The 61,967-nt window shown below is 41.2% G+C and overlaps 6 protein-coding genes, 1 long non-coding RNA gene and 1 pseudogene across 7 annotated transcripts in view; 5 read left to right on the top strand and 3 right to left on the bottom strand.

The window, feature by feature from the left end:
• The first annotated feature begins 9,729 nt into the window (after nt 1-9,729).
• LOC130137359 (uncharacterized) lies at nt 9,730-10,362 on the top strand. The gene has a single exon (XM_056308260.1). It carries the CDS (start codon nt 9,730-9,732, stop codon nt 10,360-10,362), a length of 633 nt encoding a protein of 210 aa, XP_056164235.1.
• A 7,908-nt stretch (nt 10,363-18,270) lies between these two features.
• On the top strand, nt 18,271-20,372 carry LOC115676051 (fasciclin-like arabinogalactan protein 2). Its single transcript, XM_030598907.2, has 2 exons — nt 18,271-18,895; nt 19,359-20,372. Exons 1-2 carry the CDS (start codon nt 18,362-18,364, stop codon nt 20,058-20,060), a joined length of 1,236 nt encoding a protein of 411 aa, XP_030454767.2. The 5' UTR covers nt 18,271-18,361; the 3' UTR covers nt 20,061-20,372.
• A 1,049-nt stretch (nt 20,373-21,421) lies between these two features.
• Nucleotides 21,422-26,084, bottom strand: LOC115676050 (glucose-6-phosphate 1-dehydrogenase, chloroplastic-like). The gene is made up of 10 exons (XM_030598906.2): nt 25,757-26,084; nt 24,464-24,657; nt 24,267-24,361; nt 24,081-24,195; nt 23,648-23,853; nt 23,416-23,565; nt 23,204-23,324; nt 22,729-22,958; nt 22,417-22,617; nt 21,422-21,906 (listed from the first exon to the last, which is right to left on the bottom strand). The coding sequence occupies exons 1-10, from the start codon at nt 25,944-25,946 to the stop codon at nt 21,663-21,665; spliced, it is 1,746 nt and encodes a 581-aa protein (XP_030454766.1). The 5' UTR covers nt 25,947-26,084; the 3' UTR covers nt 21,422-21,662.
• Nucleotides 26,085-34,766: 8,682 nt separating this feature from the next.
• LOC115668308 (nudix hydrolase 2-like) lies at nt 34,767-38,930 on the bottom strand (annotated as a pseudogene).
• Nucleotides 38,931-40,925: 1,995 nt separating this feature from the next.
• On the top strand, nt 40,926-46,894 carry LOC115668816 (nudix hydrolase 2-like). The gene is made up of 13 exons (XM_056308250.1): nt 40,926-41,187; nt 41,916-41,993; nt 42,077-42,127; nt 42,223-42,257; nt 42,388-42,496; nt 42,802-43,004; nt 44,612-44,693; nt 44,849-44,883; nt 45,121-45,220; nt 45,321-45,371; nt 45,483-45,539; nt 45,651-45,685; nt 46,551-46,894. Exons 1-13 carry the CDS (start codon nt 41,089-41,091, stop codon nt 46,753-46,755), a joined length of 1,140 nt encoding a protein of 379 aa, XP_056164225.1. The 5' UTR covers nt 40,926-41,088; the 3' UTR covers nt 46,756-46,894.
• LOC130138830 (uncharacterized) lies at nt 45,694-46,462 on the top strand. The gene is made up of 2 exons (XR_008817114.1): nt 45,694-45,959; nt 46,115-46,462. It is a non-coding gene; the product is annotated as an uncharacterized LOC130138830 (long non-coding RNA).
• A 1,687-nt stretch (nt 46,895-48,581) lies between the features above and the next one.
• On the bottom strand, nt 48,582-52,412 carry LOC115676145 (nudix hydrolase 7-like). The gene is made up of 9 exons (XM_030599027.2): nt 51,978-52,412; nt 51,226-51,452; nt 51,049-51,114; nt 50,748-50,885; nt 49,962-50,039; nt 49,828-49,878; nt 49,697-49,731; nt 49,453-49,561; nt 48,582-49,104 (listed from the first exon to the last, which is right to left on the bottom strand). Exons 1-9 carry the CDS (start codon nt 52,111-52,113, stop codon nt 48,901-48,903), a joined length of 1,044 nt encoding a protein of 347 aa, XP_030454887.2. The 5' UTR covers nt 52,114-52,412; the 3' UTR covers nt 48,582-48,900.
• Nucleotides 52,413-61,105: 8,693 nt separating this feature from the next.
• LOC115676129 (protein ACTIVITY OF BC1 COMPLEX KINASE 7, chloroplastic) overlaps nt 61,106-61,967 on the top strand; it is a 6,274-nt gene continuing 5,412 nt past the window's right edge. The window contains exons 1-2 of the mRNA XM_030599003.2: nt 61,106-61,448; nt 61,824-61,967. The exon at nt 61,824-61,967 is cut by the window's right edge and continues 448 nt beyond it. Of these exons, the coding sequence (XP_030454863.2) occupies nt 61,840-61,967 (128 nt within the window). The 5' untranslated portion in view covers nt 61,106-61,448; nt 61,824-61,839. The remainder of the gene's footprint in view (nt 61,449-61,823) is intronic.

Here is a 61,967-nt window from a genome sequence, read left to right as displayed (position 1 = left end):
AAATTTTCAAAGCCTATTTAATATGACTTGACAAGTTCTTACAGGGCAATTTTTTTAACATTTTCATTATTCTTATCAAAAGTCTCATCACCCAATTCGAAGCATGGACTTGTTATTATCCAAAGCCAAGAACAGATATCTATGAAACATGGACAAGGGCTCTTAGATATGGTCCCCTCCTAGGCTCTTACTCTTATGAATAGATTTTCCCACCCGAAAACATTCCTTTAGCTACACTCACCACCACCAACACACCTGATCCCCCAAACTTAACTCATTCCAAGACTTAAAGCTTGCATGAATTCAAGACAATTCTCTCGCCCACCCATCTATCTGTCATGGATCTTGTGTCCTTCCCAATGTCTTGTAGTCCAAATGTTGAGCAAAAAGGTGAAAGTCTTCGGGTTGATGGGGGCACAGCTTTACCTGTTGCAACTGGCCGACAAGTGGAAGGCCTCACCATCTCCCCTTGCATCCTCCTCATTTTTGCCAAGACTTGTCTTTCATTTGATCCACAGCGATATTCGATCATTGTATGCACGCCCTCTTTATTTTAACTGGGTTTGTGAGCTGCTCTCTTATACTTTGATTTCTCTAAGATTTGCACACCTGTCTAATGACCCCTCTGGAAAACGTTTTTATGGGTCTATGTGACTCAGAAGGTCTTGCATCCCATGACGCATGAACCAATTTTGACGACGAACTAATCATATGCTCTCTGATCGTAAATAAAATTAATCAAAAGGTAAGTCTAATCTTACCTTGATTGCAATATGCCAAAGAAGGTGTCTGTACAATTTTGCAGGTAAAAGGGGTTGGAGGACATCATAAACGAGTCAAAGTCCAAAAAGTGTCTACTACACATTTTACCCTCGATATGTCGGTCCTACTTTGTCACAATGCATTTGGGGCAGCCCTCTCCTAAGAAATCAAGTCATACACGATATAAGTTACAAAACTTTATGACTCCTACACTAGTCAAGGTCATGCCTCCAAAAGAAGTACCCAAATAGGCAATACTTGAAAGGCGTTATCTGTTAGTGGTCTGCCCTAAGAATCAATCAAGGTTGATACTCTAATATTAGTTGTGGATTAGGTTGTGTCGGAAAACCGATCTTCACTATACTTAGGTAGTCATAATGTGTTGCTAGAGACCGCTTATGACTTGTGGGCCAAAAGAGTTTTGGGCACACGCTAATGTTTAGTGAACCACTAGGGGTCGCACACAATAGCGAACGGACTTAATATTGTCTATGCGCCTTGATCTACTTAAGAAGTAGATTTTAATTTATTCTCCTATTTAAATTATCTATGCGGTCGTACGCGTTATGAGATAACGATTAAACGTACGATTGAAGGTGGACGGTTTGGCGGGCCCAAATAGCCCGCCCACTTCTTTTAATTCCGCTAGATAATGAGGTGTATAAATAGATAGAGAATCGTTCTCTGTCTAGGGTTTTTTCGATAGAGTATCGAAAAGCAAAAGGCGTTCAAGAAAAGGAACTTCAAGATCTTTCGCTAGCACGTGGATCGTTGGAGAATTCCGTTCGTGTGTGTGATACCTGAGAGGCGCAACACTTGGGGCGCTCATCCGACACAATCGATTCTTGATTTATTTTTGATCTCGCAAAAGGTACGTACCGAAATTCCTTTTCGATTTCAATATACGCATGGATCCTGTCTAGGGTTCTATATTCCTGCGTTGTTTTTCGTTGATGAACCCAACGTGGTATCGAAGCGCTTGTGATATATTGAAGTTGAATTGGAAACCCTAATTGTTGATACATATGATGTATGCAAGTGAGTCTAAATTAGGGTTAGAAGAATTTGAAATACAATTGATATGATCAATTTAGAAGGAACGAAGCGAGGATGGGTCGATGTCGATCTGTTCCGCTCGCGTCGAGGCGATGTGACGGCGTCGCGCCCGGGCATTGCCCGAGGCGGAGACGGCGAAGCGAAGACGGCGGGCGGAAACGGCGTCGCCCGGGCTATTGCCGAGGCGGGGACAGCGGGCGGAGATGGCGGCGTCGGGGCTGTTGCGCGAGGCGAGACGGCGGTCGGAGACGGGCGCGTCTGGGTCTCATTGCCCGAGGCGGAGACGGCGGCGCGCCTAGTCTTCCGGCGCGTCGAGGACTCGAGGCGTTCGGCCGATCGCGTACGGTGAGGGCGCGGGGAGGCGGCGACGACGGATAGTCTCCCGAGAACACGAATGAGACTTGTTTATGTTTCGGGACTCTCTGGAAACGGAATTGTGAATGTCTAGGTTTAGGCGCGCCGCCCAGAGCCCCAGGCGGCGCCCTTCGAACCCGCTCGTTGACCGGTCGGCGAGACCACCTGAGGGCTCGCCCCTTGACCCGCAGAGGCGCCGCCCTCGACCCCCAGAGGGCGCGCCCCTTGACCCCTCGCATGGAATTGGTCGTTCCGTATAATTGATATATCTTTGTTGTTATAAGTGATGCTTTGTTGATGTTCGAACATGCATACATTCACCACTACATAATTATTAAGAGTCCCTCATAAAATTAAGTAATAATATGATGCCTTTCCAATCATACACCTATTAAGACTTGAATCGTCAAAAGATGGGCCTGCCAAAGCACGGTGTCTTTAACTATTTGAGTAAAATAGGATGGATAATGGTTATCCATAAGTCAAGATTGGTTTACTTAACGAGGCTATCAAAACGGTTTTGGGCCTTGAGGCATAGTGTTTGGGGATACGATATGAGATGTTAACCCCAATAACCAAGAGTTGTATTCGATACAATTGACAAATAGTTGTCTACCTAAATAACTTAGTCTTGAGCGGTAAGCCAAAGTTTACTCGAGTCTTGGTAAAATATGGATCTTGGTCCACTATACTTATTGGGACACATGTTATAAAAGTATAGTTGGAGTTTATTATTTATAATGTTAATGAACAATTCACTTTGCATATTTGTTGTAGATAATGGCAAATAGCTCGCATCACACTTTTCATCGCGATCTGTCCTGAGAAGGACAAATTGAATGGTTCGAATTTTTGGATGGTATAGAAGCTTGAGAATTGTTCTCAAGCGGAGAGAAAAAGGATTATGTCTTGGAGAAACCACTCCTCGAAGGCACCTCCTTCCAACGCTCCCCTCTTGCGAAAGGAATGCTTATCGAAGCATAAAGATGATGCATTGGATGCATCATGTCTAATGTTAGCTACCATGAACTCGGACCTTCGAAGCGGTTTGAGAACGTGGATGCCTATGATATGATCATGAACCTGAAAAATTTGTTTCGGAAGTGCACGCACCGAAAGGTACCAAACGGTAAAGACCTTAATTGAGTGCAAGCTAGCAAGTGGGAGCTCGGTTAGCCCACATGTCATAAAGATGATAGGTTATATTGAAAACCGAGCGGCGGTCTCCCATTAGCCAAGAGTTGGCTATCGACATTATTCTTCGGTCATTGCCTCAAGATTATGACACGTTTGTTATGAACTATAACATGCATAATTTGAATAAGTCTTTGATCAACCGCATGGGATGCTCAAAACTGCTGACGGAATATCAAGAAGGACCCTACCCCTAATGTTCTCATGGTTCAAAAAGGGAAAGGCTTTAAGAAGCCGGGTAAGGTCAAGGGTAGGGCAAGGGCACTAAGCCTAAACCCAAATCCAAGACCAAACCGGTCCGATCTGCGATCTTGTATGCTTCCATTGTGGGAGAATGGACATTGGAAGAGGAATTGCAAGAAATATTTGGAGGATCTGAAGAAAAAGGAAGTGAGACTTCCGATTCAGGTATTTATGTTATAGAAGTAAATGTTACTACTAGTTCTACTTCATGGGTATTGGATACCGGTTGTGGTACTCACATTTGTATGAATGTGCGGGGACTAAAACGAAGTAGAACACTTACAAAAGGTGAAGTGGAGCTACGTGTTGGGAATGGAGCAAGAGTTGCTGCATTAGCCGTAGGAACATATGATGTAGCTTTACCTTCCGGCATGTTTTTAGAACTGAATAATTGCTACTATGTACCTGCTATACGCAGGAATATTATTTCTGTTTCTTGTTTGGACAAGGAAGGTTTCTGTTTTGATATAAAGAACAATAGTTGTTCGTTTTATCTTAATGGATTATTTTATGGTAGCGCCCATATTGTGGATGGGATATATGTTCTAAGTCTTGATGTGCCAATCTATAATATAAATACAAAAAGGTTTAAATCTAATGATTTGAATCCAACCTACGTATGGCATTGTCGATTAGGTCACATAAACGAGAAACGAATTCACAAGCTTCTTAGCGATGGACTATTAAATTCATTTGATTTTGAATCATTTGATACATGTGAATCTTGTTTAGTTGGAAAAATGACAAAAGCTCCTTTTACTAATCAAAGTGAGAGGACAAAAGAATTATTGGCCCTTATACATACGATGTGTGTGGACCACTAAGTTCTACACGAGAGGAGGTTATCGACTTCATTACATTTATGATGATTTCGGTAGATATGGATATGTTTACTTGATGAAACATAAATCGACTCCTTTGAAAAGTTCAAGGAATTTCAAAATGAAGTACAAAATCAACTTGGCAAGAATATCAAGGCTCTTCGATCTGATCGAGGTGGAGAATATTTAAGCCAAGAGTTCAATGACCATCTCAAAGAGTGTGGAATTGTTTCACGTACTCACTCCCCTGGAACACCACAGTGGAATGGTGTCTCGAGAGGAGAAATCGAACTTTGTTAGACATGGTTCGATCAATGATGAGTCATTCGGATCTTCCATTATCTTTCGGGGATATGCACTCGAGACAATGCGTTTACACTAAATAGAAGTCCATCAAAAGCTATAGAGAAGACACCATATGAGATGTGGACAGGAAAAGTTCCTAGTATGTCTTTTCTAAAGATTTGGGGTTGCGAAGCTTATGTAAAACGTTTACTTTCTGATAAGCTTGGACCCAAATCTGATAAATGCTTCTTTGTCGGATATCCTAAAGAAACGAAAGGATATCACTTTTACAATCCATCAGAGAATAAAGTGTTTGTTGCTCGAAATGGTGTCTTTTTAGAGAAAGAGTTTCTTACTAAAGGAACCAGTGGGAGTAAGGTAAACCTCGAAGAAGTTATTGTGCCACAAGAGGGTGTTCCAGTTCATGAGGAACCTCAATTAGATCTACAAAGAGTTGTAGAGTCTACTCCATGGCACCTATAGTTCGTAGGTCGAAAGAACACATCGTGAGCCTATGAGATATGGTTTTCACGTGACGGAACATCGTCATCTATTGTTAATAGAAAATGATGAACCTACGACCTATACGAAAGCTATGATGGGCCCAGACTCCGATAAATGGCTTCGGCCATGAAATCCGAAATGGACTCGATGTATCAAAACAAAGTTTGGACTTTGATTGATCCACCCGAAGGTGTCAAACCTATAGGGTGCAAGTGGGTTTTCAAGAAGAAAGCCGATATGGATGGGAATGTTCACATCTATAAAGCACGGCTAGTAGCTAAAGGTTTCAAACAAACTCATGGTATTGACTATGACGAGACCTTTTCGCCAAGGTGGCCATGCTTAAGTCCATTCGGATTATCCTAGCGTTTGCTGCATATTATGACTATGAAATATGGCAAATGGATGTAAAGACAGCTTTCCTTAACGGAAATCTTGAGGAGGATGTGTATATGACACAACCTCGAAGGCTTTACATCACCGATAACACTGGGAAGATATGCAAGCTTCAACGTTCTATTTATGGATTGAAGCAGGCATCACGGAGCTGGAATATTCGTTTCGATGAAACTGCACAAAGAGTTTGGCTTCATCGAAACAAAGAAGAAGCTTGTGTATACAAGAAGTCTAGTGGGAGTGCAATTGTGTTTCTAGTGTTGTATGTGGATGACATACTACTCATTGGAAACGACATTCCTATGCTTCGATCGGTTAAGACATCGCTAGGAAAATTTTTCTCCATGAAGGACATGGGAGAAGCAAACTATATCTTGGGGATCAGGATCTATAGAGATAGATCTAAGAGACTTATTGGACTGAGTCAAAGTACATATGTTGACAAAGTCATCAATAGGTTTAATATGCAAGATTCCAAGAAAGGTTTTCTCCCAATGACACATGGCATAAGTCTTAGCAAGACTCAGTGTCCTTCAACACAAGATGAGCGAGACCGCATGAGTAGGATTCCTTATGCATCAGTCGTGGGATCCATAATGTATGCTATGTTATGCACTCGTCCCGACGTTGCTTATGCATTGAGCATGACAAGTAGATACCGTCGGATCCAGGGAACCTCACTGGATTCTTTGTCAAGAATATCCTTAAGTACTTGAGAAGAACTAAGGATTTATTCTTAGTCTATGGAGGTGAGAACAGATCACCGTAAATGGTTACACTGATGCTAGTTTCCAAACCGACAAAGACGACCTACGATCGCATCGAGTTTTGTCTTTTGCGTGAATGGTGGAGCGGTGTCTTGGAAAAGTTCCAAGCGGGAAACTCTTGCGGATTCTACGACGAGTGAGTATATTGTCGCTTGAAGCATCAAAGGAAGTGTTTGGATTCGAAAGTTCATAGAAGAACGGGAATCGCCCACTAGTTCGATTCCGTGGACCTCTATTGTGACAATGAATGGGCCATAGCTTTGGGTAAAGAGCCTAGGTCTCACCGGAAGACCAAACACATACTCGGGAAGTATCATCTCATTCGAGAATTCATTGAAAGAGGTGATGTCAAGTTGTGCAAAGTTGCAACGGAGTTGAATACAGCCGATCCGTTGACGAAGGCTCTTCCACAACCTAAGCATGAGCGTCATTGTAACGCTTTAGGCCTTAGACACATTAGTGATTGGTCTTGATGTGAGTGGGAGTATATGTGATATACATTTTCATTGTTCATTAATAAAATATATATTATATTTGATTTCGATTTAATTTGAGTATATAGTTGAATGCGAAATCTTTATCCCCTGAATATTGAATATCCTTAATAGATAATCAAATATGTGATTTGATCGTGAAATTCTATTGATAGAGTGGATATTAATGTTCTAAATGTCCCTAGTCAATTTGCCATTGTGCATTGGGACGCAAATGGCATTTGAGACTAGTATGTGAGTCAACTGATGATCAAGTTTCACGGGTCATGAATATAGAGATATAAAGTTGATCACATGGAATACATGTTGGAGAACATTGTATTGGATGACCCGCTATGAGAATACTGTAGGATTGTTATATAATGTCATCGTATTTCTCATCACAGCTATAGAGTATAGTCCTTTGACCTGAGTCTACCATGGTTTACTAGACGTGGATTGGCATGCTTTAACATTGCCAAACGTCGCACGTAACAGGTGATTATAAAGGTAATGACCGGGTATGTCATGAAGCGTCTTTGAGTGATGTGAGTAGACAAGATGGGATTTGTCCCTCTCATATAACGAGGGTATGATTTCCGGCCTCCGTAGAGTTGAGACTGAAATGCATGGCCATGCTCAAGTGAGTTGAAGAGTCAACTACTTGTTTTGACAGCTAACTGCGGTATCGGGAAAATGAGTTTAAGCTATATAAGGATGACACTTGTCCTGTCTTATGCTTAACTCGGAAATCAAGTGACAAAAGAGACTTAGTTTATATGATTGGTTCTAGTGCAAGTGGGAGATTGTTAGTGGTCGCCTAAGAATCAATCAAGGTTGATACTCTAATATTAGTTGTGGATTAGGTTGTGTCGGAAAACCGATCTTCACTATACTTAGGTAGTCATAATGTGTTGCTAGAGACCGCTTATGACTTGTGGGCCAAAAGAGTTTTGGGCACACCGCTAATGTTTAGTGAACCTACGGGGTCGCACACAATAGCGAACGGACTTAATATTGTCTATGCGCCTTGATCTACTTAAGAAGTAGATTTTAATTTATTCTCCTATTTAAATTATCTATGCGGTCGTACGCGTTATGAGATAACGATTAAACGTACGATTGAAGGTGGACGGTTTGGCGGGCCCAAATAGCCCGGCCCACTTCTTTTAATTCCGCTAGATAATGAGGTCAGTATAAATAGATAGAGAATCGTTCTCTGTCTAGGGTTTTTTCGATAGAGTATCGAAAAGCAAAAGGCGTTCAAGAAAAAGGAACTTCAAGATCTTTCGCTAGCACGTGGATCGTTGGAGAATTCCGTTCGTGTGTGTGGATACCGGTAGAGGCGCAACACTTGGGGCGCTCATCCGACAATCGATCGCTTGCGATTTATTTTTGATCCGCAAAAGGTACGTACCGAAATTCCTTTTCGATTTCAATATACGCATGGATCCCGTCTAGGGTTCTATATTCCGTTTGTTTTTCGTTGATGAACCCAACATTATCTACATTCAGTCAAGCCATAAACCTTCCTCCGTCCAATGTGAGGCACAGGTGCCGCAAACTGCAGGAATGTAAAATCACTTCTCGTTGATCTCATTATCTCCAAAAAGATTATTCGTCTCAACCATATCAAAAGGGTAAACTTAGTCGGTTAGTCTGGCATGTGAATGGAAAAAGAAAGTTATGTAGCTGATTTTCCTAATATTAATTAGCTTGAAAATTTGCCTTTATGTGGATAGATCTCTTCCAGTGTCCTTCCAGATGTAAGACCCTGTTTCTTGTATCCTTCTAGTACTGATTAGGATTACTTTGCCTTAAAAACATCCAACTTCCTGAATTTTTGCGATACCAGCGCAGAAGCCAAGGGTGCGAGGCAAATACCGCAAGCTACTTTATTAAAATAATACTACATTGCTGCGATTCTCAAGAGAGAGAAGATGAAAGTTCTTTGGAGTCTTGGAATAGGTTAGTCAAGGTAAAGTAATGATACCAAGCATTTCCCATTGCTGTCTGTGGCCTGTTATTTTACATTCTCTTAAGTTTTCCTCAAAAGAAGAGCAAAAGGCCATGTGTTGAACTCAGAGACGGGCACGTGATCCGCCTCATGGTCATTTCATGCTTTGAGGCTGTTTCCAAGTCTTAGGGCAACAACTTTAGCGATGCCATTTTCAGGGGCACTAATGATGGCACTCTCCATCTTTTTCTTATGTAAAAGTGCTGATTGTGAGTGGAAAAGGAATGTGATCATCCAACTAATTGACCTGCTTCCTCTGTGCAGACCAGTGGAGGCCACACCTAGTTCAGTGAACACCAACCTGTTCCTCAAACTCCTAGGCAGGCATCTCTCAGCTACAGCTTACTTTCCCACTGCCATTTTCTCGTTGTCCTCGAGTTTAAATAATCTCACTATGCATGGTGCCCCCACACACTGAGCCATTAGCCACGAGTCCTTAACCTGCTAGCAACAACACAAACGAGAAGCAACTGAAGCAACAAGGAAAAAATAATCAACTGTTCATGCAAACATTGACTCCATCATTCACTGCGGAATGATTCTTTCGTCTTCCTTATGATGAGCTAAAAAGAACATATTCTTGGTCCTCCATTTGATTCTCTCCCTTAACTCTTCATTCTTCCCCCAACATTCTTTCTATTTTTTTTGCCTTTCTTTCAGTGCTGTTTTTCTCTCTAATACATGTGTTTTTTCCTTCACCGGCACATTTCAGCATACCATATTGCTCCGTTTTACACCTTTCCAGGCTTATTTGTTTCCCGTCATTAAAGTTGGAGACCTGTTTTAGAAAAAAGATGGCTCCTTCTATTATGTCTTCCCTTCCAAACTCACTAGTGCCCAGGTTTATTTTCCTAGCTATGTTGCTCATTCTTGCTGGCTTTTGGGGCTCTGGCTTGTTAACCACAGTTCTGGTTTCAAGCATACTTTTGGTTTTGGCTTCATCCACTCTTTTCTTCAACTTTCCCAAGCAGAAACCTGTGTTGGTGGAAGAACCCGTTGGCGAAACGGTCTACACATCCACCCCGGAAACTCGACTACTGCACATGACCGGTTTCGCAGCGGAGAAAGAAATCCTGGAAGAAAATGGTGCATTTTCTGTTGATGAGTTCTTGGCGAGATCATCAACATCAGCAGATTCACTATTGGAAAGCGAATGCCTCAATCCCTCGTGTTCGAGTGAGGACGACTGCGAAGCGGAGTGGCCAATTTTTCGGGAGAAGGATTGTTGTTCAGATGGTTCGATCTCAGATGAGGAGAGCCTTATCGAGATTGCCATTCCGACCGGGCATTACGTTGGTGGACATAAGAAGAAAGAGGTGCACAAGTTGAAGAAGATGCCTGATTCACCCCATTCAGTTTCTGAGGGAAATGGTCCAATGGATTATTTCTTTTCAGATGAGGTCAGCGGAATACACTACTGCGAGGAAGAAAATTTGATCGAGATTGACATATCAATCGGGTCCATCAAGTGCTCGAGGTTTCAAATTTAATTGAACCCTGTGATACATAATGCCCACACCACAACACACATCGATTTAAGTTTGTTTCGCGGTGACTCGAACCTCATCATCCCGGTGACAGAGAAGATCTATGATTCCTCAGCCCTCAGCCCGCAATCCATCAGAAAAGTTCCGAAATGGCCTTGTTTATTATTATCTATTGTGCTTTCAGCATTTTTTATCGACTAGTACCATAATAGACACTTAAATCAGTCTAGGCTTAGTTGGACCACGGGTGACAGAAAATGCTCTCTTTTAGAGTACGCTCTAGGGTTCTGTTGTGTCTGAAATTGATTCAATAGGAAAACCATTTGCATAGGCTTCAAAATGAACCAAGCAAAACGTATCCAATGGGTATGTGCTCATCTTGGAAATGCCTCACAAAAAGACATAACAACAAAAGTGAGAAACGCAGTGCCGACAGGTTTTCAAACAGCTTCTTGCCCGAGTCCGTCGAAACATTACATAAGTTCCGGTCCAAGATCGGTGTAACTATAAACTAATATTGTGTCAGGCAAGACAGGCATCATGCTAGAGGTGTACCTCAGACGGATAGTCTTAAACTTCTCATCAGTCCCCTGGAAGACTCTAGGACAAAGCCCAAATGGTTTATCCTACGATAACACCAGTCCAAGGCAAAGAAGCGCGACGCCTTGCGCATTGTACCCCAACTGCATCGACAAACAGACTCTCAATTGCCAAGTAATACGGGCTATTTAATTGTCTTCCAGCCCAAAATAAGCTTCAGACGAGATGAAATTTTAAGTAAAGCATACTACCAACTGCTACATGACAGTCTAAAAGGCTAGATTACAGATGGTCCTTATTTACTTATGCGGCCATTTAACCTGATTCTCAGCTGAAGTAACTGCCCTCCCACATATCTATTGACAGGTTAAAGAAATCTTGATGCTGACTGGGGCTAATGCGTGACTGTGGCAAATATAGAAGCACGGTTCAAAGAGAGAAATATCTAAGTACCTCTCTCTCCCCTTCAATATTAATGTCGAGCTCGAAGAAGTGCTCCTTAGAGCTATACTGACCCGAATGGTAAAACCATCTCTTCCTGGGCTCATTCATCTTCTCATTACAGTTTTCCCTGGGAGCAATAAGCTGTGATCAACACAAATTACAAGAGTGAGCAACTAACTTACATTCAAATTATCTACCTCTTCTCAACTCTACATATCGAACTTCTTTGGGATCTATAATTCCTAGGCCCTCAAGCCGCAATCCAAGATGACCCCTAATTCCATGTTCGAAAAGGCCTTGTCATCTTTATAGCCATTGTGCTTTCAGCATCCTTTACGGCACTCTGAATTTAGCATATTGACTTGACATGGAATCAAATCATGCTACTAAATAATGCAATGCAAGATGAAATAGTATATAGCAAGTGTGAAACCCTTGTACTAACGCGTTTCGGGAATTGCTAATGCTCGTCGTCCTTCCCTGCCTTTTAAACTGGCAATATTTTTTTTTTCGTGTTTTCTCGTTTCTTTTTAAAATTAGGTATATTTGCTCCATCCAACACCATTTCTTTAACCACGCATTTGAACCCCATTAGTTCTACCATTAAAATGGAATTTCATTGTAGGTAAAATGATAACTATCCCTATCCATTTCTTCTTCTTTTTTATCTTTTCTATAATGTGGCCAACGTTGGAACACACACACATACATCGCTATTCATCACCGTAGCACTTTTACTATTCATCACTCTATAAAAGCATGTCTCTTCTCACTTAAGAGGCCCGCCTTTCTTTCCCAAATCAGAGAAGTTCTTTCCCTCTTCCTCTCCCTCATAGTTCTTCTTCTCATCCTGAAATCACTCCCTACTACCTTTCTATTCCAATTACTTTGTAAGTTTTCTTAGTCACTTTAATCGCTTTTTTTTTAATTACGTGTGAGGCTACCAAACTTTAAAGTCACTTAACTTACTCAGATTTGGCCTCTCATTTCTCACTTTCTCTGTTTCACTTCTCTCCCCGCGCTCTTCATCGCTTCACTTCTCCTGAATGATGACAAATGGGTTTCACAGTTTCACTTCTTGCGACTCTTCCACTGACAAGTAATTAGGCGATTGATTTCTATGATCTTTGCCTTCTGTTCCCCCCTCCCTCTGGTGTCTGTTGTTCGCAAAGATTGGAACTTTATTCTCTTTTTGTTGGGGGTGTAGATGCTTCGGAGATTGGAAATGCAGGGGACTCCAAAGTTCACGTGTTCTCGTCATCATCCGAGGTAAATCCAAACAAACAAAAAGAGAAGGAAAATGAAAATAGAGGTAGGCCGGCTTCAGGGTCAGACCAATTTAGTTCCCGATTTTAAAAACTGGAATCGACTCTAGTAAAATAGGTTACCAAGCCTTTGATTTTCAATTTACCTACTCCGAAACCGTTCATCTCTACTTTCGGTTTCGAACGGAAAAAAGTCGGTCTGGCAAACTGTTTAGGATATGTTCCTGAAACATCAAACTTCAAACAAAGCTGCAGCACACGACAAGACTATTTGACGATGGTGCACTCAAACGTGGCAAGTAACAAAAATTAAGAAGCCTCTAACATGAATTTGATGAAGATGTTGACAATTCTTTTCCCTAGAAATTTGACACTAATTTCTCCGTTAGAATTTTCACGAGAGCACAGCAATAGATAGACTAAATTGTAAAAATTTCGACTGCGCACGTGTACATGTGCGACCAGTCATATATCCTATCAACAATTCCCGGGTAGAATCAAGAGCCGAACTTACATACAACCTTCGAACAGAGTTTCGACATTTGAGTTTGTCCGAAACAATTCTGTTTCTTGATCTGATTCACATTCATAGGTTTGGAGGCGTTTGTGTGATGTGCACTACGGGGGGTTTTCTGACTTTATCTATCATTACTCTATTTGGAAGTAATAAAAGAATTATTTGGGCTTCAGGAATTCAAGCTCCCTTCTTCTGTTGGGAGATTGTTGCTCTAGTTCGTCATCCAAAGTCCATCAATGAATCCTAATTCGAATGCTGCTGGCCCAGAAAGCCATCCAAATTTTCATGTTTTTCAGTAGAAATGTAAGAAAATGAGCTCAAAGCTCAGCTCGTGTTCTACCCAACAACAATCTCATTCTATTGGACAATGAGACTGGTGGCACAGTGACTCGAAGAGAGGCCACAAGGCAAGCAGAAAAAATTATCCAAAAAGTCCGAAACCTATCTTGCAGCGGCTAATTCACTTTTTAACTTTTTAATTTAGCTAATTTAGTCCTAAACCTTTTGAAGATTTTTCAATATAATTCTTCCGGCCAAAATTGGCAGAAATTTCGCCGACGCGGGCATCGGTCATCTTTCGTGGCACGGCCGGGATTACCGGAGCTGACGTGAACGATTTTTTTGAAATTTTTTTTGAAATTTTCTGGATATTATCTCTCTCTGTTTTTCTTTTGCACGTGTGGCAGTCTTAGGGTATGGCCGACAACTGGTGGTGGCAAGGGCCACGATGCCCTACCCCAGATCTGGAGGGCGTGGCTGACCCTGGATCATTAGCAATCATATGAACTTGTGTGGCTGGAAAGGGGACAGCAGGCACGTCTGGGTCTGAATTTGCCGAAAATGGAGCAGCTTGGCTTGTGGGTAAATCAAAAATACACTTTTTATCACCGGACTGAATCAGCAGCAACCCAAGGTGCTCAAATCTATCCATGGTAAAAACCAATGATTCGTCTTCTTCGCCCTCCCCTCCTCCACGGGCTCTCGGAGAAGAGAGAATATGTTTGCCAAGTGCTTTTGCATATAAGATAGCTGATGAGCCTCCTCATCGGCATAAATCACCCGCTATTGCTATAACGCAAGCTGCAATGGAGACAGCGCCGACACATATCCGTCGAACGCAGAAGTGGAGGGCCAAACGTCGGCAACCTCGGCGGAATCCTTATGCGACCTGAGGAGCAACTTCTTGTGCGATGGAATGTACAAGAAAAGGATGAGGGGCGTGATAGCCTCGCCCAGATCTAGGCGAGTGCGGCCCTCGCCGATGGTCGATCACTGGCCATCAAGACTGGACACGAGTGAAAGAACAAAAAAAGAAGAGAAAAAAAATTCAGAAAATTAAAAAAAATTGCAAAGATCGTCCATGTTAGTGTGTGCCATGTAGACGATTGATGATAATTGGATTGCGTTGTCAACAATTTCTGATCAAAATTGACCGGAATAAATACATCGGAAAGTCGTCGAAAGATTTAGGATTAAATTGATCAAATTAGAAAAAAATTAGGACTAAATTGATTGCCGTACAATAAATTTATGACTTTTTAAAGGGTTTCAAAGAATAAACTCAAAAAAACGTTTTATTATTTTCAAAGATGGTGTCCGAGGTTCACGTGTGATACTTTGCTGCGAGGTAGAGAGAATGTCATTCGCAAGCAATACCATTAAAGCAAAATGTGACAAAGAAGGTATGGAAAAAGGAGAAGACAGATTTTAGCACAATCAAATGACAGATAAAGGTCAGGATCCTTAGGTTGTTTTAAGTCGCTAAACAATGAAAGATGTATGTAGAAAATACACAAGTCGATAGAGCTCTCAATTGCAAAGTCTATCCTTAAATGTACTCAAATTTATAGCAAGATGGTTACGATAATTAACGACTTAGATCTTACCATGAGGTAATCCATGTTTAGTCAAATCAACGATTGATAGATTATCACGTGTCATGAGGACACTAGACAATGTCAGATTATCATGTCGTTAATTTTTTTTAGACAAATCATATCATTGATTAACAAGTACTGGTAGACATCAAGCCCGCTAAACGAAATTAGGGATAAGATAGAGATGACTAAAGATCCTGCCATCCATCATGAGATTACACTATGTAAGCACCGACACCTATTCTATTGTATTCGACCTTCATAATCACGAAAGTATTCGTCCTATGCATGCCCCATGTAGTATACAAGCATATTCTAAACTCAAAATCATGTGCAAACTTTGAGGAAGATACCTTGATTGAGATTGACGATGCCAAGCGATTAGCATCAACTTCAAACAAGCTGTAGTACACTAAAACAAGACTCTATTTGACGATGGTGCACACTCAAAGACAACAAATCAGAAGTTTCTAGCATGAATTTGATGAAGATGTTGACAATCCCCATGAACCATTTTCACATGGCTAATTGCAACTGTATCCCTCGTGGTTCGTCATGATAGCCGTTTGTCTAATTAGCAATGCAGAGGAAATGGGGTGTCCTTTTTTTTTGTTTTTCTTTTCCGTTTTTCTGGATCCGAATCCACCGAATCGGATGAATCACGACCGTCGATTTTGAGGTCCCGTGAGATGAACGATTGTCGGTCGGCACAAATATTTTCCAAAGTAAAGGATCTTCAGAATATAAAAGGACAACCTCAATGAGACAAAACCAACGCAGGCTGGACCCAAAACAAGGTGTGCTGGCGAAGCGGAAAAGCATCACCAATCAGATTTATTCCTCTAATTGAATATTAACAAGCTAAAGCCAAATCAGTGAAAGGTATTGGCTGACGTGGCACACCACCGGGACCCGACCAAGTCCACGTGGCGGGACTCCAGTGGGGGCGCTCCATGCCAGCCTGGCCTCCATGGGGGGGCGAGTCCCAATCCATTCCCATTTCCCACCGACACTTCGTTGGGCCCCCCTCGCAGCTTAACTACACGTCTAATCCCCCCCCCAAATTATACAATTGAAAATGGGATTCAATCGTAGGTAAAATGATCACATCACTTCTCTATCATATGTGTGGCCGACATGTGAAATAGGACATCACATTCATATTAATATCAATATATTCCATAATCACGTAATTTTATCTGCTATAGGTAGCTTAATCGATCCCGAAATTATTGTACAGTCATTGCCACCGAATCTCCAATCCGGGATATTTACACCCTCGATTCTGGACAAAAATCGAGAAAAGAGCTCGTACCCCTCAATGGGCATGAGCCGAAACTGTCGAATCTGCCCTCGGAGGGTCCATTTTGCATCGAGAAAGAAAAGAAAAGAAAGGGAAATTTCTGAAATTAATTCTACCCGAAACCCATATTTTAATTTATCGAACCAAATATTATATGATGCATTTATAGAAGGGTGCTGCATGTTCATGTCAGAGGACATTGCCACAAATCTGATTTGAATGAAATAAAGAAGTGGGGCACGGAATAGAGACATTCAGCCAATATTTGGTGGAAATTGGATTGTTATGATTAATTAAAGACGTGCTGATTAGTTGTCCAGGTGGACAGGACAAGGAATTATTTAGAGGGGACGATATTAAAATGGCAATTTTTAGCTTCACATTTGCATTTGCTTCGAATAGGAGGATCGTCGGTCTAGGCAATAGTAATAACGTGGTCCAACAAGATGTGCATCTCACGGGACCCTTTTAGATTCGCTATTTCTATAGCGACTAATGATAATGTTACCCTTCTAGGTTGTGGTATCGAAGGCACACCTGAAAAATTTTTACTTTTGGTTCGTGTGTATTTTCACGCCTTTCCCCAAAATAAAGTATTTGTACTTTTAATTCGTCTAATAAAGTATTTTATTTTTTACAAATTATCTAATCAAGTCCCTCCGATCAAATCCGAATTAAGTGTGCCGTTGAACGAAGTTGTATTATAACGTGGATAACATTTTTTTTTTCAATGTGGCTGAATTTTATCCACATCGTACTTTCGAGCTGTCTACATTAGCTAAAGTTTCCATACATATCCACGTGGGCATCCGCATATTTTGTTTGCAACGTACTTTGGCATCGCTTATCAGCCGTGTCAACTGAATTTGGTCGGCTTTGGGGTAAGAGGGACTTCGTTTGAAAATTTGTAAGAATGAGTTGATTAAACAAGTTAAAAGTACACGGACTTGATCACAAAATACGGAGACGAAAGTGAAATTTTACTTTCATTTGAACGTTTCTTATATGTAGATTAGGGGAAAGTGATGATAATCAACATATGCACGTTCCACATTAGACTTCTTATCATTTACAAAAAAAAAATTCCGATGGCGCAGCTCGTTTTCCATATCAAAACTCGAATCATATCGAATTTGTTGGGAAAAGTGCTTAATAAGTCCTAAACCTTTTGGGGTGGTGTCAATTTAGTCATAAAACCTATTTTTTGTGCCAATTGAGTCCTAAACCTTTTGATATAGTGCCAATTCAGTCCTTTTGGCCGGATTTTGCTGACGTGGACGTCGGCCGGCCGGCGACCGATCACTGGCGCCGACGTGGACAAAATTTAATATTTTTTAAATATTTTTTTGAATTTTTTTTCTTTTCTTTTTCTTCTCCCTCTTCCTTCAGCCGCTCGCCGGAGCGGCGACCGGCCGGAGGCCAAAGGCCGGCGAGGTCGACCTCGCCGGCCTCGGGCGAGCCACGCAGCCACTGGCGAGGCTCAACCTCACCGGATCGAGGTCCAGTGACCGGTCGCCGGCCAGCCGACGTCCACGTCAGCAAAATCCGGCCAAAAGGACTGAATTGGCACTATATCAAAAGGTTTAGGACTCAATTGGCACAAAAAATAGGTTTAGGACTAAATTGGCACCATCCCAAAAGGTTTAGGACTTATTCAGCACTTTTACCCGAATTTATTAGAGACGACATACAAGATTGTGCACGAAAACGGGAGTTGGTATATTGGATTCCTCCATTGATGTTAAGATTGCTTCAACATAGTCCACCAATTAGCTCAATTAGAAATCAATATTATTCACACACAAAAAAAAAAAGATAAGATATAGCCGTTAAATGACCAATTGTTGCACAATTCAACCGTTAGCATAGAAACATTACCATGACCAAAAGAATGGCCCTCCCACGATGGACCCACCTCACCTAATACAAAGCTGGCATTGGAATATAATCCCCCAAAAAAGCAAATATATACACACCCCACAATCCCCTCCCACTCCACTCTGTCCACTCCAACCCACAATCCCTCTCCTCCACACTCTCCTCCTCCTCCGCCACAATGAAGCCGGCACCGCCACTCCCCCCCGCCGCCGCCGCCCTTGCCCTCGCCCTCGCCCTACTCCTCTGCCTCTCCCTCTCCCCCGCCGCCGACGCCCACAACATCACGCACATCCTCGCCAAGCACCCCGAGTTCTCCACCTTCAACCACTACCTCACCGTCACCCACCTCGCTGCCGAGATCAACCGCCGCCTCACCATCACTGTCCTCGCGGTCGACAACGGCGCCATGAGCGCCATCCTGGACAAGCACCTCTCGATCGGGACCCTCAAAAACCTCCTGTCCCTCCACGTGCTCGTGGACTACTTCGGCACCAAGAAGCTCCACCAGATCAGCAGCGGCACCACCCTCACCTCCACCATGTTCCAGGCCACCGGCACGGCGGCCGGCACCTCCGGCTACATCAACATCACCGACCTCAAGGGCGGGAAGGTCGGGTTCGGCGCCGAGGACAACGGGGGCGATCTCAACGCCGTTTTCGTGAAGTCCGTGGACGAGATTCCCTACAACATCTCTGTTTTGCAGATCAGCCAGGTACATTATAGACACGGTCTCGCCAAAATTTCTACATTAAAGATCCTACCGACATTTATGCCCTGTTAATCACTATTGTTCTTGAATTCCTAGCTATGACTTCTTGTCCTTTTCGCATTACACACGTGAAAGATGCTGTCGCATGCAATTTGTTAGAAGTGTCCAATAATTCAATAATTTTCCCTACTTGCCCAATCAAAAGAGATGTCTTCAAATTCGAATTTGATGTTTTTTATGATACTTTAATTCGCACATGACATTAGGTCACACCATTTGCACTTGCCTAGGATCATCAATTAGGCCAAAAATTCAATGTTGGTCATCAATTTTTTGGAGTGCCATTGGTTGATTAGTATAAATTTAGAACCAAACAGGATGTTAAATGTTGATAAGATTCATATTTACCGTAGCCTAGGTGGTTTTGTATTAGATGGTTAGTTATTGAAATGATTTTATTTGCTAGGTTTTGACCTCGCCGGAGGCCGAAGCTCCGACCGCGAGCCCGAGCGACCTGAACATCACGGCCATCCTGTCGAAGCAGGGCTGCAAGTCCTTCGCCGACCTCATCTCCGCCTCCGGCGCCCTCAAGACCTTCGACGACAACCTCGAGGGCGGCCTGACCATCTTCTGCGCCTCCGACGCCGTCCTCTCCGCGTTCATGCCCAAGTACAAGAACCTCACCGCGGCCCGGAAGCTGTCCCTCCTCCTGTACCACGGCGTCCCCGTGTACCAGTCCCTCCAGATGCTCAAGTCGAACAACGGCGCCATGAACACCCTCGCCACCGACGGCGCGAGCAAGTTCGACTTCACCGTCCAGAACGACGGCGAGGACGTGAAGCTCGAGACCAAGGTCGTGACGGCGACGATCACCGCGACGGTGATCGATCAGGACCCTCTGATCGTCTACAAGATCGACAAGGTCCTGCAGCCGAGGGAGCTGTTCAAGGCGTCGGCGGCGGACGCGCCGGCACCGGCGCCCAAGGGGAGCACGAAGAAGAAGAAGAAGAAGGAGTCCGAGGCCGACGCGCCGGAGGCGGACTCGCCCGACGGGGACCCGGCGGACCAGACGGCGGACAGCAACGGCGTCGGCGGCGGCGGGTTGAGTGGGGTGAGAGTGGTGGTGGGCGTGGTCTTGAGTTTGTGCTTGTCGGTGGTTTTTCTGTAAAAAAAAGAAAAAAAAGTGCTTTCTTTTTCATTTCTTTTTTTATTGTTTTTCTTGTTTTTCAATTGGTGCATGTGTGAAGAATGTTATATTGGAACAAAAAATTGATCGATTTGGAGATTGGAGATTTGTGGGGAGGGACGTGATTGTGAATATAAAAGTATGGGTGTCCTTAAATTGATAAAATCTTTGATAATTTATTTATCAAAGAGAGGTGGGGGGCCATGTGACAGATAGTGTTTGATTTTTGTATTATTGACTGTGAAAAGGATTCAAATAAAGAGAAATGGGGTCCGGAGAGGGATATTTACTTGAGATTTGTTTTGATTTGTTGTCTTTTCCTGTAAATTAATGTTTGGACTGTGTAATTTTCATGAGCATTGTCTCTCTTACAATTACCATCGATCATTGATGCACAGACTCTGTAATTTTTCTTTTTCCGGAAAAAGAATCCACATCGAACATCATTGACTTGGATAATTATACTTTTAGTAATCAATTAACCATCTAAATCATAATATCCGTCAAAAAATGGTTATAAAGATAGCTTCTACAAATGTAATAGGGATAATGACACAAATGGTCTATTAACTTTGGTTCAATGTACAATGCGGTCCCTGAACTTTAAATTTGTTTAATGTAGTTCCTGAACTTTTGGTACATATTCAATTTAGTCCATCAACCGTATGAAAATGTTCAATATTGTCCTCCAATAATTTATGTTGTGGAGACAACATTGAATATTTTCATACAATCCGGGGACTTAATTGAACATGTACTAAAAGCTCAGGAACTACATTGAACAAATTAAAAGTTCAGGAATGACATTGCATATTAGGTTAAAATTTAGGGACCACATTACACGTCCGGCCAAAGTTCAAAAACGATTTGTGTCATTTACCTAATATAACATACATAATTCAACTTAATATCTTTTTTTTTTTTCATGAAATAGTGAATTTTTTAATGTCACAATGAAGGAATGAAAGGTGAAAGGGACACAAATGATTATATAGAAAAAGATTGTCACCGATAAGTCACACCTCATTCCTCATGATATGCTGGCAGCTGGCAAGCACATTTTAGCACAGAACATAATCCATGAAACATGTATGGTCTAATGTCACTTCAATGACAAATCAACTATAGTTTGAAAGATTGTTAGAACTGAGAAGCACTTCAGAAGATAAATGATATGACCATGTACTTAATCTATTTAACAGTACCTGCTCCCTCGAGAGCTGTTATTGCATCCAATTTCTCATCTTTTGCAAGCTGAAGAACGACATTGGCAAGATACAAAGATGATGAAGATACACTGGAAAAAAGATGTCCAGTACACTCAGAGAATCACACTGCATGAATCTGATAATCTGCTGCTTGCTGGCTTCGTATACATTTATCGACTAACTTTACAAGTTTGATTTGGTAAAATATGTCCAGATTATGCACAGAAACTACAGATGGAAATTCGAGGTGTCGGCGCACGCGGATCAAATTACAAGTTACAACAACATACAAAGCGTGAAACACCATGAAAAAACATAGACTTGGGATAATTGCCCGAGCAGAACCGTTACTGATTCAATCATCTTCTGCTCAAGATTAATAGCCAAAGTCTGCACAGCGGATATTGTGCCTCGCAGCGAGATAATGTACGCCAACCGGTCCTTCACTGCCACATGTGTAGAGCTCTGGTTGAACCTTCCTCTGCTCTAGTTCTTTCAGTAACGGCGTAAATACTGCCCAAGCTGCATCGAGTTCATCGCTCCTGATGAACAGTCGATGCTCTCCTTTTGTAGCGTCCAAGAGGAGCCTCTCATATGCATCGGGGCCTTCATTCGGGTACCTTCATGAGGAAAACATATCTAAGGATAATAATGTATTGGGCAATCATCATGAATGACACGGAGTAACATGAGTGTGGGTACTGGATATCCGACTCGAGTTCCCATTATGTAGCTCATCATGCCATTCTAAGCAGAAGATACTTATCATGAAAGCCGGTTATTTTACGTAGTCCAGCATTGGAAGTAAAACTTTTTCTCGCCTTTTAGTATCATATCTGATGACCTTATCTTGTTTTTGTTCTAATAGACAAAAGGGTTGAGAAAAGAAGCACAACGACCCCCAGTCGTTACCTTAAGAGTCTTACCACCACTGCAGAATGTCTAGTTTGAGCCATAGCTAATCAGAAAGTAAGTCTCTCCTTTGTACAACAATGGATGGCACCAGATATTATAACAGCATTGTTGATCGTCAAGCAAAAATCGTATTAAAAATCCTCTCTCTCTCTCTCTCTCTCTCTCTCTCTCTCTCTGTAAGCGTAAATTACCGGGGAATATTTGAAGTATCTTACCTCGTTTTGAAAAGCAAGTTCAGGTCACTGCAATCCAATCTCTTTCCGAGGCCTGGAACCTTATTGTTGATCTTTAGGTAGATAGCTTCATCTGGCTGTACTCGAATCACGAGCTCGTTCGTAGCCTTATCCAAATCAGTTCCAAAGTTCCGATTGTACAGATTACCAGGGACATGCCTGAACTGCACTCTGATTTCTGCACTGAAAATCATGATAATAGGATACATTTCAATCTACTGTTTACTCTTGACAGCATACATTTTTCTGGAAAGTGAAAATTGTATGGGACCAAAAGGTACTAAGTTTAGCTACCGCTTTGACTGGAGAGCTTTGCCCGCAATCATCATGAAGGGAACTCCATCCCACCGTGCATTGTTAATGGAGAGAGTTGCAGCTGCAAAAGTTGGCGTGAGGCTATTTTTTGACACCGTTGGATCATCAGTGTAAGCTGGATATGTTGCATTCCCTTCACTGCAGCCCTTATATTGGCCCACGACCACATCTTGAAGACACAGAGGTTTTATAGAACGTAATACCTTAACCTGATTCAAAAGATGTTGAAGATTTGGTCACTGGAATACATAAAAGAATCACATGATGACTACTCATGTTCAATTTATGACCTACAGAAGTTAATTTAGTGAGAGCTATTCATGCAAAACAATCAAATTCATGTTATTTCGGTGTTGGTCATATGGACTTCCTCCAATAATTGGTCCATTATGCCTCCCTCCTCTCATTACAAAATCCCTTAGAAGGAATTCGATAAAAGAAGACATCTTCCTACCTTTTCGTTCCTTATGTCCTCAGCATCCAGGCTGACAGGTGTTTCCATTGCAAATAATGCTAGTAAATGTATTAGATGATTCTGCAGTATATCCCTTATTATTCCATAGTCGTCGAAGTATCTGCAAAGAGAAGTGCAAAGAGAAGCAACGGATCATGGTGATGTTCACATGTAAGAAAATCATATAGTTCTGGGGAGGAAATAAGACTAACCTGCCTTGACCCTCTGTCCCCAAATCTTCAGAGAATATTAGTTGCACATTTCTTATGTAGTTCCGGGACCATAAAGGCTCAAATACCAGATTTGAAAAACGAAGTGCTAAGAGGTTTTCAAACAGCTCCTCGCCCAAGTGATGGTCAATTCTGTGGGAACATCAGATGTGTCCAACATCAATGTACCTAATATTTTACCATACAAACCGTAGGTATCATGATAGATTTATACCTGAATATTTCATCCTCAGACAGATATTGCCTTAAACTTCTTGTCAGTCCCCTGGATGACTCCAAGTCACGACCGAATGGTTTTTCAACAATGACACGAGTCCAACCGTTAAGGGAAGAAGCACGACGCCTAGCACATCGCACCGCATCAACAAACAGATTTGGAGGAATGGCTAAGTAATAGAGCCTATTTGAACGTCTTCCAGCCTGAAATGAGATTTTATGAGATTATATTCAGCGTGCCATCACTTGCTGAATAAACAGTCTGAGACGCTAGATTGTTGCTAATCCATAGTCTATATGCAGATGACACAATAAGCTCATTTCCCAGGGGATTCTATATCTACATTCTTGATGCTGATTATGCTAATGCATTTAATCCAAACTTTTATAATAGCATAGTCCAAAGAGAGAATCCAAGTATCCATAAGTACCTCTTTCTCCTTCAAAATTTTGTCGAGCTCGAGGAAGTGTTCCTCGGAGCTATACTGACCCGAGTGGTAAAAGCATCTCTTCAAGAACTGATTCATTTTCTCAACACAGCTTTCCCTGTTTGCAACAGGTGATTAACACAAGTGAATCACAAACTTGAGCATAGTATCATGTAAGACCATGTGTACCTCTTGTCAATTCTACATGTCAAATTTTTGCTAATGGACTTCCTCAGCTCATCATGAGTCAATGTACTCCGTCCATAGCCAAAAATTGTGAAATTCTATAGACCAGCAAAAGAAAATATAAGACATTATGCTAAATGAAAAAAACAATAAAGACAGAAATTTCAGGTCAGATAATTGATAATAGATGCGGAATAAACCTCGGGGAGATGATCTTCGTAAAACAAAGCAAATAGTGCAGGGAAGATCTTGTTCCTTGCTAGGTCCCCTGAAGCTCCAATAACAACAATGCTAAGAGTTGACTCTTCCTTTTGTGGTTCCATAAAGGCCAGAGAACTCTTTTTTTCTTGAGTTTTAACAGGATTAGCGGTAAAGGATTGTGTCCGGATACCCTCTGCATCAACCAGCCTCATATTCAGATACCGGGACTAGTTTATGACACCAGACAACAAATTAAGAATAGAAAAAATAGACCGCATTGAATCTCAATTACATTTACTTTTATCATTTAATCACATAACATAGTCAAACGTATCTAACAAAGAAAGCATACTGAACAGCGAGAGGAGAATGCATTCAGTTGTAATCAAGGATTGCGAAACAAAGGGAAGCCAACCAATAGATGCACCAGACTTATAGCGCCAATAAAATTGCTCTTGCATTGACTAGATCTTTATAGTATGGCACTCATCAATTTCCATTACATCATAGAGGTCAAGGATGTTAAGGGAGTTCGGCATGTCGTGTTTGTTCTGCACAATACCCAATCAAAGCATGACAAGATGTGAAAAAGAGGCCAAGACACATGAGATCCCGGTGATTGTCCGGCATCAAATAATATTCGATCGCGAGTCAAAAGTAAGAAAACTGCAAACCCATTTATGCTACTTACTTTTGAGATCTGAGTACGGAGTTAGCAAGAAGGTTTGCTATTTAGAGCTATTCTTTTAATAGTACTGGTCCTACTGGAAGGTCACATATTCACCAATAAAACTATGTGAAATAGGAAATGCATGACATTGTGATGAAAATTCATCATACAACAAATTCAGCTAGGCGCCGTACAAAAGGCATGAGCAATTACTATGTATCTATCATATCGTCGCACAATTGTGGTTCCCCTGCACATGGATCCGAAGCGGACTAAATTAAGCATACATCACTAGCACCAAGCAAGATTACAACTGTATGCCGCATTTTTCTTTCAATTTTCGAACCGTGGTCAATCAAGCATGCCTCTGTTCTTAAAACCGCAACGTCTCTCAAGAACTGAATCACCTTTGACTAATCACAACCAAATTCACACAGTACGGAAATTCAAGCCGTCGCGTTCAGTAAAACCAACCAATCATCTGAAACTGTAGATTAAGACATTTTCTCAAACAGATCCTTCACTAGGAAACCAAACCTTCAAGAGCACAAAAAGCCATATGCCAATCAAACGACCAACAAATTTTCACGAACACAAAGCAAGCGAAAGAAAAGAGACGAACCAGTCTGCAATGAAACGGCGCCCGGTGGGTGCGCATTGGACGCTTCGATCTCGAACTTCCCGCCATTTTTACTTCTCCGATACGACCAGGTCGTTAAAGACGTTCTTGCCGGTAACGTCTTGTGATCGAACGAAGCGCAAGAAAAGGCAGCTGAAGAAGAAGGAGAACAGGGGCTTAAACGTAAGGCCATGTAGAGAACTGGGCAGAAACTAAGAAAAGATGGAAGCTCTAGTTTGTTTTTCTGTTTTTGTTGGGATCATGAGACAGAAGCAATCATTTACACTGTTGGTTTCAAGGAAATATCATCAGCCATTTATGAGGGCATCATGCCCATATATGATATATATCTACTTGCCCTTCAACTAGTCCAGCAGCCTCTGTCACCAGTGTTCACCACACCAAACTCCACGAGAGACTTAGGTACTAACTACAACATCTACTCTCTCTCTCTCTCTCTCTCGTATCTATGAGAAGATTGGTTTGACCAACATCATTTGACTTACAGGTGGCCCACGCAAGAGGTTGATGTTTCAAGCTCCTGGTCTGAAGCTAACAGTTTCCTTCGTAACTTTGACAAGGATTTCTGTTGATAAAGTATATTAATCTCACGAGACATGCGGAACGTGGATGTGGGAATTTAATTTATACACCTATTGGCATAAAAAAAATATGTCAAAAAGGGTATAGCAAAATAACGACGTATACCCATACATACCCGGCGTCACATAAACTCCGATGCCTTTACTAACGGAGATTGATTCGTGGCTAACACTTCCTTCGCCATGAAACAATAAATACATTACAGAATAGCACGTTGTTGCTTTAGGAAACGTCATGTTTCGACCTACCATAACGACTTTTAGATAGCCAATTGACGTAGTTTGTTACTAAGCGTCGTACTAGAAAATTTGCCGAAAACAAATACGGAGAATAAAACGCTCAAGACAAGAGTCGATCGAAAATTGACTTTTATCTCGATGGTCGACACATCGGCCTTTTTCTTTTCTTCCTTGAAAAAACTTTGAATCGGTCTATATGTGTTTATACCGTCCATTACGTGTTATTTCATATTCACAATAAGCTGTTCCGTTTAATGACAATATAATATCATGGAATTTACTGAATTAAATAACCAAGTAGGAGAAGTCCTGCAAGGCTGCAATAATCATTAGAAGATTGAATTTTTCTTCCATGTCACTTTTACTCTCCTTCTATAGCAACCTGGGACTTTCGGATAGCAAACCTATGGCTGTTCTAACCTTCCCAACTTGTCGTGGATTTCTTAATTCATATGACGATCGTTAGCTGTTACCATTCATTTCATCGGACTATCGGATCGGCGGTCACGGCCTTAGATCACGCCCTCGACAGTAGAGAGGCAGTGATGTTCGCTGATAAGGCCTGCGTCCAGCGGGTGTCGGCATTGGCCAGAGCGAACACGGGAGCAAGGTTCCGACATTCCTTAAAAGGGAAAAGTGTCAAAAAAGTCCTAAACCTTTTACATTGATGCCAATTTAGTCATAAACCTTTTTTTTGTGCCAGTTTAGTCCTAAACCTTTTACATTGGTGCCAATTGAGACTTCAACCTTTTTTTGGTGTCAATTCAGTCCTAAACCTTTTGAAATGATGACAATTTAGTCCTAAACCTTTTTTTGGTGCCAATTCAGTCCTAAACCTTTTTTTTGTGCCAATTCAGTCCTAAACATTTTGCATTGGTGCCAATTCAGTCCTTTGACACGTGAATAGTTATTAGTCGGAAGGACTAAATTGACACCAATACAAGAGGTTTATGACTGAATTGGCACCAATGCAAAAGGTTTAGGACTGAATTGGTATAAAAAAAAAGGTTTATGACTAAATTGGCATCAATGTAAAAGGTTTAGGACTGAATTGGCATCAATGTAAAAGGTTTAGGACTAAATTGGCATCAATGCAAAAGGTTTAAGACTTTTTTGACACTTTTCTCTTCCTTAAAACCAGGGATAATCACGAAATCATTACAAACGCAGATCCCTTTTCTTCCCAGAGGAAATTTTACTTGGGGAATACAATGACCGATAATACAAGTGAACTTAGTGAAGAGAAAGGAGACACACATAGCTTAGATTGATGTATTTATCTCGTAACACGAGCAGAAACCGAAGTATGCTTCAGATGCTGCTAGTGCTACCCCAGCTTTCCAGGCTTGTTCGAGTATATGTTACGCCTTTTTCCGCCACTTGTTTTGCTCTCAAAGTGTTTAAAACATTGAACAAATTAAAATTTAATAACACATTACATATTATGTCAAAGTTCACGAATCATTTGTGCCGTTATCCGTAATAATTAATACGCATGCATACTTGTCGATAACTTCAAGCGGTACTTATGTGAGGATAAAGAAAGGAAACCGAGGTGAGAGAAAAGAAACGAGAATAATCTTTACTTTATTACTTCAATAATATGTGACAAACTCCTATTAAATGCAGAACGTCACCCAACTGCTCGAGCTTTTCCAAAACAATGTTGTGATAATCGTTTCCCTCTCTTGTACGTGTGTTGATTTTGTGATCGTAAGGACCTTCCGCGTTTCAATCTCGAATTGTGAATGAGCAAGTATTTAAGTTTATAACATTAGAGTATTGTTAATATATGTTCTTAGAGCACATGTTAAGCTTTTTCTCACTATATGTTTTGTCCGGCAGCAGCCAAGAGCCTCACTAATCCCTCGTCCGATGGCTACGCAAAGCTCAGGAGCATCAGGACAGCGACACCCACAAAGAAAAATTAGAACTTTCTGATAAAAAAGAAGGGTTAATACCACGAAAAATCCAAATTGATACATATATGATAAATTTATTCCAAACTAATTTAATTCCAAACCGGTACACATGTGATAAATTTACCTTAAACTAATTTTTTGATCACCAAAAATCCCAAATTGGTACATTTGTGACAAATTTACTCTCTTTTAAATTAGATTAATACCATGAAAAATCCAAAACCGATACACATATGACAAACGGAGGTAAAACTCCAAATTAGTACACCCGTCAACTGTCACGTATTATCCAACTCAGAAATTTAATAGTAAAATTTAACGGGCACTAACGGAGAGTAAAATTATCACAGGTGTACCGATTTGGGGTTTTTGATGGTCAAAAAATAAATTTTGGATAAAATTATCACAAGTGTATTAGTTTAAGATTTTTCATGGTGTTAATCCAAAAAAACAGAACCAAACAAATAAAGAAACACAGAAGTGGGCCTCCCCACGCAAATACCCCGTACACATCCCAAGGGAAAAAACTGGTCGCTTCAGATGCATGCGCATCTCCCGTGTACAATTTCAAGCCAATCAGAGGCATCTTCTACTAAAAAAAAATTATTATTCAAAATATAAGCGCCAGAAATTTTCGCGAAATCTCGTTCGTCGACCAACATCGGAGGCTCGGCGGTTGCATGCGTGGCTCCCAATACGGGACAACATACGCGACCAAAGAAACGTTTCGTTGACCGATGAATCTTGGGAGAATGGGGGATGGATCCGATTTGGGATTTGAAAATGAGCAACAAAGAGGCCATCTGCAATGTCAGCATCCCCGGAAAAATTACTAAAATAGTCATAAATTTGCTGTAATTGTGCCAATTCAGTCCTCAATCTTTTGCATTTACGTCAATTCAGTTCATCTGGCCAATTTTAACCGGCCGGCGCTGTCGTAGACGCCAGCCATCGGATCAACGCTAACGTGGAAATTTTTAAATATTTTTTCATTTTTTTCTGACTTATTTATTTGTTTATTTTTCTTTTTCTTTCCCACAGTGGCCGGCGAGGCTCGAAACATAAGGGAATGACCATTCCATCGCAGTGCACGCACATCTCCCATGCATAATTTCAAGATGATCAGGGAGCATTTTCTACGAGAAAATTAAATTAAAGATATAAGCCCTAGAAATTTTCTCGGAATTCCATTCATCGAGCAAATCTTATTCCATGGATCGATTTTGTGCGAAACAAGGGACACGGACTCCAAGGCATAGCCCCCTCCGTCATTTCTTGCATAGAGGTCAATTTTGAGCGAATGAGATTGAATCACTGAACGAGGGAACCATGAAAAGGTCAAATTTCTTTTACCAAGATACCCCCTTATTGGCTTATTTGGATCTGCTTCGCTCAATGATTGAATTTCGCATTCCTAATGAAAGCGTGACTGATCTTCAGACTTATCAAAATCCAGCTTAACCTCCGGTCCTCCATATGACAACCATCCTTTCAACAGAACAGGTTTTGTACTATTTACCGCATCCAGGATGAATGTCGAGAAGAATAAACTAGTTAGCTCGTCACCATAGAGTACGATCTTACGGTCGTTTTATTCACCAGGAGACAAATATTTGCAGAGTTCTCGTTAAAAGAGCATAATTGTTCGAAGTACATACCGATGTTGGTGGGCATGAGTTTGAATTTGATCGGTCACGAAGGTTGTGTAGTGTCATCACACTTGTTTTTGCAGTCTTTCTGGTTTTGGACGAAGCTTGGCCCCAGACGTACGGTCGGCCCTCACTCACGACAGAGCCAATCTTCATGCACTTATCAGTAGTTTGCATGCACTTAGAGCCTGACATTGACGTAGAATCAGGCCTTGTCACACTTGCTTTTAGCACTTTAAACACCGAAGTATGAAGACTGGTCCCAAAAGTTGCTCACACATTGCACCTTGCCTCTTGATCCAACTTAATTGATCCAAGAAAAGCGGTAGGGTACCATGTTGCAATTATAAGGTTGGAAGTGCAGTCATCCTCAGAGATGGATAGAAAGACCCGTCTCTTTTGAAATGCCACAAGAGGTCAACTGCTATGATTTCCCTTAAAAAAAATCCCAACTTTAGATCAAGTCCCAAATATGCTCCGAATTTTGTTTTGTCTTGTTGACACCAAAAATCGGCATAAGTGCCGAATCGGCTTTAATGCCGAATCCGGCGTATAATGGAAATCAGCCATCTTCCGAAACACGTCTGGACCAAATTCGGAAACATGCTTAGAAGCAAGTGTGAATGGTATCGTGTCCCGAATTCGGTAATTGATGAAAATATGTATATTTACCGAAATGTGGAGAGTTATAGTTCGGGACGTTGGAATATTTATGCCTCAGGACAGCGACCCTTTCCCGAAATTCGGGAGGTTCACATTTCGGGAATACACTGAAGAATCACAGCCCAGCCATGTAAATCACGACAGCAAGAAGTTACAAGCAGAAGTGGGGATAGTGAGCACGAGCATGTTATGGGAAGTTACTTGTCCATATTTGAAATCATCTTAGCGGTTGAGATCAAGTTTTGGCAGACAATAAAACTGGAAAAACGTGGTTAGAAAAGGCAGTTATTGGAAGCGCCAAAATATTCAAAGTTTGAAAACATGGAGGTAACCGACGAGCAGTTGCAGGATAGGAGGAGATACAAATACTCAGAGGAAGCAAAGAGGAAGACACGACCAACAACAATGCAAAAACATTCAAGCTTATCTGCACTTTAGTTTCCTATGCACCTTTACTTCTTGTATTTACAGCTTCCTGTAGCTTTAGTTAACTTTCAAGTCCTTTACAGCTTTCATATGAGTATTGTAACGTAGCTTGAAACTTTGTTGATCTCATACCCATTTCCAGTCCATTCGATTTCTATCCATTCCATACAATCCCGTGTCACACTTTATTTTTCACCACAACTCTCCTAGTAATCAAGCCACAGAACCTACCTTAATAAAAATCGAAAATCGAAGTTTCGGTGAAGGATATTCCTCGTCGTAAAACGAGCGAACATGTCTAAAAAAAAACCCTAAACTTTAAGATTAGTTTCAAATCTGCCCCAAATTTTGTTTTGTGTAAAAAAAATTAGCAAATTTCAATTTATTTTCAAAAATATACTCCGTGATCCAGTTCCAACTTGACGTGACACTTTCGCGTCGATAACAAATTCATATCAGCAAAGTAATTGGGCGATAGGTACAAACCGACGTCGCATTTCCACTTCGATAACAAATCCAACCCCATAAAAATTGTTGAAATTTTCCAAAATAAAACCATTCTAGGATATGAAAGTTAGGAACGATAACAAATCCATCCCAAAAAACTTTTTTTAATTTAAAAAAAAACCTAATTTTTGGGTTCAATCCAGATTTGCTCAGAACTTTTCTTTATCTAAAAAAAGCCCCATTACTTTGTTGATGTGGATTTGTTATCGACGTTGAAGTACCACGTCAAGTTGGGATTAGATCACGGGGTATATTTTTGAAAATAAATTGAATTTTGGTGATTTTTTTTACATAAAACAAAATTCGGGACAGATTTGAGACTACACTTAAAATTTGAAATTTTTTCTGAGACAAAAAAACGTTGGAGGCAGATTTGGGACTGGACCAAAATTAAGTTTATGGTTTTTTTTGAGACAAAAAAAAGTTCGGGGCAGATTTGTGACTTGGCCTAAAGTTTGGAATTTTTTGGGGAATTTGGCCAAGAAGAAAGAATGTACAAGTCAAATGTAACCTTTCTTAAACTGAAAAATAACTAAGTAAAACCAACACATCTCGACAGAAACTGAACCCTGTTGTAAACAGAAAACATAGGGCTCTAAATACTATTCAAAATCCCAGGAAAAAAACTTCCATAACATACTGCAGATTCCCAGGGTTATTGTAGTTGGTGTGAATGATTTTACCGGACATTAACATGATGGCCAGAGGAGCGAAATCGGGGGTGGTCACCGTTGGCCTTCGCTGAGCATATTTTCGCCACATGGTCAACCTGCTTATTTTGAAGTACAAAAGGCTGCTGAGCATATCCCTCGATTGGTCAAAAGGTTTTGCTGTGAACATACACTGCAAGTATCTTCATGTATTCCAAGACGAAAGATGACTAACTACTTCTCTGAAAGTCAATACCTAGAAATGTCCCAGAGCTACTCTGAACTTCATAGCCAAAAAAGAACCAGAAAAGGGAATGATTCCGGACTTATGCTCAGTTACACTGTCCTGCTAAATGAATTAGCACAGATTGCAATAAAATGCTTAAGGACAAGCCAGTTGCATTACTCATGGTAACAAAGTCGGTGCAGTTGGAAAAGAAGCAAAACCATGGATTCAGTCGTTACAAGATTCTCAGTTTACTCATAAAGATAGAACTTGAAGGAAGCTAGTTCACTATTCAGAGGATACAACCCCTTGCAGCATCATGTTACTGTAGCTAACGTTGACCTTTAGGCCACTCAAAAAGCTCCTCTTGATTTCCTGATAAATTTAAAAGAGAAACTATTAGTAAAATTTTGAGGTGACATATTTTAAAGATTTTCGGTGGATATAGTATCAAATGGAATAATTCAAACACTAAAAGTAAAGTTAAACTGAAACAGTAAAAGCAAAAGTCACTCTTATTGCATATTTACCAAAAGCAGAGAGAGTTGGAAAGTGTGTGCAAGTTACCCGAGCCGCCTCAATTTCTCTATCCTGTTTCAGGATGCAAGGCGAACACGCCCACGACATGCAGAGGAAGAGCAACTCGGATTTCGTAAACAATGACTTGTGGCTTTGCCTGTGCTCAAACAAAGGACATTCAATCTGGTTATTCCACAGGAAAGAGAAAAATGAGGACAAAAAAGTATTGACAATGCCAAAGTGTCCATCAGTGAAACGCGAAACTAAATTATAGCAGTGCAACATTGTTAAACCAGGCTTTTAAGAAAGATAACAGAATTATCGCATTAATTTCAATCTTTGAAGAAGAACATCCTCTTTACCAATGCCAGGACTTCATTGAATTTAGTGTCTATCTGAATGAAACAAAAAAAATCGCTTTAGCTGGCATTCCCATACAAAGGAATCGAGATATTAGCATGTTTGCTTATCGAAACGATGCCCAACATATGAAAGGATCACTTACTCATGTCTCTTCTTTTACTTTTTCTTTGACTTCTCTGATATCTGTAGCAAATACATCCTCACCCTATACGTAGTCAAATTATTAAATCCGTAAAAGCATCGTAACTGAAACCCAAGACGCCAAAAACATCTGATGTGGCGTTAATTATCAAATGTACTCACCTCATTGACAAGTCCAGTCAGGAGCTTCCAGATGCCTGTGCCTTTGAATTATCCGCCTTTCTCCGTAACTACAAGCACCTGGAGAGAGAAGAAAATGTTTCGAATTCGAAACTGCCAAGTCATGATGTAATTTCATCAGAAACCAGGCATCTGGAAAGAATGAACTTGCACGTATATGTATTGGCTTATGAGTTATGATGGTCTAAAAAAGGCCCTTTGTCCGTTCCTTCCTCTAATTTGACGGTCTTAAGAGTAGCCAAAAGAAAGAATCCAATGAATGACATTGAGGTTTCACAGTTTTCTCTCCTTTTTCATTCAGACCAAAAGCAGCAACAGCCACCTTAAGCGAAGCATCTGCGTGTACCTAAATACTTCCTGCCCAGTTCGCATGAAAACAAAAATCATGAGAACGCTCGATGCATCATGAAATTGCTCGCTATTGCTGCACAAGAAGCATGTCCCGGGAATTGATCTATCATAAGCCAAGCTACCGGAATATGTTCCGTTCCATGGAGAACTGTATGTACCTTAACTAGTGACTTGACAAGGTGTGCATGCTCAATGGGCACTTTGATCCACACGCCTCTCCTCTTCTGTGACTCATGATAACTAACAAGGCATAAGACACGCAGATCAAGAAGTTACATCTAAAAGAAAACAATGAAGAGAGAATCAAATTCGTTACCAATTCTCTCCATTTGGGAATTGAAGCCCTGAGCTTATTGATGAAGTTCTGAGTATCCATAAGCTCCTGGATTTCAACTTCAACTCCATCTAGCCAGCATCTTCCCAACCAAGTAATTCTTGATCCTCACTACTGGCAGTCTTATCTTATGATATCAAAATCGGCATCCTAAGAGATAAAACAGAATATACTGAGTATTCACAATTCACCAGCTTAAGTTACAGCAGAAGACCAACTATCCGCACTGACTATAACTGTGAACACTTGGACCAAACATTCAGCGTAAGAGGTGGCAAAATATGAGAGGACAAATTCTGGAACAAAGTGACAAAAAGAGACCGAGTATGATGGACCAAAAACGACTATTTCTCTTAACTTTACCGAGCGGAGTCTTGATACATCTAAACTTTTTGGTAACCTAGGAGTCACTTCTGTTTTGGGTTCTGTTTTTCCTTCCCTCCCTATTTCAATAGGAGCATATGTTCAGACGTATTCAACAGTTGAATGGTTATGGTAAAGAGCAGATATAGTACATAGAGACAGAAATACAATAAGGACGACGTTTGGCGATAACCAGAACAAAAAACAAAAGCAAGATATGATCATCTGCTGCAAAAGAGTGCACACAAAACAAATAAAATGGTTTATGTACTGTCCCTTAGTTTTTCTTTTTCTTTTCTTTTTTCCGTCATTGTTGTTCCATATATATTTGAACAGATGGTGAGCTTGTATTGTATAGTCATCAGCATTTTGCTGTGTTTGTAAGTGGCCATAGTGAATTCAGAGCGATGAAAGACAATTGAGTCCTTTCTCAGTGGATTACACCTGATAATTGCCTCTCTAGGAGGTTTTCTCCATCTCCATCACTTCTTGCAGCTTATTCTTCAATGGATCATGGTCGATTTATAGTTATTATGAAGATGACTAAGCTGCGATATTATTTTGCTCGCTGATGCAGTTCTGTGTCTCTACTCATTTCGTGCTTTTTTCCCTTCCAAAGGAGAGCACCAAACGAAAAGGGAAGCGCTAATTCTTAAACATCGCTATACCATGAAAGTGCAGTAACTGTTCGTACTTCGGAATGCAAAATCACAGTTTGAATGGATTAAATCTTCCAGGGATTTTTCGTATGCGTGGCCGCAGAAAATATCAATTACACAGGCTGCTTAGAAAACAACCTTTAGAAATTAGAATAAGAAAAGTGATTCTGCTTCCCCAGATAGCTTCCCGAAAACAACACTAATCCAAACCAGACTATGTTAACAGAACTTTGTATAAACTACTATAGCAGGACAGAAGATGTGGCTGTTTCATGCTATCTATTCAGCGCATCCACAACACAAGAAGCAAAAGTTCATGCAACATCACAACCGAGAATTTTTTGCCTAGTCCCAGGTCCATTGGACCGACTCCATCCTAACCGCTACGAAATCAGCGGTGGGGATCAACGTGGTCCAGTGGGCCCAGGTCTAGGGAAGAAATTCCCCATCGCAACCCAGGAATTACGTAGAACTTGCAAAGTTCTCCTGAACACCAAGGTAATTATTGCAGTAGATGTGAGACCTTTTGTCACTCCAAGTCATCGTTGCCAAAGGTGCGAAACCGGGGTAGCCATAATTCGCCCTCGCCAAGCAAATCTTTGCCGTAGAACTGAATTGCTTGTTTCTGACAATGAAAGGTTGTGCTGCGTACTCCTCAATTGGCATCCACTAGAATCAAATATAAAAATGGTCTACTTCGGTTCATAGGTTTGGCCAAAGAAATAACTAATGAATGATCATCCTTTAACGCCCCCAGTAAGGGGGTGGATATTAATAGTCATTCAGTGAAGTCACTCGTCCTTGCTTAAGAAACATTATACGTTTTACTAGACTCATTGTTCAGCACAAATGAGCAAGAATGCAAGATTAAAGCAACGCAGCCAGTATTGTGCAAGACAGCCCGAGCAAAGATTTAATTAGTAAAAAGTCGCCCTACTTCTACCAAAATCAATAAGATTTGCAAGTGCGCTATTTACCTGGGCCGCCTTGACCTCTACATTCTGTCTCTCGATAGAAGATGATCGTGGCTGAAGCACGCAAAGGAAGAACAAATCTGATTTCGTGAAGAATGATTTGTGGTCTTGCCTGCGGTAGCACTTAAGAGATAGTATTTTAGAAAAGAGAATGCAAATTTGAACATCAGAAGGTTAAACATGGAAAAAGGCACCACCGCCCGCAGCGGCTGCGTTGGCTTGCGCTCTTGTCCACCCACAAAGGGATCGGAGTTCGAACCCCAGCCTAGTCGTTAGGGATTCTTAAGTGTGGCGCCGTGGTGGTGGGTCCTGCGTTAGCGTCACCCCAGATTTACCCCTCCGGCTGTCGGCCGTGCGGGGGTTCCTGGGTTATTAAAAAAAAACATGGAAGAAGGCTCTAAATGAAGGCCAAAACACCGCAATCTGAAGTAGAGGATTTTCTTTACCTGAAACAGAGGACTTCGACGAATTTAGTGTCTACCTGCAGAACTTAAAAGAATATGGCTTCAGTTGGAATTCTCAAGTGAATGCCTCAGAGAATTAGCTTTTCAACACGACTTAAAACTCGTCACTTACTCCCGTCTCTTCCTTTACTTCTCTGACTGCTGCATGGCCTATATCCTCACCCCACGGGGATAGAGTCACAGTCAAACAATTGCAATACATATTGATAATTTTGACGCAGCACTTGATATCTTAGACGTACTCACCTTGTTAAAAACTCCATTGGGGAGCTTCCACGCACCCGTACCTTTGAACCTTTCACTATTCTCTTGGACGACAAGCACCTAGAAAGATAAGGGGGTGAAGGTTTTAAGTTCTTTTAAGTGTTGAGTGTGTGGCTGTATACTTGTATTAGAATCACGTTGAAAACCAGATAAAACAGAGCGAAAGCATGTGCCGAAGAAAAGCTGATGTACAATTTTGCTGCGTTTTGTCTATTCATAAGGCTGCCATTGATGGATTGAATCACTTAAGAGAGGAAAACAGACAGAAGATTATAGATTTTTGCTAAAGATGAGAAGGCTCATCGTACTTCAAATGCTCATATGGCTGGAAGTCACGTTACAAAACGGCTTGTCGTATAGATATCCTAGTCAAACCAAAAGATTATAGCAAGGCATGGGCACTAAAGACAGGTGTCCGCTTATCAACAATGGTAACATACATGCACACGAATCCAATGAACATTGAATGCTAAGGATTTCTTCCCAGGCGAAATTACTGGCGATCCTATCTATCCTTCTAAAGGATTCAATGCCTATAAAGCAGGCGGATTTCACGGACTGCACATCTCTAGTTTTACTTGCTGATTCAGGGAGAAGTGTCCGGTGTAAGAGTCCGAGCTTGAACTTCTAAGAACTACTGAATGAGCAAACCGAATGTTAGATTTCATCTCCTTGCATCTTCCTATCAGATATTCTTAAAAGGGCTAATGCAAGAAATGAGACAATGGCAAGGCAGAAAGTTACCTCTCTTTTATCATTCAAGACGAAAGCACCAACGCGCACCCCATGTGAAGCATTCACACGAATAAGATTGGGGGTCACAGGAAGCCAGAGGACAAACATCAAGTAACGCCCTTCAGAATGGTGGTGCCTAAATCCTTCCTGCCAAATTACGGGACGATATTGCAATCAACCGTCTATTTCATACCTAAGCCCATCAAAATTTCTGCTAGAAAGAGATTAAACAAGTATGGACGATGGAGTTGAACTAAATCTCATAGTGGTCAATACTAATTATCAGCCAAGAAAAAGCATACAAAAGTACCTCCTCCATACTACCGTCAAGATGTGAACATTGAGTGACCAATTTGATCCAAACAACCTTCTTCCCCTGCAGCCAAAAGATACCCAATAAGAACAGATGTAGTAGTAACAAAGCGGTATTGTTACAAATTGAAAGTCAAAAATTGACAAGACCGAAGAAATGCAAGTTGAGTACATGTTGTTTCCAGCTTGATAGTGAAGCTCGGAGCAAATGGGCAAAGACATAAGCATCCATACGCTCCTTCATCACCACAGATCTGTCTCTCTTCATATTCTCCTATCTATACTTTCCCCAACAGAAGAATGCCATTTCCCTACCCTCTCTCTGTCTTCTTCATATTCTCCTATCTATACTTTCCCCAAGAGAAGAATGTCATTTCCCATCACATACGAGTCCATCAGTGCATCATCAGTCGGATCGAGCGGATTCAACTGCTCGATGGAATTCTGGATTCACATGATGGAGTCACTTTGGTTATGAAGGAGCGTATGGATGCTGATGTCTTTGCCCCTTTGCTCCGAGCTTCACTATCAAGCTGGAAACAACAGGTATTCAACTTGCATTTCTTCAGTCTTGTCAATTTTTGTCTTTCGATTTGTAGCAATACCTCTTTGTTACTACTACATCTGTTCTAATTGGGTATCTTTTGGTTGCAGGGGAAGAAGGTTGTTTGGATCAAATTGGTCACTCAATGTTCACATCTTGTCGGTAGCATGGAGGAGGTACACTTACATCTTTCTTCTTGGCTAAGGATTAGTATTGGCCACCGTGAGATTTAGAGTGCGTTTGTCTCGGTGAAAGTATTTTCTGAAAAAGTATTTTTCAGACTTTCATTCATTTGATTGTCCAAAAATGATTTTATCAATCGAAAATACTTTCCGGTTAAGGAAAATATTCATATATAAATTTAGAAAAATGAATTTCCTAATTTAATAAGGTAAAAATATTTTTCGGAATTGATTATCTTAAATTTGTAAATATTTTATTTTTCTTTTTTTTTTCCTTTTCTTTCCTTTGTTTTCTTTATCTTTTTTCTTTTTTCTTTTTCCTTCTTCCTCCCTCCGCTAGTCTCCGGCAACCGGCCACAGGCTCGCTCGATCCAGGCGAGCCTCGAGCTCATCAACCCGAGCTCCGTCGAGGCTAGTGAGCTCGGGCTCGCCAGATCCAAGCGAGCTAAGCTTGGGCTCAGCAGAGGATGGCGAGCTCGCGGCTCGCCAGATCCAAGCGAGCCCGAGCTCGGCCAAGGCCAGCGAGCTGCGAGCTCGGCCAAGGCCAGCGAGCTGCGAGCTTGTTAGCCCAAGCTCCGTCGAGGCTGGCGAGCTCGCAGCTCGCCAGATCCAGGCGAGTCAAGCTCGAGCTCGGCGAAGGCTGGCAAGCTTACAGCTCACCAGATCCAGGCAAGCCCGAGCTCGAATGAGGCGAAGAACGATGAGCTCAAGCTCACCTGTGGCCATCGCCAGCCAGTTGCGGAGGAAGAGGAAAAAGAAAAAGGAAAGAAAAGAGAAAAAAGAAAAATAATTAAAAATTTGAAATTTTTTAAAAATAAAAGAAAATTAAAAATAATTAAAAATTCGATTTTTTAAAAAATAAAATAAAATTAAAAATAAAATAAAATTCTTATTGTTTTAAAATAAAAAATTCGATTTTTTTTGTCCGAAATAAAATCATAAGATTAAAATCATTTTCCAAATAAAGGAAAACTGACCGTTTTCCTGGAAAATGATTTCCTGGAAAACATTTTCCAAAAACGGTACATTTTCCGTGAAAGTTACAAATTTAAGATGATCAATTCCGGAAAGCTTTTTCACTTTCCTAATTTAAGAATGCAATTTCTTGAAAAATCCATTTGTTTCGTGGAAAACATTTTCCAACATATATTTCCTTAGGAAAATGAGTTTCCTAATTAATGGAAAAGGTTTCCTTATCAAAAGCTTAAATTCAGGAAAATGATTTCCTCTTTAAAAGAATCGGAAAACTTTTTACGAAGTATGACTCGCTATTGGCGCTTGAACCCGAAACTCTAAGTTTAGGCACAAAAACCTCAACGTTAGTTCCCGAGTCTCGACATTTAGGACCAGGTCTTGGTGGCCGAGCTCGAGACCTCAGAGTCTAGGGCCCGGACTCTAGGTACCCACGCCCGGGTCCATCGAGGTTGAGCCCGAATCCCTGGTGCTCGTACCCAATGATTCGGCACTTGAACTTGGGTCCATAAATGCCGTGCTCAAGTCCCCGATGCTCGAGCTCTAGTTCCGATCCTTCTGCCCGAATCCATAAAGGTCGTGCGCAAGTCCTCGACACTTGGGCTCGTTTCTTTAGTTAATGAAACGTTTGTTTTTATAAAAATAATTATTTAAAAAAATCGAATTTTTATTTATATTATATATATTTTTAAATAATTTATTATTATTTTAAAAAAAATCGAATTATTTATTATTTATTCTTTTCTTTTCTTTTTTCCTTTTCTTCCTTTTTCTTTTTCTTCTTCCTCAGGCCGGTCGCCGACCGCGGCGACGGCCGGCGGGCTGTCGGCCTCTGGCGGCGAGCTCGAGCTCGCCCTAGGCCGGCGAGCTTGAGGCTCGGCCATTCTAGGCGAGCCCGAGCTCCGCCGAGTAATTTGGCAGAAAGTTTCATTGAGTTTGTACGGCAAGTTCGACTCCATCGTCCGTACTTGTTAAATCTCTTTCTAGCAGAAATTTTGATGGGCTTAGGTCTGAAATAGACGGTTGACTGTCATATTGTCCCGTAATTTGGCTGGAAGGATTTAGGCACCACCATTCTGTAGGGCGTTACTTGATGTTTGTCCCCTGGCTTCCTGTGACCCCCAATCTTACTCGTGTGAATGCTTCACATGGGGTGCGCGTTCGTGCTTTCGTCTTGAATGATAAAAGAGAGGTAGCTTTCTGCCTTGCCATTGTCTCATTTCTTGCATTAGCCCTTTAAGACTAGCTAATAGGAAGATGCACGGAGATGAAATGTAACATTCGATTTGCTCACTCAGTAGTTCTTAGAAGTTCAAGCTCGGATTCTAACACTGGACACTTCTCCCTGAAGCCGTAAGTAACACTAGAGATGTGCGGTGCGCGAAATCCGCCTGCTTGATAGGCATTGAATCCTTTAGAAGGTTAGATAGGATCGCCAGTAATTTCGCCTGGGAAGAAATCCTTAGCATTCAATGTTCATTGGATTCGTGTGCATGTATGTTACCATTGTTGATAAGCGGACATGTTGGACTTTTTACCTTTTTCCTAACAGAACCTGTCTTTAGTGCCCATGCCTTGCTATAATCTTTTGGTTTGACCAGGATATCTATACGACCAGCCGTTTAGTAACGTGACTTCCGGCCATATGAGCATTTGAACTACGATGAACCTTCTCATCTTTAGCAAAAATCTATAATCTTCTGTCTGTTTTCCTCTCTTGAGTGATTCAATCCGTCAATGACAGCCTTACTTTCTGAACAGATAAAACGCAGCAAAATTTTACATCAGCTTTCCTCCGGTGCATGCTTTCGCTCTGTTTTATCTGGTTTTCGACGTGATTCTAATACAACCACACACTCAACACTCGCAAGAACTTAAAACCTTCACACCCCCCCCCCCCCCCCTCCCTTCTCTTTCTAGGTGCTTGTTGTCCAAGAGAATAGCGGAAGGTTCAAAGGTACGGGTGCGTGGAGGCTCCCCAATGGAGTTGTTAACGAGGTGAGTACGTCGAAGATATCAAGTGCTGCATCAGAATTATCAATATGTATTGCAATTGTTTGACTGTCACTCTATCCCCGTAGGGTGAGGATATAGGCCATGCAGTTGTCAGAGAAGTACAGGAAGAGACGGGAGTAAGTGACGAGTTTTATGTCGTGTTGAAAAGTTAATTCTCTGAGGCATTCACTTGAAAATTCCAACCGAAGCCATATTCTTTTAAGTTCTGCAGGTAGACACTAAATTTGTCGAAGTCCTCTGTTCCAGGTAAAGAAAATCCTCTACTTCAGATTGCGGTGTTTTGGCCTTCATTTGGAGCCTTTTTCCATGTTTAGCCTTCTGATGTTCAAATTTGCATTCTCTTTTCTAAAATACTATCTCTTATGTACTACCGCAGGCAAGACCACAAATCATTCTTCACGAAATCAGATTTGTTCTTCCTTTGCGTGCTTCAGCCACGATCATCTTCTATCGAGAGACAGAATGTAGAGGTCAAGGCGGCCCTGGTAAATTGCGCACTTGCAAATCTTATTGATTTTGGTAGAAGTAGGGCGACTTTTTACAAATTAAATCTTTGCTCGGGCTCTTGCACAATACTGGCTGCGTTGCTTTAATCTTGCATTCTTGCTCATTTGTGCTGAACAATGAGTCTAGTAAAACGTATAATGTTTCTTAAGCAAGGACGAGTGACTTCACTGAATGACTATTAAGATCCACACTTTACTGGGGGCGTTAAAGGATGATCATTCATTAGTTATTTCTTTGGCCAAACCTATGAACCGAAGTAGACCATTTTTATATTTCATTCTAGTGGATGCCGATTGAGGAGTACGCAGCACAACCTTTCATTGTCAGAAACAAGCAATTCAGTTCTACGGCAAAGATTTGCTTGGCGAGGGCGAATGATGGCTACCCCGGTTTCGCACCTTTGGCAACAACGACTCGGAGTGACAAAAGGTCTTACATCTACTGCAATAATTACCTTGGAGTTCAGGAGAACTTTGCAAGTTCTACGTAATTCCTGGGTTGTGATGGGGAATTTCTTCCCTAGACCTGGGCCCACTGGACCACGTTGATCCCCACCGCTGATTTCGTAGCGGTTAGGATGGAGTCGGTCCAATGGACCTGGGACTAGGCAAAAAATTCTCGGTTGTGATGTTGCATGAACTTTTGCTTCTTGTGTTGTGGATGCGCTGAATAAATAGCATGAAACAGCCACATCTTCTGTCCTGCTATAGTAGTTTATACAAAGTTCTGTTAACATAGTCTGGTTTGGATTAGTGTTGTTTTCGGGAAGCTATCTGGGGAAGCAGAATCACTTTTCTTATTCTAATTTCTAAAGGTTGTTTTCTAAGCAACCTGTGTAATTGATATTTTCTGCGGCCACGCATACGAAAAATCCCTGGAAGATTTAATCCATTCAAACTGTGATTTTGCATTCCGAAGTACGAACAGTTACTGCACTTTCATGGTATAACGATGTTTGAGAATTAGCGCTTCACTTTTCGTTTGGTGCTCTCCTTTGGAAGGGAAAAAAGCACGAAATGAGTAGAGACACAGAACTGCATCAGTGAGCAAAATGATGTTGCAGCTTGGTCATCTTCATAATAACTATAAATTGACCATGATCCATTGAAGAATAAGCTGCAAGAAGTGATGGAAATGGAGAAGACCTCCCAGAGAGGCAATTACCCGGTGTAATACACTGAGAAAGGACTCAATTGTCTTTCATCGCTCTGAATTCACTATGGCCACTTACAAACACACAGCAAAATGCTGATGACTATACAATACAAGAACACCATCTGTTCAAATATATATGGAACAACAATGACGGAAAAAAGAAAAGAAAAAGAAAAACTAAGGGACAGTACATAAACCATTTTCTTTGTTTTGTGTGCACTCTTTTGCAGCAGATGATCGTATCTTGCTTTTGTTTGTTGTTCTGGTTATCGCCAAACGCCGTCCTTATTGTATTTCTGTCTCTATGTACTATATCTGCTCTTTACCATAACCATTCGACTGTTGAATACGTCCTAACATATGATCCTATTGAAATAGGGAGGGAAGGAAAAACAGAACCCAAAACAGAAGTGACTCCTAGATTACCAAAAAGTTTAGATCTATCAACACTCCGCTCGGTAAAGTTAAGAGAAATAGTCCTTTTTGGTCCATCATACTTGGTCTCTCTGTCACTTTGTTCCAGAATTTGTCCTCTCATATTTTGCCACCTCTTACGCTGAATGTTTGGTCCAAGTGTTCACAGTTATAGTCGGTGCTGATAGTTGGTCTTCTGCTATAACTTAAGCTGGTGAATTGTGAATACTCAGTATATTCTGTTTTATCTCTTAGGATGCCGATTTTGATATCATAAACATGTCAAGTCAGTAGACAAGCAAGATAAGACTGCAAGTAGTGAGAATCAAGAATTACTTGGTTGGGAAGATGCTGGCTAGATGGAGTTGAAGTTGAAATCCAGGAGCTCATGGATACTCAGAACTTCATCAATAAGCTCAGGGCTTCAATTCCCAAATGGGGAGAATTGGTAACGAATTTGATTCTCTCTTCATTGTTTTCTTTTAGATGTAACTTCTTGATCTATGTGTCTCATGCCTTGTTAGTTATCATGAGTCACAGAAGAGGAGAGGCGTGTGGATCAAAGTGCCCATTGAGCATGCACACCTTGTCAAGTCGCTAGTTAAGGTACATACAGTTCTCCATGGAACAACAGAACATATTCCGGTAGCTTGGCTTATGATAGATCTATTCCCGCGACATGCTTCTTGTGCAGGAATAGCGAGCAATTTCATGATGTATTGAGCGTTCTCATGATTTTTGTCTTTTTGCGAACTGGGCAGGAAGGATTCGGTTACAGGCAGATGCTTCGCATAAGGTGGCTGTTGCTGCTTTTGGTCTGAATGAAAAGGAGAGAAAACTGTGAACCATCAATGTCATTCATTGGATTCTTTCTTTGGCTACTCTTAGACAGTCAAATTAGAGGAAGGAACGGACAAAGGGCCTTTCTTAGACCATCATATCTCATAAGCCAATACATATGCGTGCAAGTTCGTTCTTTCCAGATGCCTGGTTTCTGGCGACATTACATCATGACTTGGCAGTTTTGAAGTAGAAACATTTTCTTCTCTTTCCGGGTGCTTGTAGTTACGGAGAAAGGCGGAAAATTCAAAGGCAGAGGCATCTGGAAGCTCCTGACTGGACTTGTCGATGAGGTGAGTACATTTGATAATTAACGCCACATCAGATGTTTTTGGCGTCTTGGGTTTTGGTTACGATGCTTTTACGGATTTGATAATTTGACTACTTATATAGGGCGAGGATGTATTTGCTACAGCTATAAGAGAAGAAAAAGAAGAGACAGGAGTAAGTGATCCTTTCATACGTTGGGCATCGTTTCAATCAAGCAAACACGCTAATATCTCGATTCCTTTGCATGGGAATGCCAGCTAAAGCGATTGTTTTCATTTCATTCAGATAGACACTGAATTTGATGAAGTCCTGGCATCCAGAGAAGCAAAAGAAGAGACGGGAGTAACTGATCCTTTCATATTTTGGGCATCATTTCGATAGAGCAAACGAGTTAATATCTCGATTCCTTTGCTTGGGAATGCCAGCTAAAGGGATTGTTCTTATTTCATTCAGATAGACACTGACTTCAATGAAGTCCTGGCATTCAGGTAAAGACTTTTTGTATGGTTTGGTCTCGCATTTCACTGATGGACGCTTTGGCCTTGTCAAGACTTTTTGGTCCTCAGTTTTCTTTTTCCTGTGGAAAAACCTGATTGAATGTCCTTTGTTTGAGCACGGGCAAAGCCACAAGTCACTCTTTACGAAATCCGAGATGCTCTTCATTGGAATGCCATGGCCGTGTTCGCTTTGCGTCCCGAAACAGGATGGAGAAATTGAGGCGGCTCGGGTAACTTGCACACACTTTCAAACTCTCTGCTTTTGGTAAATGTGCAATAATAGCGACTTTTGCTTTTACTGTCTCTGCTTGACTTTACTTTTAGCATTTGAATTATTCCATTTGATACTATATTCACCGAAAATCTCTAAAATTTGTCACCTCAAAATTTTACTAATAGTTTCTATTTTAAATTTATCAGGAAATCAAGGGGAGTTTTTTGAGGGGTTTAAAGGCCAAAGTTAGCTATAGTAACATGATGCTGCAAGGGGTTGTATCCTCTGAATAGTGAACTAACTTGCTTCGAGTTCTATCTTTATAAGTAATCTGAGAATCTTGTAACGAATGAATCTATGTTTTTGCTTCTTTTCCGAGTGCACTGACTTTGTTACCATGAGCAATGCAACTGGCTTGTCCTTAAGCATTTTATTGCAACCTGTGCTAATTTATTTAGCAGGGCAGTCTAACTGAGCATAAGTCCAGAATCATTCCCTTTTTAGGTTCTTTTTTGGCTATGAAATATAGAGTAGCTCTGGGAAATTTCTAGGTATTGACTTTTAGTGAAGTAGTTAGTCATCTTTCATCTTGGAATACAAGAAGGTACTTGTAGAGTCAGATGGCCAGGTTTTGCTGTGAAAATACACTGCACAGCAGCCTTTTGTACTTCAAAATAAGCAGGTCCAATATGTGGCGAAAATATGCTCAGCGAAGGCGAACGGTGGCTACACCGGTTTCGCTCCTCTGGCCGTCATGTTGAAGTCCAGCAAATTGATTCGCACCTACTGCAATAACCCTGGGAATGTGCAGCATCTTATGGAAGTCTTTTTCGGGGATTTTGAATAGTATTTGGGGATCCCCCTGTTTTCCGTTTACAACAAGGTTCATGTTCTGTCGAGATGTGTTGATTGCACTTAATTATTTGTCAGTTTAGAAAGATTACATTTTCTATTCATCTCTAAAAGAAAGCCTTTTCGGTTTGTAACGGGTTTAAGTTCAATATTTCACTCCGTGGCCCAGCTAATTAACAAAAGTCCAATCGAAAATTTGACTGCCCATGGTACGATTACTTTGCTCAAAAGAACTAGAGTGCTCAGCCGCCGTCCGGCTACACCACCATAACGAATGGTTCTCAAACAAACAGAAGATAATGACCCAAAAAAAAAAATAGAAGATGAGAGAGAGCCCTTTCTCCTTCTATTTCCGAAGGCTAAGAAGTTGGTGCCGAAGTCAACACTTTGGGGGTCGAATAAGAAGTTCAAATGGCAACATTGAATCACCGAACAGTAATAAAAAAAAAGGGTTAAATTTCTTGTACCAAGATACCTTATTGGCATGATTGGTCTGTTTCGCTCCACGGGATTTCGCCTTTGTGTCGGAAGTGCGACTGATCTTCATAGATATCACAATCCTGTTTAACCTCAATAACAATTCGACAACCATCCGTTCAACGGAATATGACCTTTTCGATGAAGAACTGGTTCGTACTGTCTACCACATCCATTATGATTGTTGAGAAGAATGAAATAGTTAGCTCGTTACGACAAGAAAGTGATCTTGCGGCAGTTTTATTTAACTGAGAGAAGAGAATCATCGGGTGGAGACGAATATTGCAGATTTCTCATTAAACAGGCATGGATTGCTCATGGTGCAAACTGACATTGCCGGACATGAGTTAGAATTTGATCGGTCGCGAAGAAGTGTAGTGTCGTCACACTTGTTTTTTTCAGTCTTTCTGCTTTTGAATGAAGTTAGACAGAGACTTACAGTCGGGCTTCACTCAAGACGGGGTCAATTTTCCCGCACTCCCCAGTAATTTGCATGCACTTAAGCCTGACATAGACATAGAATCAGGCCTCATCACACTTGCTTTTAGCACTTCAAACTCCATAGTATGAATATTGGTTCCTACTATTTGCTCACATGTCGCACTTTGCCCCTCGATCCAACTTAATTGATCCAAGAAAAGCGACAAGGTATGATGAAGTTGCAAGACAGAAAATACAATAAGGATGAGGTTTGGCAATGACCAGAACAATTAACAAAAGCAAGACTTGTTCCTCTCATCTGCTGCAAAAAGAATGCAAATTAAAAAGCGGACGAAACAAAGAAAATGGTTGGTGTACTGTCGCCTAGTTTTTCTTTACTTATTCGTCATTGTTGTACCACATATATTTAAACAGATGATGGTGTTCTTGTATTACATAGTCATCAGCATTTTGCTCTGTCTCTGTGAGTGGCCATAGCGTATTCAGAGTGATGAAAGACATTGAGCCCCTTTCTCAGGTATTACACCAGGAAGTTGCCTATGGGGGACGTCTTCTCCATTTCCATCACTCTCTTGCAGCTTATTCTTCAATGGAGCATGGTCAATGTACAGTCATTTTGAAGGTGACTAACCTGTAAGATTATTTTGCTCACTGATGCAGTTCTGTGTCCACTCATTTCGTGCTTTAGTGCCCTTCCAAAGCACCACACCAGACGAAAAGGGAAGTGCCAATGCTAAACATGGCTATACGATGAAAGTGACGTAATTGTTCATACATTAGAATGCAAAATCACCGCTTTAATGAATTAAAACTTCTTGGGACTTATTTTGATTGCACGGCCACACAAAATAACCTTTACACAGGGTGCGTTTAAACCTTTAGAAATCACAATAATAGAAATGATTCTGCATCCAAAAACCATCATTTCAAACCAGACTATGTATACAGAATTTGACATAAACTATTACAAAATGACACAAAATGAAGCTGTTTCGTTCAATTTATTCAGTGCATCCATAACACAAGAAGCAAGAGTTTACGAAGCATCACAACCAGAAAATTCTTGTCTAGTCCTAGGTCCATTGGACCGAGTCCATCCTAACCTTTGATTTTGTGACACCTACATGTCCGCCCATGTGGGGCTCACAAAATCAGTGGTGGGGATCCACACAGTGCAGTAGGCCTGGGTCTAAGGAAGAAATTCCGCATCACAACCCAGGAATTACATAGAACTTGCAGAGTTCTCCACATTATCGGGGTTATTGCAGTAGATGTAAGTCCTTTTGCCACTCCCAGTAGTTGTGGGCAAAGCAGCGAAACCAGGGTAGCCTTGATCAGCCTTCTTCGAGCATAGCTTCGCCATGAAATTGAATTGCTTGTTTCCCACAACGAAAGGTTGGGCTGCATAGTCCTCAATTGGCATCCACTATAATCAAAACAAAATCCATTCAGTTCAGATCATAAATTTGGCCAAAGAAAGAACTAATGAATGATCATATCTTTTTTTTCTTTTTGGTCGAAAATGATCATCTTTTAACACCCCTACTAAATGGGTAGATCCGAACAGATATTCAGTGAAGTCAACCGTCGTTAATGTGCTTAAGAAATTATACGTTAAGTTTTACTAGATTCATTGTTTAGCACAAATGAGCAAGAATGCAAAATTAAAGCATGCAGCCGAATGTTGTACAAGACAGCCCAAGCAAAGATTTAATTAGTAAAAAGTCCTCGTACTTCCACCAAAATCAAGAAGATATGCAACTGTGCAATTTACCTTGGCTGCCTCAATCTCTACATTCTGTTTGTCAATAGAAGATGATTCTGGATGAAGCACACAAAGGAAGAACAAATCCGACTTTGTGAAAAATGATTTGTGGCTTTGTCTGTGATAGAACATAAGAGATAGTATATGAGAAAAGCAAAAGCAATTTCAAACATCAGAAGGCTAAATACAGAAATCTAAATGAAGACCAAAACATTTTAATGCACCACAATCTGAAATAGAAGATTTTCTTTACCTGAAACAGAGGACTTCGACGAATTTAGCGTCTACCTGTAGAACATAAAAGAATAAGGCTTTAGTTGGAATTCTCAAGTGAAATGCCTCAGAGACCTTACTTTTCTACACAACATAGAACTCATCACTTACTCCTGTTTCTTCCTTTACTTCCCTGACAACAGCATGACATATATCCTCACCCTACGGGGATAGAGTCACAGTCAAACCATTGCAATACATATCGATACTTCTTATCTAGCACTTGAGATCTTAAACATACTCACCTCGTTCACAACTCCAGTGGGGAGTTTCCACACACCCGTACCTTGGAACCTTCCACTATGCTCTTGGACTACAAGCACCTAGAAAGGGGGGGAAAGGTTTTAAATTCTTTGAAGTGTTGAGTGTCTGGCTGCATTAGAATCACGCTGAAAACTAGATAAAGCAGTGTGAAAGCGTGCGCCAAACGTAAGTTGGTATAAAACTTCACTGCATTGTATCTCTTCACAAAGTAAGGCTGTTATCCACGGGCTAAATCCCTTAAAAGAGGGAAACCGATAGAAGATTATGTGATTGTTGCTAAGATGAGAAGATTTATCGCACTCCAAATGCTAATATGGCCTGAAGTCACCTTACTAAACGGCTTGTCATAGATATAACCTAGTCAAACCAAAAGATTATAGCAAGGCATTGGCACCAAAGACTGGTTCTGTTAGGAAAAAGAAAACAAATCCAATATCTCTGCTTATCCACAATGGCAACATACACGCATACAAATCCAATGAATATCGAATGCGGAGGTTTTCTTCCCAGGCGAAATTACTGTGATCCTATCTATCCTTCTAAAGGATTCAATGCCTATCAAGCAGGCTGATTTCACGCACTGCACATCTCTAGTCTTACTCACTGCTGCAGAGAGAAGTGTCTGGTGCTAGAGTCTGACACTGAACTTCTAAGAACAACCGAATGAGCAAATCATATGTTACATTTCTATCTCTTTGCATCTTCCTATTAGAGAGTCTCAAAAGGGCGAATGCAAGAAATGGGACAATGGCAAGGCAGAAAGCTACCTCTTTTTTTTCATTCACGACGAAAGCACCAACGCCCACCCTATGTGAAGCATTCACAGGAATAGTATCGGGGGTCTCAGGAAGCCAGCGGACAAGCATCAAGTAATTTGGTTCAGCATGATGATACCTAAATCCATCCTGCCAAATTACCAGACAATATTTCAATGAACCGTGTGTTTCATACCTAAACCTATCAAACTTTCTGCTAGAAAGCGATTTAACAAGTATGGACTGTCAAGTTGAAGTAAATCTCACAGGGGCAAATACTAATTCTTAGCCACGGAAAAACACATCTACGCACCTTCACCATAATGTCAACAAGATGTGAATATTCAATGGGCAATTTGATCCACACGCCCTTCTTCCCCTGCAACCAGAAGATACCCAATAAGAAGAAATACAGTAGAACAGAGTGGTATTCTTACAAATCGAAAAAAAAAAATTTTGTGACAAGACCGACGAAGTACAAGTTCAGTACCAGTTGTTTCCAGCTTGATATTGAAGCTCGGAGCAAAGGGGCAAACACATCAGCATCCATATGCTCCTTCATCTCCACAGTGACTCCTCCATATGAATCCTGAATCCCATCGAGCAGCTGAATCTGCTCGATCCCACTATCGTTTTTTTCAGCCATGCCTTGCCTCAAAGCTGACGATGCGGTGATGGACCTGTATCTGATGGGAAATGGCACTCTAGGAGCTGATCCTGGACGAATGAAGCGACAACTCATCCACTGATTGATATTGGTTTGCCTAGCTCAAAAGTAAAGTAATAAACCCTAATAGGAATATACCCAGAACAGAGAACACTACAACACTACTATTTATAAAAAAGTAAAGGAGGAAGACTTCAATAGTCTTTTCTCTGGTTTACAAAGTCAACTCCCCAACGAAGAGTCTCTTGGGTGATGCTCCTTGCTTCCTTGAATATTACTGTAATTTTTCTCATTATATATTTGTCCAGCAGCAGCCAAGACCCCTCACTAATCCCTCGTCCAATGGATACAATAAGCTCGAGAGCATCAAGACAGCGACACCCACGAAGAAAAGTAAAAAATTTCTGATAAAAAAGGGATCGAACACAGATACTAACTAGATCGCGAATGTCATCGAATCTAACAGACGAAGAAACGCTGAAATTGGGTACTTGGGTAGGCTTGATCGCCGTCACAGACGACAGATTAAATAATGAAAACTTGCGAATACCAAATGCATCGATCAGCGCGCGTACCCTCTAGAGCCTTTCGCTTGCAAGGAGCGAAGGTACTCAAAAAGTGGCCCTGCACGACCGATCTTGGCACGGAGCTCCGGTTCGCGATGAGAAGCGGGTTGAAAAGCTGGATGCTCCTCAGCCTCGGCACGAACATCAAAACGGGGATGATGGGAGACGAACCGTTTTTTTTCCAAGGTGTCCAGTTATCGCTCCAACGGCCAAAGGTGGAAGCAATTTGAAAGACTGAGACCGGGGATCCGTTAACTATATAGAGGCTCTTCCGGGTCTTCTGCGAAGCTGAACTTCGTCAGGAGGGATGGCGTGTGATCTGGAGATCCGAAGATTTGCTGGGAACGTTCGCTTCGTTGATTCCAAACCTCCGCGGACACGGAATTGAAGAAAAATGCAGAGATGCAAGGCTCGACAAGTGCGAACAACACACTTGCAGATGCAGAGACCAGAGACCAGAGACAGAGAAAAGAGAAGATTCACATCACAAGCTCAGAACTTGCCATGTTATGGGTCGTCACCTGTGTTGGTATTCTCGCTGTCGTTGTAGATTAGCAATTGGTCACCAGATTTGACTATTTTATATATATATATCCTTAATCGATTATAATTGATATTATCTTTATATTAGTCGTCTAATAAAGCATGTAGCATTCATTAATATCGAAGTATACACGAATTATTCTTATCCGTTGACAACAGAATAATGTTTGTCGTAAGCTATTCATCGATTGCATCGCAAATTATCATTGAACTTTTGAACAAGTGGATCGCATTTCTCGGTCGCTTCATAATAGATCTTAGCCTCCAGAGGCTCATTTAATGAAATTGGCATAATGGGTACTGCATTTCTAGGTTGTTATGCCGTACGTGCTTCTTTCATATTGTAAGGATTCCGTTAATGAGATTAAGCATACTTAATAAGAAATTTTACGCTTTTCGAAACGCCGATTGCAAATGACACGAGAAAAGATAGATTATAAGCTGCAAATTGTCCTTATGTGGCTGGTTAATAAAATGTCTTGAGGACACTTAATTAACGGAGTCCTATTAACAACGATTTCAATCGCTTCGAACGTGGCAAACTCTTATTATTGTGGACCATCGCCCAGCTATTCAAGCTTTCACTAACGATGTTATTATGATGATAGTTGTGTTTTTTCCTCCTTCCCTTTTACGTCTATTGATTTTGTGATCTAAAGACCTTCCGCGTTTCAATCTCGAATTGTGATGATCAAAGACCTGAGTTCACAATATTAAAGTCGTGTCAACGGATGGTCATCGGAGTGCACGACGAGCAGAGTGGGACATTTGAATGACGGGGATGGCAATCCCAATCTAGGACTACGAATGGCCATAAAAAAATACGTTTGATTGACCGGGCCAAAATCCTAAGGGAAAATGGAAATAGCAAGGACTTTGAGATTGGAAAACGACAGAAGAAGAGGCCACGCGGCAAATCATTGAAAGTGCCTGCCCGTCTTCCCCCTGTTGTTCACGGTAACTTCATGGAAATCTACCTCTTGACAATGAGTCGAACCAATTGAAAGTTTATGTCATCTATTACGTTTTTGGATGGCAGTTGATTTATCAATGGTGTTGGGTAATTGTCACGGAAAAAATCGAATGAATGAAGTAGTCCGAAGGGGTTCAGCTTTTCCAATTTATCCAGTCACGCCTTTGAACTTTTCTTTCATCCAGTGGCAATTGCATCCTGAGCTGCCCCATTCCCTTCCGAGAAAATATACCAAGGGAATGCTTACGTGGCGACCCGGTTCGCCGACACGTCAGCTTGCTCGTCCTATGAATCGCTGACGTGGAATAAAAATTTTAGAAAAAAGCCCGAAAAAAGAGAGGGAGAGTCCGGTGGATATGCCTGAGCAGGGAAGGCAGAGAGGCATGCCTTCGCGGTGGCGGAGCAGTCCGTCCGCCGATGACGGTCCAACGACCCTCGCCGATGGCTCAGACCATCGTCGCCGCCGCCGCCGCCGCCTGCTCCCGGTACGAAGAAAGAGAGAGAGAGAGAGAGAGAGAGAGAGATCAGCAAGGTCGCAGCAACGCTAGATCTGCGGAGAGTGCCGCGGTCCTCGCCGCCGATGAAGGCGGTGACTTCGCCTGCTTCACGTCCCTCGCCTGCCCGGATGCATCATTCTCTTCATGCTCGTCACGTATGGAGAGAGACAGAGAGAGACAAAGAGAGAGACGGCGAGAGATGCGCGCTCTTAGATCTGTTTTGTTAGTTGCAAGCCCTGCATAGAAGGTGAACATAGACATGGCCACAGTTCGGAACTGGCCGATTCCGGTTCGTGGCCATGTATGATCCGGCACGGAATCGCCGATTCATACATGGCCACGAACCGGAACCGACCAGTAAAAATTAAAAAAATAAATTATGAAATAACAAAATAATGAATTATCAAATTATGAAATAATGAATTATTCAATATAAAATGTAATCAAAACGTACATTGTAATCAAATTTGGGGAAAAAAAGAGTTTCTCCACTTATCCGCAGTTTTTTTTTTTTGGAACCGCCGGTTCCGGGCCAGTTCCAAAATTGTTGGAACCGGAACCGGGCCCGTAGGCCACGGGCTGGTTCCGATTCTGAACCGCGGGCCCGGTCAATGGGCTGGTCCCGAATTTGACCCGGGCCGAAACCAGCCCGCGGCCATGTCTAGGTGAACACAACCATCCAAGCCAATCTCAGATAAACAGCGGGCTCCAGCTGATCCATGGCCGTTGGATTTGCTGCTCTGCTCAACCTCCGTTATCTGGACCCACCAGACCACCATCACTTCTTCACGTCACCAAATCAAAGTCCTCACGATCTGATCTTGTGCTGTCCGTTGGAATAGATTAGGGATTTTATCAACAATAATATGCTCAAAACTGTTCTTTAGAAGCTGAACATTTCATAGAGTTCTCCTCCCTATTTGATTAAATCGACCGCCAAATGGTTCACCTCTAGGAGCAGGACCTCCGAGCGCTCCTCTTTTCGGCCGTATATTCTCTAATTTTTTTGTTAGCTCCATCACCTAAAGTGATGACAGGTTCTGAGTTAGATATCGATTATGACCAGCTATATCGATTACGCATAAAACAAATGAAGTAAAGAAAAGATCGAGATAAGAATAATGAATTAGTAGAGAAAAAGTTAGCCGTTGATCCAAATCTCGTAGATAATTACAAGATAATTACATTCCTATCTTTTGAGTTTAAATTTTTTTTTTATTTGGGAACAATATCCACATAATCTTTTTCTTTGGCCAGAAAATAATATCCACTACTTTAAAAGATGTTGTTGAGCTCTTTGTATATCTCTTATCGTTAGAATATTATCAACTTGATTTTTTTTTCCTTTAAATAAGACAAGAAAATCGTTTTCTTCATATTACTTTTTTATATGGAAAATGCTTGGCTGAGATTTGACCGTATGTTTTCCGAGCTAACGGCACGGTTAGCTAAGCATTTTCCTTCTAGGATGTAGGCGTATATACTAAGCATTATTTAAGGTATATGTATTTTGGGATGGCCTAGGTCATGGACCCTCTGCTTATTGTGGGCCAAAACTGGGTCTTCTCTCCTTAGATAGACATGGATTTGAAATTGGACATGGACCGTTCCCTTTCTAATAATTCTGGCTCTGGCCTGGTCAAAAGGTAATAACTTTTTTATTTGGAACAAGGACAACCATATTATTGATGTAGGTGTATATATACTTCCTTTGTAAAGGCCGGTCTTATCGAAGATTTAAAGACAAACAAAGGTACTGAATCTAATCTAAGGTTCACCATCCTTGTTAATTCGTAGACACAATTGCTTTGAACTCCTTTTTCAAGCCGCTTTTTTTTTTGGGTTAGTGTTGTGCTTGCGGCCCATTAAATTCGTTCTGCACGAAGAACCAAGCTCTCAAAAGTACACCAGGTGATAACCATTTGAAATTAGATCGTGATGAATGAGTAATATCGCAAGTCCTCTCTTGTTCCACACATGACTAGAGAGATTTTCACCAAACAATTCAGATAGGTGCCGGAGAACCTTATTAAGGATGGCAAGTGCTGCACATTCTTGCTCACCCCTAATCGCGATTTGGCTATTGGATCTCTTGACCTTCCCCTTCCACATTCGTAGCGTGTTTCAGCAATCCTGCGGGTGCCAATTTAATTACATGTCGTCCCATTCCCTAATAACCCCTCCTTGCTCTACTAAGATCTCCAAAAGTAAATTGCATCACTTGTAAGTGCGCATGCAACTAATAATTTGTCACGTGATTTGTACCTTTTCTACAAGAAATTCAACTTCCAATTTATCAATAATTACTACTTTACATGATTAATAACGTATCGTACAAAATTAACTTTTCTATATCGATTCTTATCATCCAATATTAAAAAAAAAAGGGAAAATACCACAAAAAACCCCAAACTATGCTATTTGTGACAAATTTACTCTGAACTTTTTTTTTGTAACACGAAAAATCCAAAACTATGCCACTTGTGATAAATTTACCTTGACCTTTTTTTTGTGACACGTGTCGCGACCTAAAATTTCTCTCAGGCTAATGGATTGTTAAGACTAAGCCTAACTCGGGCCCTCCCAAGCCCTACCAATTCGCAACTTAGAGTTTAAGTTTTTAACATGCAAAAGTTTTTATGCTCGGAGTCGCCACTAATCAATTTATGGTAGGTTGATTAGAAACCTAAATAAAACATAGGGAGATATGTTTTATTCCTACGAACTGTAGATTCTAGCCCGGGGACTTGATTACGCTAGATCCTGTCTAACGCCCTTTCGGTACCTTTTCTTTTCAAAAATGTTTTGGCAGGCAGTTTGGATCAATTTCAACTTAGTTACTAACATGTGAGGTGTTCATGCGAGTGCGCAAACCACCAATTTAACACCCAGAAAGCATTAAATAAATTGCAAGTTTGGAAGAATTACTTACCTGGAAGCAACGTAAGCATCTGCATTGTTAGCTAGAAAATCACATTGACACCCTAATATGATTTCTAATTAACAAGCAATTCACTCAATTTCTTTTTTTTTGGATTTTCACTTATTTAAATGAAATCTAGCCTATATGCAATGACATACGAAAATGACATGCGATTAATGCAACCTAGCATGCAAAATATATGTCGTACGACGACGTGACCTATTTCTAATGACAGGACGAATGATTATTTTTGGTATTTTCTCAATTTAAATTCGGAATAATAAAAATGCCTAAATTAACATGCAAACTATGATGACTTAATCTACCCTAGCATGATTTCTTTTTAGGATTTTTGTTAAAATTCGAAATAATGAATAACCTGAATAATCTATTAAGATTAGAATATTACTTAATTTAAACTAGGAAATAGATCATCTCAAGTCCTAATTTAAATTAAATAACTACTCTATCTTCTAGATACATTTAGGATTCCTAGACATGCAAAAACTCTAATTCAAATCTAATTAATATTTTTTTGAATTTTCTGTTTATTTGAAAAAGGAAAGCAATTAAATAAACAAGGATAGCAACCACATTCAAAACGTCCACGCGATCCGCCATATTTGTTTCAAACTCGGATTAGGCACAAAAATCAAACTATCGGTCATATCTATAGGGTTATAGATATCGACGGAAAGCCGATTATTCAAATTTGGAAAGCGGATAAAAATCATTATCGTACCCAAGTGGTTATGGATAGGATAATAATTTTCCGTATCGCCGCGTATCGAACCTTAGGGATAAGGTCGGATAGTCGTCCAGATACGTTGCTAAATTAGGAAGTTTTCCTAATTTTGAATATTTAAAAATATTGCGGATATATCGAACATTATCCTAAGATATCTAAATATCCACATGATATTCACGAAATATTCAAACACCCATATTAGGAAATTAAATATTCTGAAAATATCGGATAATGTTGAATTACCTAATTTGCAGATAACTTCCAAATTCGAATTGTGGATCGGGATCGGACTCGGACGACGGGCGACGCGGCGTCGGCGCGGCGGCTCACGGTGGCGTTCGGCGATGGCGCTCGCGGTGGTGCTCGACACGGTAGGCGCTCGTGGTGGTGCTCGACACGGTAGGGACGCTCGGCTCAACGACTGTCGCAGCGGTGACCGGAGGTCGTTGGAACTTGGTCTCAGTGGCTAGCTCACGGTGTGGAATCGGTGAGGGAGCTTGCGGCTAGCGATCTCGAAGGAACGCTAGCGTAGAACTTGGTAGAGGATGCCTATGGCAGCCAATGAGGATGCCAATCAAACAGAGTGCAACCAATGCACGCGTGTGTTGAAGTGCGAGTCCCTCCTGGAGTTGTATTTGACTATCTGACCGAAATTCTCAAAGAACAAACAATGAAACTCAACCTGTATGTGTTCGGTGAGAAGAAAATAAAATAAAAACAAAGACCCAAACCCTTCTCTTGCGGGCGGTGGTCAATAGCCAAGAGAGTCTCCTGAGCCGAAAATTTCATATTCGGCCATGTATTGCTCCACGTGCTTCTCTTTTCCTCCACTGCTCTGCTGTGTAGACTGCGTTGTGTAACGACTCAACTGGAACGTGACAACGAGGAGCAACAACGTTGTCAAAAACAGCAAGATGTTCTCTGGGAAACAAGAGCAAGATCAGGAGGTGTCGTTGAAACTGGACAAAGCCAGGCGGCGCGTCAACGGCAGGAGGAACTTCGATCTGAGACGTGACAGAATCGATCTGGAATTCGCTGTCTTCTGGTTTTGCACAATGGTGGTGCAATCGGGCGTTCGAGCAAAACAAAGCCACTCTCCTCTCTTTCTATTCTCTGGCCGTGTATGTCAATTGGGTGGCCGTGTATTCAATGTGTGGCCTCACATAAAATCCTGACCTAACGATGTATATATAACACTAACCTAGGTCAATTAGATGGGCTCTCTAGTCCTAACGGGCTTAGGCTTGGGCTTAGATTTTAATTTAATTTAAATGGGCTGAATTAATTAAGGATAATGGGCTGAATTAAGCTCAAATTAAAACAACCGAGCCCGTTTGACTTGTAATTCCCGGCCCTTGCATTCCAAGCGAGCCGAGTCCCATTCGATGAAATTTAAGCTCGTTCGTCACCGCCGGTCCGATGCAAAATGCAATTAATCTAAAATGAATTTAAACTATATGTTATGCAACCTAAATATTTTTGTTTAGGGGTTAAAAATTTAATCCCTAATTTTCTATACAAATTACGACTAAATGGTCGCTAAAATTTAGGTGTCAACAACACGAAAAACCCCAAACTATGCCACTTGTGACACATTTACCCCCGCAATACTTTGGCCCATGGGCATTTTCGCCTTTTTCATTTTTCTGTTTTTTTCCTTTTTTTTTTCTTTTCTTCTCTCTTCCCTTCGCCGGCCTTGGCGGTGGGAAGCCGGCGAGGGCTGCCCTCGCCGGCGTCAAGCAAGAGCCGCCCTCGCCCGACGCCGGCGAGGGCAACCCTCGCCCAACCCCAGCGCCGGCGAGAGCCGCCCTCGCTGGCTTCCCTCCGCCATGGCCGGCGAAGGGAAGAGAGAAGAAAAGAAAAAAAAAAGGAAAAAAAACAGAAAAAGACGAAAATGCCCATGGGCCAAAAAGATTATGCAGAATGCTACACAAGCTGATCAAGATATGTGCTGCAGATTTTTCTAAAAAAAGAAAAAAGATGACAGGTTTGGACATAACTAATATTTTATGCAATAATAATAGTAAGTTTCGATATAGGAGACTAAGACTTTACATGAGGTTAGTGGCTTATTCATGTGACTAGTAATTTTTGGCATTAAAAAAAATAATTACCGGCGACCCTATTAATTTTCAAAAAAGTGTTAGGCATTGGCAAACAATAGTTAATCCACCCACGCGGCCTAGAAAGTAACAAAAATTAAATTGTTTCTTTTGCTCAGCAGATGACAACTACTCCAAAAGAGGGCTAAAGAACAAATGAAGCTCATTTCCATAGTTACCATCACTTGCTTTCCTTCGGAAAACGATGCACGAAACACATGCGCATGCCCTACTTGTTTAGCTAGTCACATCGAGTATTGAGCAGGGATTTGGATCTCGACAAGGTAGAAAAATTGTTGTAGCTGCCGGCTCCATTTTAGCGTCTCACTTCACATGGCAAACGTGAAACAAACAAAACACACACACACACACACACACACACACACACACACACACACACACACATATATATACATTTAAAATGTGCAATAATGATAAAACAGCTCATGAAGTCGACTAATCTTCTCTTTTGGATTCCATGTTAGATTCCATGTTGAGATTGGAAGTTTTGGGACATGCGACATGTTTTTATGTGCCCAATTTGATGAAAGGCTAAATAGCCTAAATATGCAAGTCTCGAGGGCCGTTTTTATGTGATATGAGCCATGGCTCTGGATCCAAATAAAAAGGGCGTTGATGTTTTCCCCTAAGCATTCATTATTTCGTTTTGGAGACGAGTGATCTCGAGTGACGTAAAAGAAATCTTTTCTTTTTCAATGTCGAAGATGTTTCGGTCAATTTGAGCTGTATCATGATCAGTGAAACATTGAGGTGAATCCGTTGATATAATTTAATTGAATTCAACTTAGAAGATAAATCGCCAAATTTAATTATATTGAATACTTATTCTCCCAATTATGGGCAAAGCCATACTTGGATGGATTTATCAAGTTTCTCAGGCAATTTTAATTGAGATGATAGTCGTTGATAAAAATTTGCTTCTCAATCCATTATGCTCCGAGTAAATCACAGTCATTGATTTGATGGTCATGCATGGATCATCTATGAAAAGACAATCATGACTTAAGGTCTATAGTCATTTGGTCCACGCAAGCCAGGCTAGCAAGCGCTTCGCGTCGGGTTCATGTGGGTCCCACTCGAGGCGCGGGTCGTGTCCCCAAGTGGCGGCACCGGACACGGGAGGGGGGCCTGAGTTTCTGTGACAGCGGCCGCCACCCGATCGCATCCGCTGGCCAAGGGGCTCCGCACAGTTTCTCTTTGTCCGAGCCCAACAAACGGGAGCCAATCAAGTGAATGGCGTTGGTTGAAAGATTCTACGGCAACGCCACGAACGATGGAATCATCGATTTCCTCAAATATCAAATTTGTCGTTAACCGAATACCAGAAAATGGAAAGTATGAAAGAGAAATAGTCCGTCAAGAATAGACGCTCTGGTTCTTGGAGTTCGAGTTTGGACCAAGCAAAGTGTACACGCCAGTGCTTCTCGCTGCACGCCACTCTGTCCCTCACTACCCTTTTCTTTCTTTCCTTCCTTCCTTCCTTCCTTTCTCCATCGGCAGTCACTGGCTTATGCTATTCTTTAACGCCACGCCCACCAAACTGAACTGTTATATTATAGCCTGACCCATCTCGTTCTCGCTCCCACTCCCTCTGAGCTCATCGTCAGGCTGCAGAGGTCCAACCTTGAAGTTTGAAGCGGGGTTGAGGATCTGAATCTCTTTTGCATACCCACGTAATGATCCCTCTGTACTGTTTTCTTGGTGTTCTGTTGTCGTCCGGTGTGTTTGTTTCCGAGAATATAGCTAGGGGAAGGCGACTTTCTTTCTCGTGGGGGCTTTCTTGAATTGGGTTGTTGATTGCGATTCCGTGTCTTCGGCTTGTTTGGGCGCTTGTAATTCGGTTGGAACTTGACTTCTGTGTTTGACCTGTCCAAGGAGAAAGCAGCTTTCATAGTATTGAGTTAGCTTAGCTTTTGTCGTAGCAAATCTCGTTGTCGAGGCTCTTCTTGATCGAACTTGCGAGTTGACTAAATCTAACACCTCTCGAATTTGATTGGTCTTCATCTTTTCTACTTATGTGTTCTTGGCTTTCCTATCGAATTTTACAGGCATTGATTTTGCTGAATGGCGGCAATACTTGCTTCTCAGAGCTGTTATTGCCGCGACGCCGAGATTCTGAATCAAGGAAGAACAAATGATGGTTTGAGCTTTTCGAGCTCCATATCAAATCAAATCGCCCAACTTGAGAGAAA

The sequence above is a fragment of the Syzygium oleosum genome, unplaced genomic scaffold (assembly GCF_021117445.2).
Source record: "Syzygium oleosum isolate NSW1041296 unplaced genomic scaffold, Sole_v2.1 Sole_v2.01, whole genome shotgun sequence".
In the NCBI taxonomy this organism is placed as follows: domain Eukaryota; kingdom Viridiplantae; phylum Streptophyta; class Magnoliopsida; order Myrtales; family Myrtaceae; genus Syzygium; species Syzygium oleosum.
The sequence above is the reverse complement of the archived record's forward strand: the minus strand, read 5'-3'. Positions and strand labels throughout refer to the sequence as shown.

Coding starts and splice junctions, on each gene's coding strand:
- LOC115676050 (XM_030598906.2), bottom strand. CDS start 25,946: ATGGCCTTACGTTTAAGCCCCTGTTCTCCTTCTTCTTCAGCTGCCTTT. Junction 24,658..25,756: donor CGCCGTTTCATTGCAGACTG/GTTCGTCTCTTT, acceptor TGGTTGATGCAG/AGGGTATCCGGACACAATCC. Junction 23,566..23,647: donor TCTGAGGATGAAATATTCAG/GTATAAATCTAT, acceptor ATGTTCCCACAG/AATTGACCATCACTTGGGCG.
- LOC115668816 (XM_056308250.1), top strand. CDS start 41,089: ATGTTTGTCCCCTGGCTTCCTGTGACCCCCAATCTTACTCGTGTGAAT. Junction 41,994..42,076: donor CCAATGGAGTTGTTAACGAG/GTGAGTACGTCG, acceptor CTATCCCCGTAG/GGTGAGGATATAGGCCATGC. Junction 45,686..46,550: donor AATGAAGTCCTGGCATTCAG/GTAAAGACTTTT, acceptor TTTGCTGTGAAA/ATACACTGCACAGCAGCCTT.
- LOC115676145 (XM_030599027.2), bottom strand. CDS start 52,113: ATGTTCGTGCCGAGGCTGAGGAGCATCCAGCTTTTCAACCCGCTTCTC. Junction 51,115..51,225: donor TATCAAGCTGGAAACAACTG/GTACTGAACTTG, acceptor TTCTGGTTGCAG/GGGAAGAAGGGCGTGTGGAT. Junction 49,562..49,696: donor GTCGAAGTCCTCTGTTTCAG/GTAAAGAAAATC, acceptor GTTCTATCACAG/ACAAAGCCACAAATCATTTT.
- LOC115676051 (XM_030598907.2), top strand. CDS start 18,362: ATGAAGCCGGCACCGCCACTCCCCCCCGCCGCCGCCGCCCTTGCCCTC. Junction 18,896..19,358: donor CTGTTTTGCAGATCAGCCAG/GTACATTATAGA, acceptor TTTATTTGCTAG/GTTTTGACCTCGCCGGAGGC.
- LOC130137359 (XM_056308260.1), top strand. CDS start 9,730: ATGTTGCTCATTCTTGCTGGCTTTTGGGGCTCTGGCTTGTTAACCACA.